General features: G+C 36.0%; 4 protein-coding genes across 7 annotated transcripts; 1 reads left to right on the forward strand and 3 right to left on the reverse strand.

Moving 5' to 3' along the window:
- Positions 1-6,622: 6,622 nt before the first annotated feature.
- Positions 6,623-11,721, reverse strand: LOC105347235 (uncharacterized). Of its 4 annotated transcripts, none has more exons than XM_011456209.4 (3): positions 11,546-11,721; positions 8,320-8,668; positions 6,623-7,580 (listed from the first exon to the last, which is right to left on the reverse strand). In XM_011456209.4, exons 2-3 carry the CDS (start codon positions 8,656-8,658, stop codon positions 6,873-6,875), a joined length of 1,047 nt encoding a protein of 348 aa, XP_011454511.3. In that variant the 5' UTR covers positions 8,659-8,668; positions 11,546-11,721; the 3' UTR covers positions 6,623-6,872. The 4 variants fall into 4 exon arrangements, with proteins under 4 accessions (XP_011454511.3, XP_034322082.2, XP_034322081.2 ...); XM_034466191.2 differs by lacking the exon at positions 11,546-11,721 and adding an exon at positions 10,258-10,382; XM_034466190.2 differs by lacking the exon at positions 11,546-11,721 and adding an exon at positions 9,503-9,599.
- Positions 11,722-12,399: 678 nt separating this feature from the next.
- LOC105347236 (hemicentin-1) lies at positions 12,400-27,560 on the reverse strand. The gene is made up of 15 exons (XM_034466189.2): positions 27,240-27,560; positions 26,087-26,167; positions 21,406-21,457; positions 21,110-21,145; positions 19,224-19,373; positions 18,980-19,072; positions 18,079-18,345; positions 17,316-17,603; positions 16,832-16,950; positions 16,328-16,478; positions 15,920-16,186; positions 15,353-15,428; positions 13,905-13,974; positions 13,514-13,644; positions 12,400-12,563 (listed from the first exon to the last, which is right to left on the reverse strand). Exons 1-15 carry the CDS (start codon positions 27,447-27,449, stop codon positions 12,467-12,469), a joined length of 2,088 nt encoding a protein of 695 aa, XP_034322080.2. The 5' UTR covers positions 27,450-27,560; the 3' UTR covers positions 12,400-12,466.
- Positions 27,561-31,300: 3,740 nt separating this feature from the next.
- LOC105319156 (streptococcal hemagglutinin) lies at positions 31,301-46,917 on the forward strand. The gene is made up of 5 exons (XM_011416568.3): positions 31,301-31,487; positions 33,296-33,452; positions 35,065-35,437; positions 37,970-44,474; positions 44,864-46,917. The coding sequence occupies exons 1-5, from the start codon at positions 31,465-31,467 to the stop codon at positions 45,939-45,941; spliced, it is 8,136 nt and encodes a 2,711-aa protein (XP_011414870.3). The 5' UTR covers positions 31,301-31,464; the 3' UTR covers positions 45,942-46,917.
- An 829-nt stretch (positions 46,918-47,746) lies between these two features.
- LOC105319775 (uncharacterized) lies at positions 47,747-56,820 on the reverse strand. The gene is made up of 4 exons (XM_011417453.4): positions 56,504-56,820; positions 51,448-51,561; positions 48,188-48,245; positions 47,747-47,989 (listed from the first exon to the last, which is right to left on the reverse strand). The coding sequence occupies exons 1-4, from the start codon at positions 56,550-56,552 to the stop codon at positions 47,866-47,868; spliced, it is 345 nt and encodes a 114-aa protein (XP_011415755.3). The 5' UTR covers positions 56,553-56,820; the 3' UTR covers positions 47,747-47,865.
- Between the last annotated feature and the right edge of the window lie 1,633 nt (positions 56,821-58,453).

Consider the following 58,453-nt stretch of genomic DNA (forward strand, 5'->3'; position numbering starts at 1 on the left):
TCTCTCTCTCTCTCTCTCTCTCTCTCTCTCTCTCTGAAATATGATCTTAATTCTCAAGACATTTACGGATAGCTTATCACTTGTAACAATTCTCAAAAGACATGAATATCACTAGAAAAAATGAAATGAATAGACGTTATGGCATTTATAAGGAATAATAAAATCATAAAAATATTTTTAAAGAAATCGATATTCTTTTTTCATTTAATTAATGAACATTAAACCACTGCTGTAATGTCATTCCCTTGTTCCAGCAGTCAAGAATTTTACTTATGACAGTCCGATATATTACAGAACTTCTTAATATCAGACCATTACCAGTGGTTACAATACTGTTAATCTTTAAAATTGGACTGTCTCAGGAATCAACAATGATATTCAATGGAGTGATTTAAGTACTATATATGCCTCAAACACTTCTGTATGAAAAAATATCACAGTTCTCGGCCCTATAACGGGCCTCGAAACTGCTTTCGGCATACTAGTATATCCATTACATATACACAGTCGCTAAAAGGTTTTATTTTTCACTTGAACAGTTCGTGAACGGTGAGCACCGGTGAGTGCACTCTAAACGAACGGCGAGTGCACGCTGAGCCGAATTTGGATAGTGCTTATGCAGAGCGCAATCGCAAGCGCAAAGTGAACGGTGAACGATATATGTACTTTATGTGAACGCAAGATGAACGATTTATTTGGAGTGCCCCGGGAGGTATTGTTACATTGTTTTTCGTTGGTAATCAGGAAAAAATAACAATAAACTACATGTTTGTATTGTTATAAGCCTAAATATAATATTATCTGACTAAACAATAAGTGAACACTAAACGAACGCAGTGAGCGCAAGGCGAAATCTTAATGAACGCACGGTGGGCGTTTTGTGAACGATGAGCGGGAACGGAGCGGAGCGGAGAGCTGGCGCAAGTGAACGCACGGTGAGCGCACATGAACGCACGGTGAGCCCAGGGGCAAAATGGGAAAATAAAACATTTCAAAGGACTGAACCCTGGCATCTAACTGCTGTAAAGCGCTAGGATTGGGTGAAAATATCGAAACCTTGAAATAATTAAAATAATCATGTAGAATAATGTACACAGACTGTTACAGTAATGCATCAAAATTCGAGATTTAATACATACATCTCTATTAAATTCAATTACCGTATCTCTGTCATATTTATATATTTATTTTTAATAATTTGTGATTACATTGGTAGAATTGAATGATTAATCCTCAGTTATACACTGCGCATCATCAGCATTACTTCATGCAGTTTCAAATTGCAGAAAAAAGAACTTTTATGACACCGACATATTCAAATGTACCGCCGTTATATTGACCTTCAGCACTGGTCCCTGTAATATTTTTTAAACTTTATTGTAAATAAGCTTTTCATGGTATTTTCATCAATAAATTTATTTTCATAAATTAATTATAATGTCTACATGATAATTTTATTTGTTTTTTGTTTATTTTATTAGTTTCAAGTCATACGTAGTTTTATCATTTCATGACTTTACTTAACAGAAATGACGTCTGTTCTACATTTTTCATCAAAACAATGCCATATTTTAAACTCCGTTAATAAAAAAGTATGATAGATATCGAAAAAAGAAAAACAGTTATGAAAAGCTAAGATTCTACTCTATATTTTACCAAAATATGGTAATTTTTAATGATAGGGCAATTTTGATGCTTCGTGGCTCTAGCTCTTTATAGACATTATTTCCTAGATTGCTCAAAACAGCATCTTGAATTGGATTTCTCTTGCCCACTAACATATTATAACACATGTCATTGTTAATATAAGAACTGCTACAAACATGCCATATAAAAGATGTACTTCAGACTGCGACGAATGTTTTTCAAAGGTTTATCACTTTCAGTCCAATCTTTAATCTTATAAATATATGGATACATTTTTTAAATTCCTGACCATATGATCGTAACACTATCTTCACCATTAAATTAAAAACAAAGACAAATTTTTACCTGTTCAAGCTTTCTTTAGTAAAGTCCTATCTTTTCATCTTCAAAAATTTGCACTGAGCACAATAATGTAAGGTCAATAACGATCCAATTATATGTATCAAACATGGATGAATTAAACAGAAAATAGACTTGCTAAATTGTGGGTCTAATAGTCTGCCGCCACATACACGTACACAAACGGATACACCCTTACTTTGTCAAATTATCAGAACAATCCCAGTATCAATTTGCATGTTTAGATAAGATATGTGTTCCTCAATTACAACAAGGGGGGTTTTATTGTAGAGGTTTTCGTGGGGTTTAAAGAAACTTAATACTGCTGACTGTGATTTTACGATTTATTCAAAAACCACATTTAAAGATTGGGTCACAATGCAAATGGTATCTCTCATAATTGTCTTCTTTCTTAACTAAGATTTTTTACTTTAGTGTGGTGAGAGTAAGACAGTATACCAACGATTCAAGGTTCAATAACGGGCAATGGAAAAAAATATAAAGGGACGTTTATTGCTGTTTTATGTCAATTAACAGCGTGTGATTTAGGGAAATAAAAAGAACTAATGGAGGTTTTAGATCGATTAAATTATTAACAATCGATCACAAAACAAGGAATAAGGTCACAATGACCTATTTTTTCTCCTCTCCACCTAATGACATTTCAAAACAAACAGATTCTCATTCTGGGATAACTGCAACTGCAGTCTTTTAAAATCGATATTCAATTACGCTCCGCCATTTTTTATTCTCTGAAAGAAACACAAAATCTAACATTGGCAAGAATATGAACGATAAATATTGACACATACCTCAAAATATTTGACTTCAAGCACGAAACCAAAGACGCGATGCACTTTTGTTAAGATCCACGACCAAAATTTACATTATAATTAACTTCCGGTCTGTCTAAGTAACGAAACTTTCTTCGTTCAGAACTTTGTTTCCCGGGTAAATTTGAGAATGATGAAAGGGGGGGGGGTGGAAATAGGAACAAAATTTATAATATAAGATGATAGTTTTAATATTATCAAAGACGAAAATAAAAATAAAAATGATTTATTTCTTTTAGAACCATTATTCACGGAAAACTACACCATCCATGCAATCAATAATACTCATCCGCTGATCTATAAAAAAAAATATTTGTAAAGGTGTACACGCACATGTACAAGTAGATCGGGGCGGTCTACCCCACCTCCTCCCATTCTCCCCAGAAGAAAATTAAACTATTCAAATTTACGCAGTAATAGCATTAAATCTTTGAATAAATACATGTAAATAAATCTCAGAACGCTCCACCCCCCTGGATTTTTTTTTTGGCCATGATATGATCTGATTCATGTGCGCATGATACCACACCGGGGTTTTTTTTTCGCACCAGTCTAATGTACAGTTGCAATATAGCAATCAATTGCCTACATGCAGACCACTACCCACTTAGCAATTTTGGGTTCTGGGTGCGGTCTTACCTGACAGGTGGGTGGGATGTTTACCTTTTAAACTTGATTTTTCTGTGGGGAAATTTTCATTTTACCAAGGTAAATAAAAATAATCTTCCTATACAAAATATTGAAAATAGTTATAACCCTCTATAATATATTTTTTTAAAATCCTCTGTTAGAGTGATAAATTTCATTTTCAAAAATGATACAAGTATTTCCTGGAGACTTGAAATTGATTTCGGACAAGTATTGTTCGATGATGCACTGATCAGTGTAGGCAATTCAATTTTGATATCAGATCGATCTAAAATCCTTTTTGAACTTTTGTTAAATTCCCACATCGGAAATTAAATTCCTATATATATTTGGCTATACAGGAAGTGTACTCGATTCATAGGATATTGCGAGTAAATTCCTAACATCTCCAACATGGAAAAAAAACCTTGGATATGTTGATATAAAAGTAAATAATGTATCTCACCCGACAGTCGATATTTATAATGACAAAAGTGGCAATAAAACTTATCAAGCAATGTTCTCCTATGCATCGATATTTGTTTGTTTGTTTGTGTTTGTTTTTTAAGGGGAAGGTGTTTTTTTGTTTGCTTGTTAATTTTTTTTTTTTGGGGGGGGGGGGGGGGGGGGGTCCACCTTTAAACACGACGCCTTGGCACAAGTAAAATCATCTGGAACAGTGATCAGTCTTGATGAGAATACTGTAAATATATTTATTTATTTTTTGTAATTTTAAATTCTAAGCATAGATTAAGCTCGTTCTTTGAATGTTTTTTCATCCATGCATACAATGTACATGTAGGTTCAAATCATAGGCGCCTGTCGCTTAAAATATTTCTATTTATAATAAGACAGTATTTTATAAAGTACATCAGAATATTTTATCTTTTGAAGAAATATGAAATGAACGTCAGGCGCCTGTGGTTCAAACATAAGACAGGGTGTATAGTATTGTCATGTTTTACCGGGTGGCAGTTATTAACTTAATAATAAAATTACATGCATGACAAAACTTGTAAAGTTTGTAGTGACTGCTGCGCGACAGTAGGAATATACATGTACATGAATAGTCATGCTGTCTGTAAATCTGCGTGTGGGCCGAGGAAAATTTGAGATGTTGGATGACCAGATCCAAGGAAATGCAAAAGAAAAAAAAACAACAACAACAACAAACCAAATTCTGTGTCGATATTGTCAAAATATTGCTTCAAGAATTGAGATGTAGACTTACTTTACAGTGTGCGAGTTTAAATTGTTGGATTGCTTGAATGTAACACAATGTATATATATACGTCACGCACCTAAGAAAGATAACTAAGGGAACTAAAAACGCAAGTAGTCCTATACGTGACAGAATAAATTGAATATACATATGTACATGGAAAACATTATTCATACAAAAATCGACACAATTGTGCACTCAATTATTATTCATATATAAATGTTATATAATTAAAAATTCGATGTGCGCATGTGGTAAACCTAAAGATGCGTATCGCTCTTATTTCACATGTGTTAATTATGCAGATATCAGATATACTTTGTTTAGCGAAATATTTCAAATTGTAAATTATATCATATTACGTCACTGTATGCCTTTGAAATCATAATTGTTCGTACAACTACATATGTTATTGTAATATAACTTGTAAAATTTATAGTTGTTACACCAATATTTACATTACAAAATATATTGTACAGTCATGTACATGCATAGGGAGAGGGTGGTCTAAGTTTCAGAACTTGTGCTCTTAATTGCAATCCCAATTGTAAATTAATAGAATAAAATTATTTTCAAATCAGGGAACCTGCATCTTCGCTAGCCAAGGGTTTCGGTCCACTCCGCTCCCCATAAACGGAGTGGACCGAAAACCCTTGGCTAGCGCGAAGATAAGAACCTAGCGCTCAACTTTATTCTGACATATTTCTTAAATTTATATACATGCAGGTATATACAAATTTGACTTTATTTATCCTGTCAAATGCCGCGTTACAGCCAGACTTATGCACATGTATATATGCGTTATGTGTGAATGGCATGAATGTATTTATACGAATTGCAATTATATAAGGAATAAGGAATCATTCTTTGAGTATTATGAGGTGATAATTTTGGTCGGGGCGTGATCAAATCCAATAAAGCCCGAAGGGCTTTATGATAGATTTGATCACGCCCCGACCGAAATTATCACCTCATAATATTCAAAGAATGATTCCTTATTACTTATATTTATATAATTTTAAGCCATCGTACGATTTAATATTTAAATATAAATAAGCAAACCCCGCTGGCGCCTCAATTTGGCGTCATTTGTAATATTGGTTATACAGTACAAAATCGATACTAAGTGTTATCACAGGCAAAGACACTGGAATATGTAAATATATACATGTATGTATTTATGTATTATGCGTTATGTGAATATCCGAAAGTTCAATAAAAAAAAAAAGAGAAAAAAAAAATTTGAGGAGCTCCCCCTCCCCCCGCCTCCCGTTTCTGTTGTAGACCTGTAGTTCATCTGTAGAACACACGACAATCTAAATCTTGTCCCTTGTCTAAGCAGCTCAATATCAGCATGTGTGTGAGTATCATCGCCATCTTAAATACATGTATATATGTGATTAATGTTGAACTCTACAACAATATACCGGTACAAGTATATACCAATGTGCCGAGGTCTCTCCCGTGAGATGGTCCATGCATATAGAGTAAGAAAGATACGGATGGAAGAACTCTTAAACAAGCCAAGAATATGTAGGCTTGAATATAAGATTAATGGAAATGAAAGAATCTCGAGTTGAAGTTCAACAGCATGCAAACAGTCAACTGTTATGTTGTAAATTTTGGATTAATTATCAGGTGGTAGTAAAAACAAAATTTATTTTCATGTTTTAAATTTTGTATTTACTGCCACCGGCCTGGTAAATTCAAAATTGTCATCGCGTAAATGTGCAAATACATACAGATGAAATAACTTGATTTTTATGTGTGTTCTTGTGATGCAATGTTTGTTAAAATTGTAAGTTGTTCACCGTTCAGGCGTGTAAGTTTTGTGTGTTGCTCATATGAATAGGCTATTAAACTTCTGCCTTTAAGATTTCTCAACCTTTTAACCATGAAGTTTTTGTACTCTGTTTAAAATCAAAATTATAAAGCAAACAGTGGCGTCCATGCGACTTGATTAATGCATTTTATTCTAAGATGTTGATTCATTGCATCAAACCATAAAATCATATACATATATGTTCAAAATATAAGATTAAATCAAATCGATCGACACATTGTATCTATATAAATTTATGTACATATAATGTATAAATATCCGTCTTTCCTCGGATCCTCGCTTGATTTCCATAGATCCCGACCGAACATGATTTTCATATCGAGCGATTCTTAGATCCACGCCAGCTTTCCGCGCCCAACACTTAGGATCCTACTGGATCCACCAAACCGAGCCGCTCGCCGACTTTCTCAAAATCCGGAAGGACTTTGTATTCAAAATACTTCCTCTCGTATTTGGCGACACGTATCATGTAACAACCGTACTTTTCCGGCTCGTGCGATTCCTCTCCAGTGTATTTTTTAATTAGATTGACCCCGACATCGCTGAAGTAAGACGGTTCTAAGAAGAAGGGGACAGAAAACCGGTCGACTCCAATGTCAAGGACGCGATGACGCGTGGCGCGAAACTTATTCCCGCCAGTCATGCGGTCAAAAAGGTCACCTATGTTCATAACGAGGCTCTTGGGTCTTGGCTCCACCGCGACCCAGTTTCCTTCAGAGTTGACGATCTCTAGGCCTTTGTAATTGAATGTCGCCAAAAGTGTGAGGAAATTCGAGTCGGAGTGATCAGGCGTGGTGAGGATTTTGCCATCTTCGATCCGGGCATTGCTTGGAGGGGGTCCGTCCCAGGGAGGGTAGTGCAGTATCCGGTAGGTGGAGCACGGCTTGTCGTCAAACAAATAGGTAAACGCCCCCTCCGGTAAACCGAGGCCGAGTGCAGTCAAGCGTAGAATCTCCATGGCGAGTTCATGCATGACCTCGTACATAGAGGTCATGTATTCCTTAAAAGGAAATTTCCCGTCTTCTTCCGGCCAAGGACATGTCTCATAGTACCAATTTTCTGGACTCACCTGTGTACAACAAATATTATGAATATAAATTTTTATAATTTTGTTACTGTCAAAGTCTCATGCAGTGAATAAATTAGGCCTAACATATATCGGTTATGATAAAATTGAAAACTAATGCCTCATGCAGAGACCGATTTTTATAACAACCACTCGTTTATAATTGTAATCTAATGAATGGTGATATGTATATACATATTAAAAAACGGCTTGGCGCAAGTAAAGGATAAAAACAATCTTAGTATATTTTACGTGAAATTGGGAGAGAAAATAAGTACCAATGTGAATCTTGCTGGGGGAAAGCTACCGATTGACCCGATTTTGTGTAAATCGAGCCTAAAAGGTAAAAATGTGCCTGATTGCGATGGCGGTGCGAAATATTTTGACAGTATTTCAAATAAACGAAATATTTATATGAACCCCCAGCAAGAACTGCAAAATACATTACTTATCGAAGGATTTTTCATAAAAATACTTTTGATTTAATGTCATTATTCACTTGCGCCGATGCGATTTTTATAGATTATTTACCGTGTTAGAATACACCCGTCACGTGCTTAAGAAAAATATATGACGTCACAAAAATACATCAAATATAGTGTTTGATGTCACTGTTAATATTTATGTAATAAAAGTTTTAAGAAACTCGTTCGGTTAAAGTATTTTTCGATGATTAAAATGGTATCATTTTTCGATATATATCTAGCTTCGGACAGCCTTAACATAGCCGCGTTCACGTTACCTGGACATCATCCGGCCTCACAGCGCGCCCAAACTCAAACCCCTCCTTACGGCTCGGTTCTCCCTCCACCACCGGGAAATACCCCCTGTAGATGTTCGGATTCTCCGGGACCCAGTTCTTCCGACACAACTTCCGCTTCTTCTCCGGGGGGAGTGAGAAGAACCACTGGCACGCTTGGAACAGCCGGTCAAAGTCCAATCCCTCCACGTTATCTATGAACAAGAAGCCAATGTTCTCCAGGGCGTCCACCACGATCTTGGCGAGGCCGGCCCGGTCCGACTCTGTCTTGGACATGTCCACAATGGGAAGTTTTATCACTGGCCTGCTGGTGTCCGACATTGTTTTTACTCTGAATCAAAGATAACAGTGAAATTATGAATAATGGAAATTATTATTAATAATGTAATTGATGACAGTGACTTGGACATGTCCACAATGGATGGTAGCTCAGTCGTTTGGTTAAATGATCGGCTTTATGAACCGCAGACCATGAGTTCGAATCAGCCTGAGGATTTCGTTCATATTAAATAACTGAATTGAGTTTTTGAAGTATAATTTTTATTTAAAAAATGCACATTATTTGTCTTTTTTGACTTTTATATATCTTAACTGTATGCTATAAATCATGCCCATGCAGTGAACTTGAAATAAAATATACATGTACAACAGAGTCTGTGTCATCTGTTTCATATTTGGATATATTTTTTTTTCTGGAAAGGGACATCGATTGCAACCCGACAACAAAACTTTATGATAAACGCGATGATTTCAAATTTTCAATCGTCAACTTTCCTTACCTATGTAGCAATATATCTCCATTACCCTGCACATGATGTTTTTGTGTCTCAGTTATTTCGATATGCAAGGACATACTCTACGTAGAAAGGGCGAGGCAAGCTACTGACATTGTCACAAACAAGTTAATATAACAGGGCTTGATTGTCAAAGTAATCCCTTCATAAACTTTTTGGTCGATACAACGACCTTGTCAGCAATTTAAATACAATATCTACTGGGTCGTATGCTGACTGACGTTTTTCATACTTATTGTTAAACCATTAGTAATCACCGAATTGTCTACGGGTTTTTCCGTTTGAAATCCCGATTACGACAAAGAGCATACGGCGGGTGTGACCGGTCAGCAAAGGATTCTCACTCCTCCATGGCACCTGATCAATCCTACCTTGATTTTTCTAGAGGCCCGTGTTTGCTCTGCATGCCTCTGTTTTGTATTTTCCCTTTGGACCTTTGATTTTGAACACTGTTTGTTATCACTTTATTTTATTCAAGCAATTTCCTGCTGATCTGAGAAAGTATTTCAAGGTGTTGTGAGCCACCTAATTGTTTACACATGACGGATGTATGTATGCACTAACACCCACGTCCCAAAGTGTGTCATTTTTTCACTATATATTAAATCAGAAATCAGAAATTTTCAAAAGATTTTGGAAAGTCAACCCTAATCTGATGTTAAAAAGATTTAGACCGATAATTTACGAATTAAGTAGATTAATATTATATAATATTATATAGGCAAAGAAATATCAACAAAGTCCTGACTGTGCCTTTGGCTAAAAATCCCCCCACCTTGGCCGCCATCTTGACCCATTAATTTCTCACAGTAGGCTTTGTAGTTTTAAGGTTTATAACTTTGTCATTTGACATTAAAAATTAGTTTCTTTTTCTGTATTTTGATTGCCCCAAAATGGGGCAACACATTTCGAAGGAATAAATTAAATTCCAAAAGATTTCATTACAGGACTGAGGTGGCCAAAATACATGGTTGCATAAAGAAGGAAAAAGTTGGTTTTTCCCTTTTGACCTTTGGGTTGACCCCGCAAAGGGAAACAACTTTTGCAAAGTGTGGATTGGACTGAAGCTATATATCTAGATTAGCAGTTCATTACAACTCAAGTTTACAACATTATAGTTACTTACCGTAGCTTAGCGCTATATCCGGATTTCCATTAAATTAAAAAAAAATTGAAACGAAATCAACGCATCGCTGCCCAAATTTTATTTCATGTTTACATGCAAAAGTTGAACAGGATATGTGCGTCACACGGTAATATTTATTTTTGTATGGTAGTCTTTGTTTTCCCGAAATACTCAAACACGCTTGGTTAGACGTAGTCGTACGGTCTTTTAATGAGTGCCCTATCACGGATTTTTTTCTTTAAATCAAATTGTTGTTTTGTTTTCATAGACTCTCGCCCCATATATGGAAATTACTGTCCACGTATAAACCATATTAGGTCAACTATAGTACTACAAACCATGTAACTAATATATAAATAGTGCCTGTTTGGGAGGGTAACAGTTGAAATTGACACCCGAGGAAACCATTGTCAACCGACGCGAAGCGGATGTTGACAATGGTTTTCGAGCTTTTGGTTTTACTGCTTTTATATAGAAATGCGCGAATTCTTCGGCGAACCGTACGCGCATAATTTACGCGCAAGTAAAAATATACAAATATTGACTGGGGTTGAGGGCAACATTGATTATATTAGCCCCCGAGGGACGAAATATTGCCCAACGCGAAGACGTCTTTTAAGGCGGTGACCGTCTAAGTGTCTGAATTTGTACTTATTAAAAATATATTGTACATAGATATATCAATATTAAGTTACGTCGATATGTGGTGTCAACGAACAATGTTCAAAATCAAAGGTTTAAATGAAAATACAAACAGGAGCAGAGCAAATAAATACGGACCTCATTTAAAAAAAAAGAAAGGGTGGGGGGTTGGGGGGGGGGGGTTAGGGGTAAATTTATCAGAAATCTTGACAAGCAAAAAAAAAAAAATAGTGAAAAATAAACAAACAAACACCCCATAAAAAAGCCAAACAAAATAAAACAAAAAATAATTATGGTTAAGTTAAACTTTGCAAAAAAAGTGGTGAATAAGAGTTATCTCCCTTACACCAACTAAGAGGGCTATATAACTGTGTATATATATATATATATATATATATATATATATATATATATATATATATATATATATATATATATATATATATATACTACACTTACTATATTATGGTAAAAACAATACGAATAGAGCCTTACTTGCTTTAACAGCATCAGATCTATTTCAATCAGTTTGCTTTCAATTTCAACTACTCTATAAAGTGTTATCACATATCCGTAAGAATATTTTACACCTGCAAGATTTGATCATGGGGGAGTAGACATGTTGCTTAATACGGTATAACCTTACCTGGAAGAGGATATAAACCTTGGACTGAGATCGATGGAATTTCAGCGCTTTTACGCCCGCAGACTGGGGGTTCAGCGATACAAAAAGTAGGGGGCCTTTACGTGAGATTGCCCGATATCACCGGTTGAACGTGTATACGTTAAATTCTGCAATCTGCGATTTGATAAAATTGAGCAGGTTTAAAATAGGGGACCAGCTTGTGTAAAAGTACACTCGATTACAGAATGGCCATGGCGGATCTAGCTATCATCGAGGTGTGGATCAGTTTTATACGAACCTCTTTTTTCCTCGTCCGATTGCTTTAAGGAAATTCGTTGAGTATTATGAGGTGATAATATACGGTCAGTATATATTGTTTACGGTCGGAATGATCAAATCCAATGAAGCCCATAAGGCGCTGTGAGAGATTTTTAAACCACACCCGATTACATTTGATCACCTTATAATAATTTTTAAAAAAATGAACCCTTTGTATACTTATATTATTGTATTTTTCAAAAATTGTACGATTAATATTGGAATAGTGAATGTGTATTGGACTATACATTACAAAAATTGATTCGTAGTCTTTTTACAGAAACAGACATTTGAAAATATAAGTATTTACGTGTATGGTTTTTCTCTACAATTAAGCTGATTTTAATGAAAGGATTGTTTTAAATTCAATGGATATATAAAAAGGACACAAATACCTCGTTCAAGACATTCCAGTTATATTTGTAAGACACATAACCCTACACGGATTTCAGGGAATTTTCGGAGGATATTTAATAATTTAATAACTTTAAAAGCTTGTACAAATAAATTACCTTTGAACATAATTTATACATCAACCTAAAACATTGTTCCAAAACTATTTTTGTAACATTTATTTAAAACCTGAATATACAGAAAATGTGATGGTGTGTTAAGCGGCCTTGTTTACCCGCCCAGTGGTGCTATGGGCGCTATTGTCACGTGACCTCCGATCTGTGGGCGCTTGGAGTACAAGGTGACCTTCTCAGCAAGTGGGCCGGAACTGTAACCATAACAACCAAAGAGAATTAATGTCAGTACCTTAATGCTTTACACACATGGCATTAGACTTGCCCAAGTCTCTATGTTTAGTAATTTTTTGTTCTCTTTAATATTTTCAACGGATGCCAAACATTTTAGATTTCAGAATTGTAGAGAGCAGGAATCAAAATTCCTGAAACTAACACAATAATATTTCCAAGAAGTTTAAAACACAGAGACATGAGCAAGTCTAATTTAAAATTATATGTAAGAACAATATTACGATCTGTAGATCGTTATTTGGCAAAGTTAAACGTGAACAAAATTGTGAGAATCAGTATTCATAAGTTTTACACAATGTATATTGCCATTTTATGTCCAAACCATTAATGTTTTAGATCGATTAAAGAAATAAACGGTATAAAGTATATAATATATTTGATATCAGTTTATTTTGCTGGCTTGTTGTGCCGTGATCATTGATGTGACGTGTCATTACAACTGACTAGTCGAAACATTATCCATACAGCTGAATAGTCAAATACATTATACTAACCAATCGCAACTTCTCGGGCCTTTCCGGCAAGCTCGGAAAAACACCTCGAATGTATTAACATCACCGGATGTTAGAATTTTATACAAAATGGAGTCGCTTCCCATTAAATTAAGTATCGGCTAGACAGTCTTGTATGTCGCTTCTGTGTTATATTTTAGTGTATATCGTTTACTTTAATGAAGTATAGCTCACATCTCAACAGATCGTAAAATGTGTTCTTTTTATTTCAAGTTTTACAAAAAGGGGGGTTGTCATGGATGCCTAGGTAATACATTCGAGGTGTTTTTCCGAGCTTGCCGGAAAGGCCCGAGAAGTTGCGATTGTATACTAACAAGTAATATAGATAAGACGTACAACTGACTTGTCAGACACATTATACGTACAACTGACTATATAGTCAGACACTTTATACGTACAACTGACTGGTGATGCCGTTGTTCTGTCTGCCTTCAAACGTGTCCCCTCCCGCCCCCACGGTCCATATCACCATGTCCCCAGGGCGACTCACCACCCCCATGTGTTTCCCCGCCAGGCAAACGGGGGAGTTCTAAAAAAAATGAAAAAAATGAAATATAAATAAGAAGCAGAAAAATTGCAATACATCGTATGTATATCACAAAGCAGAATTTGGAATAGAAAGCTTGACAAATGAAATGGAAGATATTTTTTTAAAAAGTGTTTCTTGATATAATTTTGAGTGTTTATGTTAAAAGATTGGGTGTTGATGAGAGAGAGAGAGAGAGCGAGAGAGAGAGAGAGAGAGAGTGAGAGAGAGAGAGAGAGAGAGAGAGAGAGAGTTCTATGTACCGGTGTATAAGATTTGAACCCATAAACAATTCCAGAATTTGTTACGTCACAGTTTCCTGGACATTGTCCACTGAAAGAATAATAATGTTTTACAGGTTTATAAGCTGAATGTTATAAGTCAAGTTATAAGAGAAATACAACGGTAAGAATTCATTGAAAACAGTTATGTAAACAAGGTTACAGTCTGATAATTTTTTTTACAAATATTGTAAATAATGGAATGTTTTATATCGTATAAAACTAATAAATATTAAAGGAGCATGGTCACGATTTTGGTCGAATTCTATTTTTCTGTTTTTATTATTTACAATGCTTTAAAAATGAGTTTCCAGTGACCAAATGAAATCGGAGAGTCAGTAGTGAAGTTATAAGCAAGATGCAGGGCTCACATCTCTTTGTCATGTAAACAAGGCTCGTGCCCTGTTTTTGTTTACATTAGTTCAATATACCGGTAAAAGTTCTTTTTCACGCTGAATCTTTCATCTTCTTATTCATTTTAAGCATGATTAAACAGATCTTAACGTTTACCACATTCATTTTCGGTCTAAAACTGGAGTTTTCACTTCACCGTTCAAAATGTAAACAAAAGCTTTGTTTACATAGCAAAGAATTGTAAACTCTGTAACTCACTTAAAACCCAACAAATGACACTTAAAGTTTGGTTGCCTATTAAAAATGCCTTACTGAAGCATTGTAAACATTAAAATCGGGAAAATAGTTTTTGACCAAAATCGTGCCCATGCCCCTTTAAAGTAATTCCATAAATAACCCTGTACCCATCCACAGGCAACGCCTATCTTAGTGAAACACGTGTAAAGATAACTACACGTGAAGTACTGTACTTACCCACAGACCACGCCTATCTAGCTTGATGGAACACATGCATAGATAACACATGAAGTACTGTACTTACCCACTGGCCACGCCTATCTAGCTTGATGGAACACATGCATAGATAACACATGAAGTACTGTACTTACCCACTGGCCACGCCTATCTAGCTTGATGGAACACATGCATAGATAACACATGAAGTACTGTACTTACCCACAGGCCACGCCTATCTAGCTTGGTGGAACACGTGCATAGATAACACATGAAGTACTGTACTTACCCACTGGCCACGCCTATCTAGCTTGGTGGAACACGTGCATAGATAACACATGAAGTACTGTACTTACCCACAGGCCACGCCTATCTAGCTTGGTGGAACACGTGCATAGATAACACATGAAGTACTGTACTTACCCACAGGCCACGCCTATCTAGCTTGGTGGAACACATGCATAGATAACACATGAAGTACTGTACTTACCCACAGGCCACGCCTATCTAGCTTGGTGGAACACATGCATAGATAACACGTGAAGTACTGTACTTACCAACGGGCCACGCCCATCTTAGTGGACCACGTGTAAAGATAACTACGCATAAAATACTGTACTCACCCACAGGCCACGCCTATCTTGGTGGAACACTCGGTAAAGGTGGAGTTACATTGTAGGAGCCCCACGTTTTTGTACACTGTAACATTATACAGAAAAATAAATCATACACCGTTACATGATACAGAAAAGTAAAATATACGTTGTAACATGATACAGAAAAGTAAAACGCAAAATATACAGTGTAGTTCAGACGGATACTTGACTGTTTTTTTAATTGTTATTCTGTATGGTTTTTCTATACCAAAACCAAAATACCTCAACAAGATTATAAGTACAATTGTTAATCAATTCACATTGAATTTTCGCACAAAATTTAAGTAAATGCACAACTCCATCGAACGTGATTAAAATAACGATGAAAATTTACTTTCGACCCGAGCACAGAACACTATATATCTGTATCTTTTAAAATGAAATATCTGAGGTAAGGAGATGTAACTTTATTCATAATTTCGATTATTACATGATGAATTGATCACAAAAAGTTTCACAGTTCATGATACAATGATTTTAAAGATAGGATAAGTTATCGAACTTAGTACAGGGAATGGTTAACTTTGAACCCACCTAGCGTGTAGTCCCCGGCGGTTCCCTGTGTATTCGTGCCATTGCAAACATAGTACCCTGTGTCCGTCTCAGAATTGAACCCAGTAATAATCAGGTTGCCATTGGGCAGCATGATGTATTTACTGGGGTCAGAGTTCAGGGGCGACGAATCCACCTTTTGCCAGGTTAATGTCGGTGAAGGATTTCCGCTTCCGGTACATTGTAGTTCGACAAATGTTTCCGTAGTAACCGGAAGTTCCTCAGTATGTGTTTGGACAACCAACGGCACTAGGTATCGAAATCAAATTTCATCATTTTACAGCAAAACCTTGAAATACAAAATATTGACGAACAAACAAAGAATTTGATTTAGACTGCCAATAATTTTCATTTTCTAAACCATTTTACTAATTTATTTATATACTTTACCGATGACGTTAAGATGACCGGAAGTGGTGGCGGACCCAAAAGAGTTGGTGGCGGTACATTGGTAATCCCCCTCACTGAACTGGTCTACATGGACTATAGTAATGGAACCGTCGGCGTTAAGCTGTACGTCCTTAGGTACAGCTGTACCTGTCTAGATTAAACGATTGATTGACTGTTGTTTAACGTTACAGCGAGAGTGTTTCATTCATATCATGAGGATATTGTCCACGTACTCCGCAATGAACTTTAAACACTGTGGAATTGTTTATTAATATCATTTCTATATTGTTTTATCAAATGAAAGAAGGACATCTATGATCTGTGCAATTTAAACCGTGAGAATGATCATTCACCTTTTGTGTTATTTTGGATATGTGGTAGAAGTTAAAAATATATCAGTTAATTCTTTAATAATCTGGCAACAACTATTCTGAATGACTATAGATGGCGCTGCACCGGAAATTATTCATGTTGTTAGTGATAATATATTTTAAAAAATCATACTTTTGGGAAAGTCCACGTGACAGTTGGCTTGGGATCACCTGCTACGTCACAGCGGAGAATGACCGTGTCTCCAATGTTGACCGTTTTTGATCCCGGTCCCTTCATTATGGCTGGTTTAGCTGTAGAAAGATTTCGATATAAATAATTTAAGGTTACATGAATGTTACGTCATATGTACATGCATATATTGCATTTTTCAATTGCATCGACGACATAGTGAAATAGCGATTTTCCCTAAACGGAAATACTTTCAAAACTACATTTGACGAAAGAAAAATCAAATATGTTTTTCATCGGCGACAAATTACCTGTTCCACATTTCGCAATCAACAAATTTAAAGTTATGTTTCATAAAAACATAAATATTACTGATAGTTCCTAATTTTGTGTTATCATCATATAATGCATTATGTTTTTAGATCGAGTTAATGTAAATTTTACTTTCTGGATTCGTGGGGTAAAGAATATAGAAGAATTTACTTGCAATGAACAGTAACGGAGGCGGTCTGACTCTGGCTCTCGTAGTTATTTAGCACGTTGCACGTATACTGTCCCGAACTCAGAGCATCCGGGCTACTGACGTGCAGGGTGCTCCGCCCACCGCCCGTTTGGGCCTGTGACGTCACATTCTGCTTGGTCCCGTCGGGCCCGACGTGAAACCATTGAACTCGCGGCGGAGGGATGCCCTTATAAGTACACAGGAAGTCGAGTGAAGGCGTCGAGGAGGAAGTGACGTCAAGGGATGACGGGGTCAAGTTGACCTGTATAGGGTCTGAAATGTTTACAATCAACGTCGAAATGAGAGGATATTCTCAGTCTCATCCATTAGCAGCTTTTGATTTTATTTCTTATTGAACAATTTTCTTTCACATATTGCAAAAACCATTAGTTTATCAAAAAATTTAAAATTCGCCTTTTCCCAGTGTTACATGCAAAAATAAATGATAATTTATTGAATTGAACTTTTACATAAAAAAACTCTTAAATTCATAATTCAAAATTATCATTCAATTCACCCCTTACTTACAGGACGAACACCTCAGATAAATTTGTTTATAATGAATTTTGCAACTGTCCGATTATTTCTTCTCTAGGTAGATGTATTTCAGCGTCATATGACTGAAGTTCGGGGGGGGGGGGGATTAAAAGCAATGTCTTAAATTTTATCGTTACAGCGTGAGTAATTTGGTAGAGTGGGAAGGGAGGTGAGGGATGTGAAATTTGATAGTCACTGAATTCTGTCTTACCTATCACAACCAGGTACACGTGTTTCTCGCGGCTGCCGAATATATTGCTGGCCGTACAGGTAAACATCCTACTGTCCAGGTACTGGGCGTTAGTGATCTCCAGCCCCTCCGTGGTCTGCACGTACCGCCCGTGCTGTGTTGGATCCACCCCTGGGCTCCACGACTTATCGGCCTGGGGAGACCCGGATGTTCTACAGGGGAGTGTAATGTCACGGCCGTGCTCTACCGTCAGGATGTCGTTGCCAGAGCCCTGTATTGTTGGAGCGGCTGAAAAAATGTAATTTAAAACATTTGTACGATTTAATATATTAGACTAGTAGTTGATAAATGTATAGGGCTATATACATTGGATTGTTGGAGCGGCTGAAAAAACGTTTTAATAAACGTGGCTTATTTTCTTATAGATGGATTAAATATAGATTTACGTTTTAGATGGTTGTTATTTAAGGAATAAGGAACCATTCTTTGAGTATTATTAGGTAATCAAATACGGTCGGGGTTGAACAAATCAAATATAATTTAGAACGTTTGTACGATTTAATATTAGACTAGTAGTTGGTGAATGTATTGTGCTATACATTACACAAGTTTTCATTTGATTTGACATAATGTACTCTTTTTGTACACAATTGTTTTTTTTTTAAATTCTTAAATTTTACAAATATTTCAAGCAAAACTTTATATGCTTTTTTCATTAATGTCATATGGATTTATAAATAATCCCTTCCTGTAAATTCTAAATTTAAATCAATTAAAACGGTGACATGTACTAGTACTTGTTGATGCAGTGTTTGTTAAATTTATTTCATAAATTGAAAACCTAAATAAGGCCTAGATGTAAATGTAGCTTGTTAATTTCATTTTACCATCCATCTTTATTATAAGAACTTAACAAAAATACCTAAGGTGTTGCAACACATATCTAACTGCTTCCGTGTCGGGGCGTCACCTTTGACCCCAGGAGGTCCCTGTGGCCCAATATCACCTTTTTCACCTGCAGAGAAAAATAATCTTCATATACATGTAGGTAAAAGCGAGAATTTAAAGAAATCGATTTGGATGAAATAGAAAGATTTCTTCAATGTTTCTACTTATTCCATGCAATAATAAACATATGATAAAGTGGTAAGCATATGAACTCTAACCTTTTTCTCCCCGTGGCCCTGGGGCGCCCATGAGGCCCATCAATCCAGGTTCCCCTTTGGGACCCGGAAGTCCATTTGAACCGGAAGTGCTAATACCAGGTTCTCCCTTTTGACCTGGAACGCCATTCAAACCTGGATCTCCTTTTAGACCTTTTAGAAATTTTATGCATGAAGAATGTTGGAATATCACGCATAGACTAGCAATTTATGTATTAACCAATGCACATATAGGTATCTGACAAAGTAATATTATAACAAGAGGCCCAGGGGCCACATTGCTCTCCGGAGCAACAATAGCCATAACTCTGATCAAATCAGCATTGCAATATTAAAATCAAATACCTTGACAACTAAGTACAGAAGATCTTGCTAAAAAAATTAAAAATCTACCGATTTTGTTCCACACATTCTAATGGTTAATACTGAGCCCCTTTTGTTGTTTTAGCATTCATAAGAAAATTTTTCTTTACTTCTTTATAAAAATCCCAATCTCCACTTTGTGGCTCCACTTTTCTTTAGGGAATCATGGTTTTATCAAACTTTAATCTGCACAAAATGTACTTTTACAAGATCTAACTTTTTAAACTGAAAATGCTTTTCCAGGAATCTTTTAAGATTTTTTTTCTCTACCTCTTTCTATGTAAAAAAGTCGAGCCCCCCCCCCCCCCCCCCCCCCCATTGTGGCCCATTAATACCCCGGGGTTCATAATTTTAAGGTGGAATAACACATCATCACAAAATGGCTGACCGCTGATCGAAACTACATTTCGTGTTATTAAAAGGATTTTATAGACTGAAACACGTAACTTACTCCATAGCCGAGTGGACAAAGTGTCAGAATTGTGATCCGTACATCCCAAGTTCGAATCCCGTAGGGGCTTTTGTTGTTACTTACTGGAATAATTATTTTAGATATTCATTTTTTATCCCCAAACTGCAATTTTTTTTCGCTTATTTGACATTTGTTCAGTTTATTTATCATTATAAATTTCATTATCAAAAAATTTCCTGTTAATTTGAGTGACTTTTTCCAGGTGTGTTATTCAACCTTAAACTTGAATCTCTACTACCTGAGGATACCTTTACACAAGTTTGAGATTGTCTGGCCTTATAGTTTTTAAGAAGATTCTTAATAATTATAAATAATCTCCCCCTTTAAAAGGGTGTTGCCCTTCAATGACTTCATTTGAACATACTTGAACTCCCTTCACCCAGTGATGCTTTGTGTCAAGTTTGATTAAAATCTGCCCAGTGGTTCTGGAGAAGAAGATGAAAATGTGTAAAGTTGCCAGCTACAACAGCGACAATGACTACAGAAAACGAACAAATCTTAATAAAAAAAAGCTCACTTGAGCATTTGGCTCAGATGAGCTAAAAAAATCGTTTATTCATGAAAATCGACACCTTATCATAAATCTGTCATGTTGTAAATTTTGAATTTACTGGGTGGGTGTAAATACAAAATTTACAACATGACAACTAGTTGTCAAAATTTTGTATTTACACCCACCCAGTAAATTCAAAATTTACAACATGACAAATCGTCAACCACAAAACACATAAATGAATAGATAAATAAATAATTGAATAAATAAGTAAATAAATAAATAAATAAATAAATAAATAAATAAATAAATTACCTAACCAAAAAAATCAGAAATAAAGAAAAAAAACCCATTAAAAACACAAGAAAAACTCAAAGAATGAGATGAAAAGAGTTCCCCCAAAACCAGCACAAAAAATATCAAATTTACAAAGAAAACAATGAATAAAAAAACCGGGTTTCCAATAAAAATTGATGAATAATAAAGTACAGTTATGAAACACGTAGTACCGTTATACAACATAAACACTGTCACTCGCAGGACAGCCAATCAAGTGCTCACCTGTGTCGCCTCGCTGTCCAGGTTCGCCCTTTTGACCTACATAAATCAGATAAAGGTTCAATTAGCGGCGTGCACCGTGACCTGCACAGAGCGATAAGGTGCATGTCAGTGTCGCTATACCTGTGCTTTATTTACCTGGTAGACATATGTACCTGTTATTCTGGGTTTTTTTTTTACATACTCTGCAATGTATATGATATTTCAGAGAGAGAGAGAGAGAGAGAGAGAGAGAGAGAGAGAGAGAGAGAGAGAGAGAGAGAGAGAGAGAGAGAGAGGTAAATACCTGTACTTCTTACCTGGTACACAGATCTTAGAAGCGTTGCCACATCTTGCTGTCAGCACATCTAACTGTATATGATATAAAAAATAATAATTATATAAAAAATGTATACAATGCATGTATATACTGTGTGCATAATTAAGGTGGAATATAGCGCACTGAAAAGAACGACAACTGTTGATGTCTCTAATCTCTAATAAAGAGGTCATAAAACGCTGTCCCGATCAAAATAGAAACGAAAAATTATAATAGGAAGACAAAACCCATAAGGAATATACATGAGGTATTTCACCTGAAATGTGGAGAAACCTAATTAACAACCAGATGGCGCGGGTTTATTTTTGAAGCAGTAATCTCACTCAGAGATGTTGTTTATAATACCAGTCCACCTGTGTGGTAAAAAGTAATGCCGACGGACATTTTGCAATCAGATACGTGCTTTTTCACAATTACTCAAAATGCACTGGCGTCGGAAGCAAATTGAAAGTGGGGGGGGGGGGGGCTAGACTAATCCTCAGAAATATTGAGAAAAAAGTAATTTCCAAAATCATGGAAATCCTAATCCGTGGGGGGGGGGGGGGGGGGGGGGGGTGGGTGGGTGGGGGGTAGTATGCTTCTGAATCCAACTTCTCAATCTTTCAAGGTAAATTTAGGAACAATAATCTTTCCTGCGAGAAAAAGTGGGGGGGGGGGGGGGGCTGAACCCTCTCTCATGCTATGTTTCTAATGGTTAGGTGTAACTTTGCAAAAAAATAATGGGGGGGCTGAGCCCCCCCCCCCCCCTAGCCCCCCCGGTTCCGACGCCTATGAAATGTAAGTGATTTCACAAGTGCTTAAGGACAGGAGGACAGACCCCTTTCCCCTCCACCACCCCCCTCAAGTAATGACCCTCGATATTTTACTCTTTTTTAAATAAATCATCATTCTATGGCATATTTCTAATCCAATTTATTCCAATTTATAGATTCATTGCAAAAGATTATATCTAATACAAAATTTCAAAAAAAATCAGACCCTTTATATATATAATACAAGAAGGTTGCTAACTTCGTCTACCAGTCTGATTTTTTTAAAATATTAGGTGGAAGGAGGGGGGGGGGGGACGGTCCTGTCCCCAAACACCTATGAGTGATTCCCAACATTTCACATATGCATCTAAAATAAACAGTACCACTGTATTAAGACAACTATTTGTATATATTTACAATTTCCAGTGACCTTTTCTGTGATAACAATACGTATCAATTTTGTAATTTATAGTCTAACTAGTGGGTATTGTTTTTTTATACAAAAAAACACATGTCTCCCCTTCTCCCAAAGGATTGTAATATGGGGCACATTTAATAAGTGAAAAAGAATGAAGTCAGCTATATGTTAGATATCATCCATATATGATATAGTTTAGAAAATGAATTAACTTGAGACACAAGATTGGTCAAGGTCAAAAATTATGGAGGCGTGCACTCCTTCTCAATACCATCTACCTATGTTCCAAGTTTGAAGCCTTAATGTCAAAAGCTATCCAAGTTACCACCCAGACAAAATTTAATTATTTTTTTTTTAATTGGACCTTGAGTAAAACAAGGTCAAGGTCAAATATTAATCAATAGTACACCTCAGTGTATTATAATTAATCTTTGTGTAAAGTTTGAAGTCCTTCTGTCAAAGAATATTTAGGAGGTAAACAATGAAGTTTTTTCTAATTTGACCTTGAAATATAATTTTTAGGTCAAGGTCAAAAATTTTGGTAAGGTTGAACTGGACTATATACCATCTATGTATGATACAAGTTAAAAGATTGTATGATTAAGGAGTCTTGTGTTATGGTCCGGACTATATATTTTATAAAACGCTTGACCTTGAAGAAGATAATAAGTCAAGGTCAAAAATTTTGATGGCGTGCACTTCTTCTTAATACCATCTACCTACGTTCCAAGTTTGAAGTCTTAATGTCAAAAGGTATCTAAGTTATCACCCAGACAAAATTTAATTATTTTTTCTCAAGTTGACCTTGAGTAAAACAAGGTCAAGGTCAAATATTTATCAATTGTACACCCCAGTGTATTCTAATTGTTCTTTGTGTCAAGTTTGAAGTCCTTCTGTCAAAGAATATTTAGGAGGTGAACAATGAATTTTTTTCTAATTTGACCTTGAAATATAATTTTTAGGTCAAGGTCAAAAATTTTGGTAAGGTTGAACTGGACTATATACCATCTATGTATGATACAAGTTAAAAGATTGTATGATTAAGGAGTCTTGTGTTATGGTCCGGACTATATATTTTATAAAACGCTTGACCTTGAAGAAGATAATAAGTCAAGGTCAAAAATTTTGATGGCGTGCACTTCTTCTTAATACCATCTACCTACGTTCCAAGTTTGAAGTCTTAATGTCAAAAGGTATCTAAGTTATCACCCAGACAAAATTTAATTATTTTTTCTCAAGTTGACCTTGAGTAAAACAAGGTCAAGGTCAAATATTTATCAATTGTACACCCCAGTGTATTCTAATTGTTCTTTGTGTCAAGTTTGAAGTCCTTCTGTCAAAGAATATTTAGGAGGTGAACAATGAATTTTTTTTTAATTTGACCTTGAAATATAATTTTTAGGTCAAGGTCAAAAATTTTGGTAAGGTTGAACTGGACTATATACCATCTATGTATGATACAAGTTAAAAGATTGTATGATTAAGGAGTCTTGTGTTATGGTCCGGACTATATTTTTTATAAAACGCTTGACCTTGAAGAAGATAATAGGTCAAGGTCAAAAATTTTGATAGCCTGCACTTTTTCTTAATACCATCTACCTATGTTCCAAGTTTGAAGTCTTAATGTCAAAAGGTATTTAAGGTACCACCCAGACAAAATTTAATTTTTTTTTCTCAAGTTGACCTTGAGTAAAACAAGGTCAAGGTCAAATATTTATCAATAGTACACCTCAGTGTATTATAATTGTTCTTTGTGTCAAGTTTGAAGTCCTTCTGTCAAAGAATATTTAGGAGGTGAACAATGAAGTTTTATCTGATTTGACCTTGAAATAAAATTTTAAGGTCAAGGTCAAAAATTTTGGTAAGGTTCAACTGGACTATATACCATCTATCTATGATACAAGTTAAAAGTTTGTATGTTTAAGGAATCTTGTGTTATAGTCCAAACTCCATTTTTTATAAAATACTTGACCTTGAAAAAGAAAATAGGTCAAGGTCAAAAATTTTGGTGGCGTGCACTCCTTCTCAATACCATCTACCTATGTTCTAAGTTTGAAGTCTTCATGTCAAAGGGTATTTAAGTTACGGCTTGGACAAATTTGGATGAAGAAGAATAAGAAGAACTAGATTCGATCTCGTTGCGAGCAACGAGTGGGTCTTCCGTGAGATTTTTGAGTAGAGAAGACGACTTTTAACACGAAATTGTTATTCTATCCAAAAAAATAGGAAATTTTTTTTTCGGCAGTCGGGGCTTGAACCCGGGTCGCCTGGGCCATGTCCACGACTATATCAACTGAGCTACTCAGGCTCTCGCTTCAGGACTTTGACGCTTAATTTCTCGAGAACGCCTTGATCGATTTTAAAACAAATTACATATTCTGAATCAGTAAGAGGGTCACTATCAACTGTTAAAATATAAAAAAGAAATATTAAAAAATAAAAAAGTCGAAAAATTCAATTTTTCAATTTTTTTTCCTATGACAAAAAGAAGTGACGGCGGACACTTTCTTGAGTGTGTTGCGCTAGAAAAACAGTAGGTCTATCATCTCTGAAAATTTCAGCCTTATATCTTTACCCATTTTTGAAAAACCTGTCAGACAAAATTGACTTTTAAAAATCGTAAAATGACGATAACTTCCGAACGGAAGTGAATTTCTCAAAAATTTTCCGGCGGTACAAACTTCAGACTGCGGGGCATCTTTACTGAAAATTTAAAAGAAATCGAACGAGTAATCGCCGAGAAATCTTCTGCACAAAATGTGTAAGGAAAAAAAGAATAATAATAATAATAATAATAATAGAATTGAAAAAGAAACCGAAGAATAATAGAAGGGTCTTCCGCTGGAGACGGAAGACCCTAATAAGAAGAAGAATAAGAAAGTCGACAAAAACAATATGTCTCCCCTTTGAAAGGGGAGACATAATACATATCATCAATGACGCTTTTAATATTTAATCGTAATATTGCTGAACATCATATAAATTTAAGTAATGAAGAATCATTCCTTGAAAATCATTAGGTGATCCGATACGGTCGGGGTGTGATCAAATCTATAATAAAAACCTTCAGGATTTATCGGAATTGATCACTCCGACCGTATTTGATCACCTCATAATATTCAAAGAATGATTCCTTATTCCTTAAAAAGCACAATGATACATTTTGAACGTTGAAGTAAAAAAATCAGTTTTAAACCTAAAACGAATGTTTTAAACGTTAGGAACTGTTTATTTATACTTAAAATAAATAAAAAGATGGACAAATAAGCTGGAAAAAATATTGAACCTATGTAAACAAAAACAGAGCACGAGCCTTGTTTACATGACAAAGAACTGTGAGTCCTGTATCTTGCTTATAAATCTACGAATGACCCTCAAATTTTATTTGATCATTAGAAATGCATTTCTAAAGCATTGTAAATAACAAGAACATAAAAATAGAATTTGACCTAAATCGTGACCATGCCCCTATAAAAAGTACAATGATGTACCTGTTTCTGTGTAATCTCCTGGAGCAAAGTCGTGTATTGGCTCGGACTCAGCTGTCGTCTGCTCCTACCCACCCTCTCCGTCTGTAAAAGGAACCAAAATTAACTTTCCTATAAAAACACAGAAATGAGAACCAATATTGTAGCTTTTGATTGGGGTTAGTGGCAGAGGGGATGAAAATTCTGCAAAAGTTGCAATATAAAGCCCAGGTAAGGTCAGTAAGCTACATATGTATAATATCATAAAGTCAATGGGATATCACTTGAAATATACATGTAGTTTAACAGTCAATTGGATTTCACTGTAAGGAAATTTCGCGGTGAATTCTGGTTATTTTTTATGGTTGATTTAATTTTGTTAATGCACTCAAAAGATATTCAGTTTTATATGCAACATCATGAAAGGTCCACTTGATTGCGTATTTCAATGACTTGCAAGCTACGACGAATCCTGGGCATGGCAAACTGATAGCAATCTATGGCAAGGGCTTACACATACAACGGAATACACCTTTGCATGAGCGAATTTAGAAATTTTTAACGGTAGGGGGCGGTTTCGAGGAATAATTTTAAAGTTTGAAGGAATGTCCAATAGGGAAATGGGAGGAGAGTGTTGGGATTTACGAATCCCTGACCCATTCTAGAATCGCTTGTACACAGGTTTTTGTTTTGAAGTGCCTCCGTTGTCAAATTCGTATTTTGAAATGTGAAATGAAGGTACCTCATATCAGATGAGAGGTCGAGGTCAAAGGTCAAAATCAAAACAAGGTCATTTAAAGAGGCCAGAGATTGTGTTTATATCTATAGGATTTTTTTTATCAACGGCAGCAGGTTATTTTGTTCATTTCTAGATAATATGAATTGAAACTTCACGTCGTATAGGCATTTAACCACTATTATTTTTCCTGAGAATATGAAGTTGATGTAGCGAAATATATCTATCTACAGTCAGACAAAAAAAAATAGTAATTAAAAAACCCACTAAATTTCACGAGCCTCGAAGTTTAATCCAAGAGAAAGCTTACTTGCAAAGAGGAGTTTTCATGCGCGGATCCAGAATATTTTTCCAGGGTCCCCCTACCCCCCCCCCCCCCTCCTAGATCCGCGCATGGTTTTCATTGGATGAGACAACAACCAATCAAACGAGTTGACTTACCTTCTGAACGAACTCTTTGCCAGGGAATAGAACACGTTCTTTTTCAAGATTTAAAACTCTAAACTCTAAATCCTTAATGTCTTTGTATTGTAGGAATAGAACCACGCCAGCCAACACGGAGAGAACGTACAATACAGTCACACTGAAGACAATACAGAATGACGGCCATGTTTTGGAATTCGCCTGGTAGTCCGAATTTTCTCCCTTCATTGTTTTTGGTTCGTTAAAATATCAAAAACAAAAGGGTGAACGAGATATTAAGTGTAATGGGACGCCCATGCAACTCTGTGTCGAGGCTTTGGAGGACAGAGGTCACGAAGGTCACGTCGTCTTATCTATCTGTGTTTCCTGATAGTGCGTATAGACTCTAGGAGTGGTGTCGGATTTTGTGTTAAGTATGCTGGTTCTATTGTCGACCTGCAGAAAATCCGACAAACACGATACAGCGAAGCATGCATGGATCCAGGATTTTTTTTTCCAGAGGGAGTCCGAGGGATATTTATGTTTGCGGGGGTGGTGTACGGTGTGTGTGTGTGTGTGTGGGGGGGGGGGGGGGTGGTCCCAGGCATATTTCAGCAATTTTATTTTGTAAGAAATTTGAATATCTGGGGAGGGGGGGGGGGGGGTTGGTTCAGCCCCCAGCCCTTATCTTCATCGAGACATGTGAAGGAAATCCACTACTAAATAAATTACAGTACTTTCTACTTTTGATATGGTATATATTAGGTGCCATTGCAATTTCCTTAAAGCGAAAGACCACTGAACCCAAACATTCACACATAGTTGCAGGTATGTAGCTCTGGGTCTGACAAAGTTCGGATGAACGACCAACAGAAAAAGACAAGTAAAGGGACGATATCAGTATAAATTGCATGAAGAATTAAATGTTGTTAACTTTTTTCCACAGAATTTGCGTATAAGTAATGTTAACGGTCCAAAGCTACCTCACTTTATTTGTGCGCAATAAATGCACATTTTTTTGGCACTGTTGCTCCCTGTTCGTCCAGCGGAGTTTTTTTTCCATATCAGGAGCTACATACCTGCAACTTATTACCTGACCTTTTTTCTCTCAAAAATAAAATATATCAAGTCACTATGTAACAAACTGAATACACAATGTGTATTATAGTTCAAAAGAGGGAATACATTTTCTTTCGAGACGAGTATTTAACGTTAGTTGTTTGACGACGTGTTGCAGGATTATCATGTTGAAAGACGTGAATTATCTAAACATCAAGTTGACTGTCGCTCCACGGTGCTCGTTCACCTTGAAAAAATCAACATTTAAGCATCGAATGCTTATTTTTAGAGACAAATTGAAAACAGCGCGTTAGCCCGGTATGACAATTTGTCTGCACCGCTTGGTGTGTCATAGGACCGACGACAACCAAAAATAAGCATTCAATGCTTATATTTATATTTTCATTCTGGTGTTTATTTGAATGAAATATTGTATACATATCGCCGCTATAAAGCGATTATTAACGGAACAATAATGGGACAGCCATATTAACATTTTATTTAGTTAGCGACAAAAACTTTAAGTTTTAATTTTACAAAAATCTTACAAAATAAATATACTCAATATTCATAGAAAATTGAACGTCGCATAAGGGGGTTAGACACTGAATGTGAATAAATCAATATACATTATTGTATATTCAATTATATTTGATAATATAATGAGAATGCATCCAATATGTCTGTCTGTATCATTGAGGCAGTAAATGTACTCCAATAGGAAAACGGTAAGTTTAGAAATGACAAAATGAATATACAATGTTATATGATATCCTGTATACATTTTTCATCAAAGTATCTTTTTGACATGAACTTCAAATTGATGTGATGTACACTCGTTTTAACAGGGTTGGGACTGTATCGCGGGGATTGCTGTTGTCGTCTTGAGAGTAGCTAAATCATCGTTTTGATTGAAAAAAACCTAGTAATTAATAATTGTTTTATATGATTCAGCGACGATTTGGTACAGACATATCGAAATAACTGCTATCAAGCGAAGATTTGTTTCAAGGCATAGCCAAACAAATTAAAAAAAAACGCGATTCATTGGACAACCTTTTTGTTTTTAAAAAAATCAAATATATATGTTATATTGACCGAGGTCCCGTGCAGTTAAATGTAACGTTTAATTTTTTCTAGATTGTTTGATATCAGCCAATCAGATAACTACATGTAGGAAATTAATCCATTATATAATAAAACATTTATCCATTATACCAAGCTAACAATACATATCAATTTGACAGTATGATCGTGAACCATACATTAATTAAAAACACGTGTAATTTATAAAGCCGAGTGTAGTTCAAGTTCTTTACTCCAAGAGACAAATGTCTCATAGGTTATAAATATGAACATATACATATTAAATAAACAGTAAGAAAAACAAAGTGTACATAATCAATTTGGATAATTCACATGGAGAGTTCGTTGCTTGTTTGCATAATATAAATATGAACCTAAATTACAGTTCTTTAGTTTTAGAGGTAGATAATAACTGTATAACTTGTGAGTGTAAGTATACATGTAAACTACCCACTGAAAAAATTAGTTTTTTGCTTAATTCACATCGCATTTTTTTTTTCTAAAAAAAAGGAATTTCAATAAAGCTGATAAGGTAAAATACGTATAATCCCCATAATATTCTATTATGAAAAGATATACTGATTAAAATAAAAAACATTTTAAACATTTGTTCAGTTTCTTTATGTTAATGAAATTTTCAATATTCTGGTTACATTTTTCATAATTGTGTTATATTACTTGACGAAATCTTTTTTTCTAACACTGCGGTTTTTTATTCGCCATTTAAAACAAAACCAAGGTCTTAATGTTAGTACAAATGTATAGCGATTTTGTAATTTTCAGTACCACAAATGGCTTTTTCAATTTTCAAGAAATAATAAATAAAAATAGTTAAATAAATGTAATTACATTAATTGTTCTAACACTTCTAGAAAATATAAAGGTTTTATAACTTTAAAATTCGTGTAGGCAAAATGAATAAGCGAGCGAAATCATTAACAAATGGTGATATCTTTTTTATCTTCACGATGACTGTCTTAATATTCTTGTTGGTTAATCGTTGTGCGTAATATACATTGTGCATTCCACTGTCATAAACCGCAGCGCGTTTTAACCCTTGCGCCTGACCGTGACAAATTTTACGCCATTTCCATCGATGAGACACGCGCAAGAATCCACTAATTATCGCGTCAATCTCGGAATCCCTCGCTTTTTCTCGTCCTCACGTTAAGAGTCACGTAATAATTAGAAATACTAAAATTTCAATTATTGCGCGGTTCTCTCGATAAAAACATGGCATGTTGCGCAAGAGCGCATATCGTAAAAGCAGGGGTCGCTCATAAGTGAAATATTACCTAATTCTCAAATGTCCGTTACATAGCCGTTAATACATTTCTGTTGTGTTAATGAACCGAATTAGCGTGGCACCTCTGATGGCTGTACAAGTCGTGTGTCCAGATTAAGATTGAGGCCAGCAAAAGGGGATATACATTCACAAAAAATTTATTTAGAAAAGTTACATTTTTTAAAAAATAAATTGAGCATGTGAGATATTTTTGTAGAATATTTATCAAATATATTTTACGAAACAAGTGGTACTCCGATGCAAGTGTGACTTTTTTTTAATCCAAAGTCATCTTTTAAAGTAAGGATTTTCGTAAAAACCATAACAATTTTTATATATTTTAATGTGTTGCTAAAGTTATAATAAAAAGAAAACAATAATACTATTTTATTTTCATTATATATAGATTATAAAATATTATTTATCAAAAGAATGATTATTCCGTTTCATGTTTTGTCTAATAGACTTCTAGATATACATTCTAATACTGAATCCATCATCATTAACAAATTATGAAAGACATACTCCTTCAAGTCCTTGCGCTATTAACATAAACAGCATAACATAAAAACAATGCCCCCGAAATATGCATCCTTGCGGAACCCCACAGATAAAGAAAAAACTAATGTTACGGAGAAATAAAACTGTCTATTGCGGGCCTACTGATGTATATTCACGGTAGAACCCTGGTTCCTTCTTTCGTGGTCAGGTATTGTCAGATCGAGGTTGGAACTGGACGGAGTGTTAGAGATTCCGTGAAAAGACTTCTTGGTTTGGAAGTCCGCCAAACTCACTTGTCCTCCCTTATAGGGAGTGTGTATAGCGTACAGGACCATGATTCGATTTAAGTCCAAAAGGTAAAGTGAATTCTCTTTTGGTTTGTTAATCGTTGAAAAGATATCATTCTTTTGACTTAATAATATTTTTATTATATTTAAGTAAGTACATTAAAGGAAAGGACATAAGATAGAGTATATAAAAGTCATCTTCCCCAAATGGTATTTATATGTTATATTAGTGTAATGGTATAATAGGAACATTATTTAAAATGAAACAGATCATTGCAACGTTAAATGGATTTGAACTAATATGAAAAAAAGAAAGAAAAAAAGAGATGAAAATGCGTTTGTTTATTTTGCTCTCCTGTTGAATAAGAATAGTGTCATACTATAAAATCTAAAGCAGGCTTCTTAATTGTTACACCTTGGGAATTAGTTTTAAAAAGTTTACCTAAAGTAATTTTAGAACCATTTTAACAAGGCCTTGGACTTTCAGTAGGACGTAACTATCTATTCCTTGCGTCAAAACAAGTTAAAAATGACGCTGGCTTCAGGTGAAATATACACCGATTGAGTAGTCTCAGCTCAAAAGCCAGACCAATCGTGTTGATTTCAAAGAGCAATGGCTGAGTGGCCTACAATGAAATAGACAGGCCTACGTCACATTGCAGTTTGACACCAACTAACCAAAGTTAAAATGGTTCTAAGAATTGTTTGTATACATGTATGTTGCAACGATCTTGACGCTTATGAAAACAATATCAACTTTGTTATGCATCGTTTCTTAATTTAGTTTAAAAATGGGGTTACCTGCGGCACAGATATTTATAGACTCCTATTCTTAGAAAAAAAAATATTGAAATCTAATAAAAGATTCTCTCAGACATACCAACAAATTCGTACCACATGAAACAACCTCAGACGCTCGTATGCTGTCACTGGGAATGGTCTTCGAGACTTCGCGAGATGTCGCGAAGATATCGCGTAGAATTCGTAGATCGTAAAGCAATAACGAGGGGGACATTTATTCGATATTCATCGGTGACCATGCATCCGCAGTGCCTTGATGGCTAAACCCACTGTAAATCAACTCCAAATATTTAAGAGTGTTTCCCCCTCCTTAAAAAGGAAGGAACCGGTTACTAAGTACAATATATTTTTTTTTACTCCAAGATTTTACAAAATGAATCGAATTATCATACTTTTTTTTTTTTTTTAATTTTTTCTCATTTTAATCCACTACGTGCAAATTGCATAACTCAAATTGTCTAAAAGTTTTTTTCCTTAATGTAAATGATGAAACTTTTTTATTTGCTATTTTCCCCGTAAATCACCAAAGACCATTCACCTTTTCACCTCTCGTCCAAACCATTTTATTTTTTATCCTCTTGTTCAACATACATATATCGCTGTCAGATGACACGAGAAGTGAACGAGAAGAGAACGATGTTATAGCGACTTTGCTGGAAAAAAAATTCTCTCTTCCCACGGCATGAGCGATAACAATCAAAATAATCCATGTTCTGACATTAACATTGATAAAATCGCCATACAAGCGTCATCCGTTGGTAATATAGCATGAGGTACCGCTTTTATTTACCTCTGCGTATGAAATAGAAGGACTGCGTTTTACAAAAGAACTTACGGCCAAAGTTTATAGTATTTCATTATGGATTAACCTCCAACAGTTTTTAACTTGATACCAATAATAATACTTATAAAACAAGAAATGAAATTAATTGATGAAAATGTTTCACACTGAAGTTCATCTCATATGACTGAAACTATTTACGACTTTGTCGGCAGTTGTTTTTTAAAACGTAGTCAATATCTACAAACTTATAGGGTTTTAATGTTTCTTAACCTCTCACAATTTTCCCTTTCAGTATATTACTCGCCATTGCAGTAGCTTCATATCTAGCGACAGTTACCGACGCTAGAGGTCGTCTCTTAGAGCCAACTCAGAGGTCATCACTATGGCGACGGGGTTTCAAAAGTCCAATCAACCGTGACGATGATGGTTTAAACTGTGGAGGCTATTGGGTAGGCTTTTATTTAAAATGTATTTGAATGAAAAAAAAAATCTGTGAGAATCGATTCAGCCTTTTTTTTTTATAAACTGGAAGGATTCCTCAAGAAAAGCATATTTCATAACCAATACCGTACATATACTTTATAAGGCGTAATACAAACTTTTTATGATATTAGTTGCAGAACTACAGACTTGATATAGATGCTTGATTTCATTGTAATTTTGCTTAAAATTTAACTTTGTCAATGGCCATATTTAGCAAAAACTCATAAATTAATAATCAATTAATTTAAATTACATTTAACCAACCATGAAAACTTTTATTATCATATTTAATATAAATTATTAAAAGATTATTTTCTCTGCGGATTCTCTCCACAAGCAGAGGGATTACAGAGGTTCGAAACACGTGCATCCCCGCATACAGCAACATACATATCAATAAGTACTGTTTTCGAGTATCTACGTATATTTTAGTTTCAACTAGATGGACCTCTTTGACACTGTAAGCAAACAAAGGCTTGTTTGCATGTCAACTCATAAAATCCGTAGTCATGAAATTTCAATAAAACGGTCCACATCGCGCACGCGCTATCATAAAACATGGCTATTTATAAACAGAATCATTGGGCTGATGAAAAGATTAATACGGTCTGCTTAAAACGAAAGCTTTCAAACCGAGTGGACATCATAAGACGCCTCCTGACAAAGGGCCACGTTAATTTGATTGATGGCGGTGCTACACCGTGACGTGCCACCTTAAGCGACCATTTCCTGAACGTTCCATATTTGGTATCTCGCATAAAACGTCAATATCTTTTCAAAGCTTCAAAACTGAGAGAGAGAGAGAGAGAGAGAGAGAGAGAGAGAGAGAGAGAGAGAGAGAGAAATACTAATGTCATAATTGATTTTATTTTGTATTTTTTATTTTGTTGACACTGTAGCTGTAGCTTATATTTACTTTACAGCATCAATTCACATACATGTACATCGTAACTTGGTGATTCACCCGCCCTTTGTCCGCTCATTGTGTGTTATGTACCTATATGCCGTATTTTTCATTGGCCTGCAAAAAGAGGTTTCGCAAAAAACGTGGGTTCTTACATATTTTTCTTGGGTTGAACAGAGATTCGGGGGAAAGGGTGGGGGTGATAATTTGAGGGTGCGATGAATGGTATGGTATGGTATATAGATGATGTATAGTTGTTTCATCCGCCATCTTGCAAACTAATAAAATGAATAGGAAACACACAATTTTTAATTTTGAAAATTCATGGTTAAATGTAACATCTCTATTTAGGTCTTTAACTCGGATGAAAACGAAACATTTTATGACGTAGTTACGTAACGCGCTTTCCTACTGGCTGAAAAAATAAAAAAGAAGGATATCTACGTTATAGTAAGACTAGCCTCAAAAATGTATTAACCATCCTGACGTTACGTTTGAATTTTGTAAACATAAACTGCTTGTCATTTTATATTCGCATAAAATATGGTAGCTCCTTAAATAGGAGAGAGAGAGAGAGAGAGAGAGAGAGAGAGAGAGAGAGAGAGAGAGAGAGATTCTCTATAAATTGTTTCATTATACATGTTAACTATTTTAATGGTTTGTATTTCTTTCAGCATCAATGGCAGATGAATTCAGGCAAATGTGGGGTGTGTGGTGACCCGTATGACGTTTCACCTCGCCATAACGAGGTTGGCGGGAAATTTGCCAACGGAATTGTTTCCCGTTATTATAGTACAAACGACACTTTTATAAACGTTATAGTGGAAGTTAAAAAGAACATGAGGGGATACTTTGAATTCCGTTTGTGTCCCGAAGTGTCAGAATCAGTTCCGGTGACGCATGCGTGTTTGGATAAGTACCATTTAGAGATTGAGGGCCATGGCAAACAATTTGAGGCGGTTCATCGTGGGATGAATCACCTCCAGATCCGACTTCCGGTGGGCGTCGCTTGTGAGCGCTGTGTTCTACAGTGGAAATGGCACACAGGTATTACACACATGGAGACTTTCTCAATTAATATCGTTAATTTGGTTAGAAACTCCATTTAAAAATAGCTAATTTTGGTGGCGGAGACGGGGGGGGGGGGGGGGGGGGCTTTTATTTCTAGACCAATTCACGTAATTCTGTAATATTAAAATAACCTTCATTAACTAAAGTTCACATCGTTCTTTTGCATTATATCAGAATTCTTAAACGTTTAATAATAATAAAAAACATTCTTTTTTTTCATTTTTATTCAATTCATCCAATTTAAACATTTAATAGTTTCCCTAAATATGCAATTTAAAAAAGTCAGTTTCTTATAAATAGTATAAATTAATTTTATGAACTATATATCAAAACATATCCCAGAATATACATGTATATTGATGCGGAAATGAAATGCATTGGCCTATATATAATTATAGTTTAAGTACAAAAATTCACAAACTAACACATACCAGAAATATAGATCAAACAATGATAACCGATCATATGGAATTGCACTCGCGAAAATATCAACAAACAAACAAACAAACAAACACTTAAGAAGTCCCCTTGCTTTACGCCAGTAATTAATAGCCCCTCACCTGAACGCATTACGCGGCGACAAATAGTTGTGGACAACATTACCCAGGCTTAATGATTACGGCACGAGTTTGTACATGGTTTTTATTGCCCTTAAATGGCTCTCAACCCACTGATGTCAATGCGCATGTCCCCGGGCCGATTTTTCGTGTAGCGTCCACAGACATGCTTATTTTGGTAAACGCGTGATAAAACTGGTAAACAGCGGTTAGTTAGCACTTAAACAAGTAAGGCACGTCTGACAAATTGATCAATATAGGACGGGGAATAGAAGTATTAAAAGGCATATCCATTATAGATACCTGAATATTCTGTCCTATAATGCAGATATGTTGGGGGGTCCTCTCCTTCGCTTGATTAATGGTCTCCTATATATTATTTGTATAGAAAAAATTGGAGAGAGAGAGAGAGAGATGGATTATTATTCAAAAATATGCGAGATATAAAAGATATCTTAATGATTAAAATCTAGCTCTATACATGACACTTAAATTATGTAAAGAATCTGAATTGATATGCGTAAAATTGATTTTTATAAAGCCCGTGTATTTATATATTTGGTTTTCAAGATTTCATAAAAATCATCATCTAAAAACTATTAAAAATAGTATTTATTTGTAATATATAATTAAATATTAATATAAACAAAGAACAATTAAGGAGGATAATTTTAGAAATCTCGATTATAAAAAAAATGCATCCACCACTTTCAATTGATATATTTCGTTATTGCTACAGAACCAATTGTAGCTGTTTGGAACGATTTGTACAGAAATTTCAGTATTGCAATCTACGGCTCATATAAATTTTTGTTTCAAAAATATGATTTAGAAAATTACGTTAATGTTTTTTGGTCGACATAACTTTTTTTTAATGGGAGAATTTGCTGCTTTTTGGTCTTTCAACCAGATGTTTTTGGGGCCAAATAGAACATCTAGGTTTGAGGTGAAAAGGAATAATAGGGAAACCTTCGAGTTAATCGAATCAGCTTATTTTCGAATAAAGAAGTATTTCCGATGCTAAACCTTTTTTTCATTAAAGTATTTCTGTGATGTGAACCAACAATGGAAATGAACAGAAGAATTTTTCACAAGAATGTGTTATTTAATACAATCGCATGTTTTATTTATATTTTTTATATTGATTGCAATAATGTTGATTTGATTGCTATGTATTCCAATCGGAATTTTGATTTTTTCATTCATTAACACGCTTTTATACTAACGTGTTAATAGATTATATGTTGAACAACACAATTTATAGTTCAAACTTAGTATACTTCATTTTGTTTGTGTGAAGTTTCTAAAAAATGGTTTTTTTTTGTTTTTTACAATGATTCAATGGGGAAAATTTCAAAGAGTTTTAACACATATCTTCTATATCTTTCTAATGTAATATTCTTCATAATGAAATCAAATCAACATGGTCTGAACTTTCAATATAAAAAGAAAATAATGTAAATTGAAATTTACATATATTCATTTACAAAAAAAGAAGAAGAAACTTGATCATTATTTGTTATTATTCTGTGTAATAACCCATTTAAACCCGTTTTAATTGCTATATATTACAATAAGAAAATAATAACTTCGACTAAAATTCATCATTAATTTCAAACGTTGCATTTGCGCCGACAATAAAATAGAAAATCTTCAAAAGTATTATTATGAAAAAGATTATGTAGTTGTTTTAGCGTTAAATGAAAGCAAACGTTTATTTTACAAACTTATCACAAGTTTTATGATTTTTTTTATATCTACATTAATCTTATTAGAATCATAAACCTCTTATTGATAAATTGATTCTGTTGTTTGTTTTAGCGCTGAATGAAAGTAAACGCTTTTTTAAAAAACTTATCACAAGTATTATGATTTTTGTTATTTCTACATTAATCTTATTAGACACATTTACCACCAGTTGTTAATAAACTAATTCTGTTGTTTGTTGTAGCGCTGAACTGGGGTAAATGTGAAGACGGCTCGAGCCGTACAGGATGTGGGCCACAGGAGGAATATTATAACTGCGCTGACATCGCTATTCTTCCCCCAGAAACGATTCTGAAGAAAAATTTGAACTCTGCCACCCAAGGAAAGCAAACATCAGGCACAGCATTTCGGTATTTGAAAACAGACCCATCGCTGGAGCCCATTGTTCCAATTTTTGATTTTAACGAGAGAAATGCCCGGACGTCCAACAAAGTAGCCAACGAAGAAGTGCAGATCAGGAAAGATGTGGAACCCGCTTTTCCAAGCGTATCAATAGGAAAGGTTCCAAAACCAAAAGGCATCATGTTGCCCTATCTTGGAGAGGGTGCGAAGACAGCTGACCAGAACATCGCTGAGAGTGCCAGCAAGATGACGGATACAAAGGAAAAGATCAACCCAACAGATCTGTTAAATCGGTTTCAGTCCTCATCTGAATTCACTGATAAGATTTTATCTCGCACGAAGCGGACTACCCCGGTAACACCGAATCCCGTTACACGAGCACACAACAGTTTCTCTCTCAAGAAAAGCACAGTGAGCTTCTCGGGTTCTAATGCCAACTCAAACGTGGGTCGTCTTGGATCCATGAAGGGTCAAACTGGCCTCATTTCACCACCACTTTCCGCAAACGTAGAAACTGAGTCCCAGCCAGTCGTTGGACAATCCTCTTTCTCATCATCGTCATCTTTATCATCGTCGTCTTCCTCATCATCATCTTCATCTTCTTTCTCATCTTCTGGAATGTCACACAGCTCTCCTCTTACGTCGGTTAAATGGTCAGCTTCGTCTGGAATCACTGGTTCCGAGTCTTCACTGTCGGGGATCGATAGCTCAGTACCCATCACTAGTGGACTGGCATCACAAGTTCAACCGTCTGTCAAAGATGGTAAAACAGTCCATTCTGTGTCTTTTGTCGTCAATAACACCCATAGTGGAATAGACAAGAAACCCCACTCTGCTGTTTCCCTGGCGTTACAGAAACTTAAGAAGTTGGTAACCTATGTAAAAGAGGGTGGCAACGCGGAAACCATTCAGACCGTCCAAGTTACAAATACACCCAGCGGTGGAATTAAAAAGGTTATACGGACTGAAATTAGAAAGAAAAACCAAGGTGTAACTCCGCCAGGCTTTCTGAGTGGAAATCAGGGAGGCCTTCAAATTTCAGCAAGGGACCTCTTGAATGGAAGAATATCATCAAGTAAAATGTCTTCTTTTAGCGGTTCTGTAGGGGTACCAGTAAAAAAAATAGTGGAGTCAACCAAGGTCAACGTTAACCATCAAGTTAATCAACAAGTCCACTCAAACAGCATGCCGCCATCTATAATGGAGTCATCCAATATCGATGTTGCCCAGCAAGTCAAGCAACAAGTCCACTCAAACAGCATGCCGCCATCAATTTCCATTGAGATCACAAATACTTCTGTTTCCAAACGAGTATCTTCTAACGGACATCAGAAAGCTGACATTGAGATGAAAACTGAGAAACAAACAAATGCAGCAGATGTCTCAATAACGTCACAATCTGAAACTAAGACTGTTGAAAACATCCAGACAGAAAACCAAAATCAGAGACCAGTCGAGCCTATACAAGAAATAGTTCCTTCATCTGAGACGAAAACACAATCCTTTGAAAACGAAATGGTTATATCAAATCCAGAGACTGTCTCTTCTTCAAAAGCCCAATCGACTGTTATATCTAATGTACAAGCAATTATGTCCAACAACCCACAGTCATCGGGCGATTCAGGAATATTTGTAGTGAAACAGATTTCAAAACCGAACCCTCGATCATCCTTCCGCCAAACTGTTGTGATCCCAAGCAGTAATGAAAATTATGCTGTTCCTTCCTCTATGTCTGGGCCTTCTCTCACGATCGCTGGCGGGTCCCTCTCTAGTCGTCCAGCTGACCTTGGTTATAACAAAATGTCACAGGTGTCAGAGTCTGAGGCTAGAGAGTCATTCTTAAGGACACAGAAAATTTCATCGGGACAAAATAACAAAGCGGCTGTATCAATCACAGAAGAAACTACGATAAAGGAACCTGCACCAGTTTCAGTTGTCAAATCTGAAGTAGTTTCCACGACCAAAAAGCAAGAAATAACCCAAAATGGAAACGATGTCTTGGAAGCAAGAAATATTGAAATTGCTAACGAGGATATGAACAGGAAAAATTTAGCTGACAGACAACAAGGAAGAGTAGAAATTAGAACCATTAATAGCTTTTCACCAAATAGGGAATCAAAGAATTCATTTTCAGTCAGACATGATGTATCCAACATGAATCGTAATATTCAACAAAGAAAAGAACGACTGAATACAGAAAAAGTCTTCCAAAATGTCAAATCCGAAGCTATTGAAAAGATTCTTCGTGAGAAACAAGAGAAAACTCCTTCCAGAAAAATTGCCCACAAACTGGCATCTGATTCACAACAAGTACGGCCTGATACACGAAGAACAGAGTCCGTTGTAGTGAATACAACAAATATCAACGAAATGAATGTAGAACCAACGTCATCATCTGTATCTTCATTTTCTTCGTCCTCATCTTCGTCTTCATCTTCGTCTTCTTCAGTTTCGACTAATTCTCAGACTGATTTAAAAACAGATTCTACCATGGGAATAGAAACAGGGAATTGGCAAGCAATGCCGAATCAAAACAGTCTTAAAATTGAAACCACAAATACGTTGATAGAAAACACAAATGTTCAGAGAGTAAATACAAACCCAGAACCAGAACCACCAGTACCAACAAAGAAATTGGAAGTCATCACAATTATGCCAGATGAGATTTCGACTCCTTCTACTGTTTTGGAGATTAAATCATCGAACAACATTGTACAAGAAACATCATCGCCAACTCCAGAACGACCGGTTGGGATTTTCAGCACAACACTTCCACCACAAATTCCTCCTAGCACTCTTCCACCCGAAGGAGGATCACACAGCAAGGATCAGCTTATATCAAGCCCAATCCTTATTAAAGGAAGCATCAATATCGGCGGGGCCGGAGGAACTCAATGGGGGATCTCCAATGGCCTTGACACTGCTCCACAAGGTCAGAACTTAATCGTTGACGGTCTAAATCAGGGACTTGGACTTCAGTATGGAATGAATGATCCATCGTATCAAATTAATTTCAACTTACCAACTGACGTTCAGCAAAACATGGCGTCCACTAGCTGGATGGACTCTTCTGTTTCCAATACCAATCTAGATTCGTTATTTATTGATCAGCCTACTTCAATGAATTCTCAGTCTTCTTTCGTTGACATGTCAAATAATGCAGGTGAACAGTTTTTGGCGGCTGGACCAGTCGAATCTATACCTTTACCTCCCGGAGAAACCGTAAATGCCGATTTTCAAAATTCTGCATCTTTCGTACCTTACGACGGTAATATGATGACTGGGGGATTTGATCAATTTAGCACAGGATCTGCCGCAGCTGACGCCAGCTTTGTACATGAATCCAACTTTGCTAATGTTGGGCAAGGATCTGTTCTGTCGTCTAACTTTGCTGGTCAGGGACTATCATCTGGATTTGACACCGGAATTATTCCTAGTGGAATGGATCATACACTTTTGCGAATGTCCGATACTACTGCTTTTGAAGTTGGCCCGGTTCTTTCGGCAGGCGGACAGGTGGCACATGACAGTGCATTTGGACTTGGTTTTGTAACATCATTACCGGAAACATCTCCACCACCTACTACGACGACGACGACAACAACAACAACAGAACAACCAACAACAACAACACCAACTACTACTACTACTACTACTACTACCACAGAACCAACAACCACGACGAAAGCAACAACCACAACAACTGAAGCAACAACGACAACAACGGAACCAGCTACCACACAAGCACCAACTACTACAACCTCAACACTACGACCTACAACTAGTACTAGTACAACCCAGAGACCAACTACAACAACAACTAGGGCGACTACAACAACGACAACACAGGCGCCAACTACTACGACTAGAACTACAACGACTGCAGCCCCAACTACACAAAAGACAACAACAGAAGTTGTAACAACACCAGTGCCAACAGCAGTTGATTATGGCCTTGATCTATCAGTATCGCAGACATCATCGTTGTCCTCGTCAGTGCAATCCAAATCACAAGTGGAGACTGTCAATACACAAAAATCAGACTCGTATACTGTAATATCAGGTGATAAGGCTTCACTGAGTTTAACTCCGCCTCCTGATCCTGTTATAAAACAAGTGGTGGTAACAAATACCGAGAACGTTGAAATGGGTGAACAACCTATACCACAATTGAAAGCGGCCTCAGCACAGTCCCAATCGTTGAATCAAAATAGCATTGATGGGAAATCATCAAAGATTACCTCGATTGAAAGCACAAAATCAGAAATATCGGTGAACGCACAACAAACCGGCAGCGACGTTGCCATGGACACCGCCCAAAAGAGCACTGTAGATACCCAGGTTTCAGGAACCAGTGAAACAATGTCATCTTTGGAATCCAGTGGGACAAGTGGACAAACAAACACAATGAAAGAGGCGTCAAAGTCCGTGGCAATCGATGCAACAGTTCCAGGCAGAGGGGACATTAGTTCAAATTCAGACCTCACGGCCCAAACTTCTTCCACTAATACAGAAACTAAAGTAGACACACAGACTGAAAAATCACAGGGTAGACAAGATCCAAATGCTATTTTAGCTAATATGTTCAAGGCACTTACCGATATAATGCTTAAAGTTCAAATGGGTGGCGCCCAAACATTCCCATATTCAACAGATCAAAGCAAGAAAATCGACATGACAAGCTCAATGGATGGGGCTCCTTCCGCTACCACATTAGAAAAAGCGAACCAAGTGGATTCAGTTAGTTCCTCTTCAAGTTCCTCAACAAGCTCGATGGATTTGGAATCTAAATCCGTATCAGCAAGTGAAGTTGTGCAGAGTGATGTTAAGAAGGATAAAATTGTTAACACCAAAACAGAAACTGCGAGCACGAATACAATGTCTGAACAATCTGCAGGAATGACAAACGTTATAGCAACTGATGCGCCCTTGGCTACCCAGCAACCCCCACAAACAGAGGCGCCAGTGGTGGAGAATGCCTATGTTGATACTGGTGTTCAGTCTTCTTCTGGTGACACGTCTTCATTGGCCATTTCCGGTAGCTCTGTAATGGACATCAATTCGATGGGAAACATGGCAATAGATGGACAAATGGTAGACCCCGGCATGATTGATGCAACAGGTCTTGGAAACACAGCGCCAGAATGGGGAACCGGTGGGATGACAGGCAATGTTGATTTAATGATGGACACTTCTAACCTAGCCACTGGAGCCAACAACGCGTGGGATACCACCTACATGTTTGATAATACTGCCACTGGTGGACTTGACATGGGAGTTGGGGCATCTGGCTCTAACTGGGATGCAGCTTTCGTAGACTCAACACAACCAATAGTTGATCCAGCAGTTACTGGAAATGCAGGTGCATCTTGGGACGCTGCCTACAACATAGACAATACAGGATTGTCACCGGCATCCTCCAGCTCTTCATCATCTATCTCTGCTTCATCTTCATCATCTATGTCGTCATCCAGTATTGGACAATCAACATCCACAAAGCGAGTTCAAATGACAAGTTCTTCGGGAAAAGAAGTTCGAGTTGAGCAACCTTCAAGGCCAGTTATTCAGCCTCTGACACCTCGTCCTACCCTCCCTCCTACAACAAGAGCTCCATTGCCACCAACCACGCAAGCACCACCGCCAACCACACGGCGACCTACCACTACCACACAAGCTACCACACCGTGGGACGCCTCTTTCGTTAACCTTCAGTCATTATCGGGGTTCCAGGTTTCTGGTGGCGGATCTAATCAGAATATGGCTGGTGGAAGTGTTTCCTCTGGAGGTCAGAACTCATTCAACAAGTTTGATCAATCGAATACAATGAGTGTTTCTAATACTTTCAACAACAATGTTGATATTTCAAAGACAATGAAGACAGATACTTCCAACACATTTAACACTTTCGGATCCACGAATTCCCTTCAATCTGGCGATTTAGGATCTTTAACAATTGGCCAATCGAATATGAATATGCAATCAGGCTCTTCATCAAACTTTGCTTCCATCATACCCACCGAATCCAGCCAAGCTGCCTGGGGTTTGGGTGTAGACGCCTCAGCAAACAGGGGTACCTTTCAGAACACACAGACCAACTTTAATACCCAGACAATGAACAATAACATGATGAACAACAACATGATGAACAACAACAACATGATGAACAACAACAACAAATGGAACAGCTTCTTAGAGGTCGGGACGTCTAGGTTCGATATTCCAGTTAATGTGCCGCCTCCCACCACAACAACGATGGCGCCGACGACGACCACGCCCATCCCGACAGAGCCGCCCGTCATTATTGACGTCAACGACCTGACGCCGGAATCCGTCGATCCTATATCAAGGTAAGATTCTAAGTTTTGTTTATGATTATGTAATTAACCGTGGCGGTTGATATGCCTCAACAATGCATGGAAGTGCAGGTATCCCAATGTAAATGACCTATGTTTATGACAACAGAGAGCAAAATAACGGTATGTCTCAACTACTAGTATACATGTACCAGTTGTTATTTTCTGTGATTTTACGATTTATTGCCAAAGATAATGTTATGAGTTTTTTTCCACTATTTGAAATCGCTATAATATAAATGCATATGAATAGTAGTGATTTTTAGTTCTATGTGTCATACAGAGAATTGTCTTGGTGAAAATTTAGCAATCATGTTACATTGATATCAGGATATTGGGAATGAAAAGTTGCTGTTATACAAATTGCATTGGTACTTTTTCAGAAACGTGATGCTGAGCATGATCAAATCAATGGGCCAAAATCAACAGACAATCATGACCCTCCTGTACGCCACAGGCGCCGATTTCCTGCGATCCATGAATATTAACCCCGCCCATCTCAAGGGCTCCGTCAGTACAGCTGTACTTAACATATTACCTGAGCTGAGAAGGTTCCTTCGACTCCCAAGGAGACGTAGCTTCCCTCGAGATCCATACATAGTCGGCAAAGGTTACCGCAGCGAGATCCAAAGGCGACAGGAGCAACAAAGACAGCAACAGTATTCGCATTACGATACAAACCACACAAATAGCGCCACCAATCAACACTATCAACCACCGCCACCACCAACTACTCCTGATCCCGTCCAACGAGCGGTGGAGTCCGCCATGAGCAAGCAGCTGATCACCATGCTAGGTTTGGCACCAGAGCCCCCAGATCCGCCAGCAGGTGGAAGACGAGGCAGAGGTCAACGTGGCGGCGGTGGTGGATGGGGCGGTGGAGGAGGAGGAGGCGGCGGCGGCGGATGGGGTGCCGCTGCAGATCCTTGGAATGTAGCAGGTGGTGGTGCAGATCCTTGGGCGACTGGTGGAGGAGCGGGCGGTGGTGGAGCAGCAGCAGATCCATGGGCACAGCCTGGACCTGATCCATGGGGAGCACCGGGCGGTGGTGGCGGCGGCGGCGGCGGCGGCGGCGGGGGAAGAAGAATGTCTCGACAATGGCAAGAGGTGCTAGGTCTGATCCCTGAGCCCGGTGATGTTCCTCCCGGACAGCGAGGTGGAGCCGGCGGCGGCGGCGGCGGCGGCGGCGGCGGAGGCGGTTGGGGTGGAGGCGGCGGAGGCTGGGGAGGCGTTGGCGGTGGATGGGGAGGCGGTGGTGGTAGAAGAGGCGGCGGTGGTTTTGGAGAGCTAGGCAGACTGGCAGGAATGATGATGGATCCTGCCGAAGCAGCTGAGCTTGGTCTTGGTCCTGGTGGACCCCGAGGCGGCGGCGGCGGCGGAGGAGGAGGAGGAGGAAGAAGGCGTGGTCCTGCCAGTAGAGGGCGTGTCTTACATGAAATTGCTGAAGCCTTCGGGTTTTAAAGAAATGAACTTTTTGTCTTAAGGAACGATTTTCGCAATAGTAATTTTCGTATTATTCCTACACTGGTAACAAGTTAATATCTTGCAACTTAAAGCATTATCAACAATTAACAAAAAAACGTGAAATGTTTTATTCTGGTCTTAATGAGAATTATAATTATTTTTTTTATTCATAATATCTATGCCTTGCAAAGGGTAAAGGTTGTTGCAAACTATAAGACGAAAAAGCTACACTACTTTCCCATAAGTTGTAATTGCATTTTTTGAGTTAACTCTTGTTACATGTTTGTCATATATTGGGAACGAAATTCTTCTCATTTTTTTAGGTTTATTTTGCAATGATCAGATAATGTTAGGCATCAGAGCATAGGCTATTAAGTGTTTCGTGGCCAAGTGTCACGAACGAACCCTTTTACGTTGGCGTCATAGGCTGGTGAATGACCACATCATAAAATAGATCCATCAAGTCGCAAAGAATGACATATAAGAATAGCTTGACGAAAGAATCTGTCCGATTGTACTCAATATTATGGATATATCTTTATTATTTAACCCAAATATACAAATAATATACCTTTTTAGATCTAGAGTTATTCAGTTCAACCGCATAAGATTAAACTTCTATGCTTGATATTTATAATGATAAGAAAGATTAATGTATTATTTATTCAAAGCATGAACCTATTGTATATGTATATTGAGTTTATGCATAATTTGTAAGAAGTATTTTACGCAAAGTACAAGGTTTAAACCGATTAATTTTAGTGATATCTTATGCACAATTTTCCCCCCGGAAATATCCGATCTGTTGTTTTTGACATTTTTGACCGTTTTGTTTTTGTCAAATTTACAATGCGATCTTTACTTTTTCATACAATTGTCGTGTGAATGTTGTTGTTTGGTAGGGCCCTATGTGTGAATGTGCAGTGCATGATTTTATTACCAATAAACCATAAAAAACAAAATAAATCCTATTTAATGTGTTATATTCGTACAGACGCCATCGGATCTTTCTGGGACTTTACCACAGAGCTGGAGGAAACACAAACCGAACGTATTGATCAAAATGTGAATTTTTGATAAAATGCAGTATCTATGGTCATCTTATCAATATCGTGCGTGGTCTGGGATATCTGTGTTGGGTGCGGGGGGGGGGGGGGTCAATGCCTTATAAAGATTAAGATTTAAATTGTATGGGGGTCTTCCCTTCTAGATCCGCGTTAACATACTAGTAATTCTAGTTTAAACACCCCATACGTGAGTTACTGTGAAAACCCAAACAATGCACAAGGGTCTATAAATCATTGTAATTAAGGTGAATAAATAGTAATCTATACATACACTGCTCATGGTGTTTCTCAGCCTAGAATGTCTTATTAAAGCAATATGAGCTGTATTTTTAGAATTTGCTGCAAAAACCTGCTAGTATGATAAGTCTGCATGTAACTTAAACTCGAATGATAAAAAAGGTTTGAAAGAATCATTAATTTTCGTAAGAAGTAAATTTGTCTTCTAAGGAATATATAGCAGATCAATTTTTGTACAGGACAACAATATTTAAATTATGTTTCATTTAAGGCTTCTTTACGGCTTTTCAAATAAAAATATGGCTAACAGAACATATTTCGTCCCGGGGGACTAGGTGGATAGAAGGAGGGATCGGTCCTGTCTCAAACACCTGTGGCATGGATGAGTTTAGTCCCGGGGGTCTAGGTGGATAGAAGGAGGGATCGGTCCTGTCTCAAACACCTGTGGCATGGATGAGTTTAAAAACCAAAACCAAACCAAAACACGTGAAAAAGATAAATGTTAAAATGATTTTATTTTATCTCGGTAGGAAACACGGATTGATTTCTAGATGACGTAACACAATTGATTTCTAGATGACGTCCCACAATGGGAGAACATAGTTCATTGAAGCGCTCTACCAGTTGCTGTAGAATCCGGAAATCTTATGTCTACCGCCGCGTTTCTGTGCCATAATGTTGTCTTCCTGCGATGCTCTGTCTAGGTCCTGGTCAACCGGATCCGGAAGTGATTTGCTCATTCTAAAATCAGAATGAAACTGTGTTAGAGATGGTCAAAAATGACAAAATGGAATATAATACAATGGTTACTCGGCATCAGGTATCGTCTACATGAATGTTAGTACGGTAGAGAGAGAGAGAGAGAGAGAGAGAGAGAGAGAGAGAGAGAGAGAGAGAGAGAGAGAGAGAGAGAGAGAGAGAGAGAGAGAGAGAACTCACGAGTCTTCTCGTCCCATACGAGAGTATATCTCTTGAAGTAAAACTTGTGTTGGTATACCTTCAAAAGAAAAAAAAGAAAAATAAAGTTTTTTGCTTGGACAAAATGAAATCAAATTAAATCCACAATATTTTTTTTGGCCAAAGAGCACCGCCTATATGATACATCCAGTGCATCTTTTATAATCTTTTTCCGATTTTCGTTGTTGTTGTTGTTACATGTATAATTTATATTGTCAGTGGGGATCAATTTACATACATTATTTTAACACTGACCTACATGCATGCTTTGTTCTGTCTATATATACGCAACAAAACCGCCGTTTGTTTACGAAGTTTTTGTGTTTGGTAAAATAAACATTTTTGATCGGGATATTTTTTCTGTTGAGATGATCGCAGATTATAAATATCAACCTGAGCACAATGGGATCAGTTCTATGGTGATAAGTTCTGTGTTAGTGTATCTGATTCTCCTGGCTATTCCGGCCTAGAACTATAGTCAGATATCATTCCAATACTTCATAAATCAAATAGGTACTTTGAATATTTCTCAAATATCACTTCCTAAAACAAATTTCAGAGATCCGTTTTGATTTGTCTCAACTATCAATTCCTAACAATAATTTCTAAACCTATGTTCAAAGATACTTATTGGATTTTTTACATCTTAAAAGTACTAATTTTATAATTCTACCAGAGAAATTAAAGACCGTACAATTGTCCTTGATGTGTACCAATGTCGGGCTATGTTCCGTAGTAACAATAATATACTTATTGACGATAGAAAGAAATATGCCGGTAAACATTAATTTGATATTTACAAATGAAATACGATTAATTTGATTAAACAAAGTCTAAATGACAGTCCAAATTACAAAGCTAGCCGATCTGTTTGTCAGTTTGAATTGTGTTGACCATTCAGCGTTCCACTATCTTAATCTGGTTTCCATAGAAATTATCTAATTTTTTTTTCTTTTTGTTTTGTTTTGGTTTGTTTTTTTCTTTGTTTTTGTTTTTTGTTCTGTTTTTTTTTTTTTTTTTTGGGGGGGGGGGGGTGAAAACTTACCCGAATTAGATTATATATCGATATGTAAGTTGATTGTGTGTGAATATAAACAATACAAAGCTAGCCGAGATGTTTGTGAATTTGAACTGTGTAAACCATACGGTGCTTTACTTCCGGATCCTACGTAATCTGGTTTCAGTAGAAATCTTCTAATGATGTTGTTATTGGGTTTTTTTTTTTTGGGGGGGGGGGGACTCGGACTTTAGTTACCCGGATTATATTATATATCGATATGTAAGTTAAATGGTTTTAGTATATTGCACCTAGTTTTCGCATTCAATTATTATAAGCTTTCCTGGGTCGAAATAACTGTATTAAAAGATCAAGTACTCGAAAAACATGAACCGCTTATTTTAACTTCTGCAGGAGATCCGCGATTTTTTCCCCGTATTTTGAATGATTTAGATGTAACTGCTGAGATATTGAAGGACAAGAGAAATCCATCTTCAGCTCACATTTAAAACTATCTGTTGGTGAGCGAATTAGCATAATTACGCGAGATCTGGACGAGATTTGGGTATTTATGGATCCATTATTCAACTTCTGCGGTTCACGGTGTGCGTTGAAACAATTGATAAGAAGCCATTACGGCTGACACAAACTACCCGACGCGGATAAAAACGGAAATACTTTGAAATGCAAATACAACACCGGTATTGAATGAAAGTGATGCGAATGTGTGCCAATTTATCTGATTAATCTGCATATCATTTAATTTTATAAACCAAACCTTATTGAGTGGAAAACAAAATGGTGTCATTTTTTTTTATATTCCGATCACGTTCTTCAAGCGTACTAAAACTTTTTATCTCCCCTTATATACTTCACCTAGCCCTTTAACGGGTCGACTTTCTCCCACTTCATCCATACTCTACACTCTACTAATCGTGATCGGCTCTATGGGGTATACGGTTTTAAACACAAAAACGCACGTGCTTAAGATGAGAAAAATGACATTTGCATTCGTTGTTATCTAGCGCCCTCTGGCGTCGTTTTATGTGCGGCTCGATTTTCCCTCCCGTCTCAGATTGTGTATTTATTTGCTGTGTATGAATTTATCGATAAATGGGCCATCAATAAGCTTCCTTAATGAACTTTTTTCAATGCAGTCACTAGCATGGAGAAGTTGTTATACAGAAGACTTGAAAATAGTCGATTACCAAACGGTATTTGAAAGCCCCTTCTTAAAAAGAAAAGACATCTTAAACATAATTTTTTTTATTCCGGCTGATAATGATTCTGTTAATAACTAAAATAATTGTTCATTCATAGCAGTTTTCCTAAAAATGTAATACCGGTATCAATTGAAAAAAAGTTACATAAAAATACGATGCATGTATATCGCACGTGCAATGAAGTAAAATGATTTTTGCTATTGCAAATTTCAAAAGAGTAACTAATGAACAAACTCAGTTATAAATTAGCTTAAACACCCTCGAAAGCTTGTGAAAATTCAAGGTTATTTTGGCGAATAACATTCTTGTTTGTGAATATATCCGCCTCAGCATCGGGACAAATCTTGATAAAGGAACAAACTTACTTGTTTCACCTTAAATGTACAAATGTAGTCATTAGGTATTGTTTGAGTATCTTTATTTGACCACACACTTTTTATTCATAGAACCATTATCAAATGATGAGGAAAACTTCTGCCGTGTTTATTTTGCTATGCATATTCGAAATAAAAACACTGTTTAACAAAGTATATAAGCTTTGTTTTATAAACAAATAAACCATTATTTAGACCTAAACCAGTGATAATTATCATTGAATAAACTCTTTCCAACAAATACCTATTTGTATTCCACTGCATGAATATAACTGCAGATCCTTATGGAATCAATACCCCTTGTGAATTTTAATACCTTAATTTTTATTTTTGACAATTCAAAACAGACATAAACTACGTGAAATTATAGCAAAAGTTCGGTGCTCGCGATTTTACATTCTCGCGATTTTATACAATTAAAACAGCGGAGTCATGTAAAATAAGGAATCTACTGTTGTTACTATTCCCCGGTTGGTCATAAAATGTTTAAATACTTCTGCTTTTTAATTTTTTGATCATTTTCTGTTTGAATCCTACATGCAGTTGTTACTATTCCCCTGTTGGTCATGAAATGTTTGAATACTTCTGGTTTTTAATTTTTATCATTTTTTGTTTGAATCGATTGTAGTTTGAGAAACATGAACATACTTTGTAAACACATTTTTTGGAAATTTTCCTGTTGCATTGTGGGTAAAGACATGGCCGCCATCATTCCGTTGAACGTCTTGGGATCTGGGAGCGCCCTTTTCTGTGTACAGATACCTGAAATGTTGAAATATATATTCCAAAATAAAAAAAGAAATAATGTGAGAAAATGTTTCGTGACTATCGATTGTTACAGTAAAAGAGTCCGGCTAGTTTAAACGGTTCAAACAGACATTGTGTCTCCCGAAAAAAAATAACAATTTAGAAAATGGAAGCAAAAACAATTTATAACTTCTAAATCTTATTCATATGCACAGTGGTATTAAATGTATATACATGTAATCTTAGTTGTTTTGTTTTCTAAGTTTATTTCATACATGTAAAAAACCGAACATTTTTATATTTAAACCGACCCCCCCCCCTCCCGAAACAACCTCTCTCTAATCAAAATCTAATAGGAAGTAAAACCGATATTTCTCCTTGATTTTGTTTCTGTTTTTTTTTAAAAACAATAACACGTATTAATTAAATGCTAGAATGAAAAACAAAGATCAAGCACATCAGGTATTCAACAGTATCCATTCTCTGTGTTTCAAAGATTGGATAGATCGGATTTCTTTTATCAATTTTCTCCCGAGTCCTCTCGCGATTTGACATTGTATTCTAAAGCTTACTGTCAGGTTTTATACTATTGTTATCCGTCTGTAACATTGGTGCATTTTATGAGTGACAACCTCGGGAAGTTTCAATCGAGTACTCTACGCTACCTCCTTAAAGTCAGAGGAAATGATGCCCCTGTTAGTTGTAATAAAATAATTTAAAAAGAAGATAGATGCGTGAAGTTAATCGAGTGGGTGGGGTGGGGTGGGGGAGTAAGTGAGAGAATCCACAAAACTCTAACTAGGCGCATGCGCGTATCAAGAATTTTTTTTCCAGAGAGTCCGGGGGATAAGTTTGCTTGTCGCGGAAGGGGGACGAGGCCTAATTTTACGGAGTGAATTTGGTAATTTTGAATTTCAGGACCAACCCCCCCCCCCCCCCTCTGCCCCCTCCCAATATCCGCGCATGTGAAGGGTTTAAGTTAAACCGTTTTAACACCGAATGACCGAAGGCCATTGTTTGCAACCTTCTTTAATCACAGATACACATTGATTAACTACTACGCAGTATCTAACAGATAATTAAAATGGAATATTATCATGTTAAAAATAATCTAAAAGTTATGAAACCTCACTGGGGCAGTGGTCAACATTAAATACACCTTAAAAAACGAGAAAAATTGTTTCTCCTCAACTCCATTTCACTTAGACGAGTTTACTGAATAGTTATGAAGTGTGTTTATTGCATTAAACTCTTTGCTGTCCAAACATTTGCAGATATCCAAAGAGATTCAAAAGACAAACTGTAGGTGCGTTTTTCAATAACGGAGACCTGTGTCGAACTGATTGGCATGTACTCTAGGACGCTATCTTGTAATTAACCGGGACCATATGGTCAAGATTCCGGAAAGTTACATAATCAGTGTGGACTGTTGACCCAGAAACTTAACTTCAAAGTACGGCAGGTGTGTCAAAATAACTGTTGTATCTCGGAATTTCTGATATTATTTCAATGTTTCTTTTAAGGTTTTATTATTTGTTTAAGAAACTCTCTCTTTTTTTTTTTTAATTTTAATATGCCTTTATATACAAAGTTCTTATTTTTTGAGAACGCGAAACATAAAAGAATAACTTACAATGATAAAAAAGAACCGAAAAAGAAAATTTTAAACAAATTAAAGCTCATCAAAATTATAAGAAAACCAAGATAGATGAAAGAAACATATAAAACCCGAAATAAAATTTATTATAGGGTCGCCTTGTATACATTTTAATGCTCTATATCTGTTTGTTTCCAATAACCGAGCAATATACACATGAGAGACGCTGTGTTAATTTCATCTATTACCCCACATCGACGCCGAATAAAACCTCGTCTTTAGGAGCGCATAAAAAAAGACTCGGCAGGGAGGAGTCGTCTGCAGTCATAATTAACCTTTCAGATGGACGGCCATCTTGGAATCAAAAAGACAAGAATAGCTCTGTTCGACTCACCAGGGATTTTCCCTCTCCCAAATTCAAGATAGGAAAATTAAATTTCCATACTAGAATAGCCCAAGAATTGTGGACTACAGTGAGAGAAGGAATGAGGATTATGGGTGATGTATGAGAGAGAGAGAGAGAGAGAGAGAGAGAGAGAGAGAGAGAGAGAGAGAGAGAGAGAGAGAAACGCGCAGTTTCAAATTTTCGGCTAGTATTATTTAACTTACTAACAAAGTGGGGAAAAATGATAAGAAATTCTGATATCAAATATACACTGAATGTAAATATAATGCCATAATATGTATATTTTGAGCAAATAAAAAACTTAATTTAAATTTGTTTTGTTTCTATTTCGTTATTATTATCTCTGTCCCCCGTTGTATGATGAAGTTGAATGAATAATAATTGTTTAAAAAGATGAAAAAAAAATGGCAGACGAAACAAAACGCTTTTCTAGGAAAAGTTTGGGCGATCATTTATCGATATCGTTTATGTATGATACTTTCTTATTGTCACACAATTTTATCAACTGTTTTCCAAAATGTTTTACCATTCTATGCCTCAGGAAAATTGTGTCCAAACTTTGTTTATTTACAAAACATCGCAACATGCATGCCTCGCAGTTTCATATATAGATAGGTTTCAATAGACGTACATGTACCTTCATATGACACAAAATAAATAATCGATGAATTAAATCTCTTTCCTTTTCTCTGTCAAATTAGAGATTAATTTGTGTTTTTAATTTGATCAGTGTTTAGTTCAATTCTTAATCTTTTTGCGGAAGACATACTTCTTTTAATAGTCTGTAAGTCATCTGATATGTGTTGTCAAAAAAGACCATCTGCCATATTGTAAATTTAATACATACATCCACCGATTACAGCAGCGCAGCTAAGTACAAAAGAATTGTTAACAGAGGGTCTTTTGGAGAAATTGAGCACCAATTTTCATTAACGACGTCAGTATTTACACTCTAGTATTAGTTTTAATACCCAACCCAATAGTACTAACAGTAATATCAGTAATAGGTCTATTAAAGAGGCTGGCATGGACAGTAAACTTAACCATCAGATTTGCTTAAACTTTTAAGATACGATTTGTTTAGCTATATAAACTATTAATAAGGAAAGAAAAAATATATTTTACCTTGTAAATTTGAGTATTCTCCCATGTTTTTGTACAGAACTCTCATTTTAAAGGAGATCAATACAGTCTAAAAATGGCCATGACCATCGAGCTCCCTTAATTAACGGCAAGAGTTGATATTTTGTTATTTATTTATTTTTTATTTTTTGCTTTTGTAGACCAGAACTAAAAAACTCTGAAAAATTCACACCAATCAATACCAAAGCACATTCTAGTATGCTAAAATAATTTAGAATTTACAATATAACTGGCAAATCCTTATAAATAACCTTTTGTGAAAAGGAGTTTTGCTGGTCAGCAAATTAACTATAAGATCTACCAAAAACATTCAGAAATGATTTGTTTACCTATAAAATATCATTAGAGAAAAAAATCATATAAATTTTACATTGTAAATTAGAGAATTGTACTATATTTTCATATAAAACTTTTCTTCTAAAGGAGTTAAATACAGTATAAAAATGGCGATCAATCCCTCTTACTATTGGAAACAAAATAACTTGTTTTTTTTAATTAACTGTTTTTCATTTCCTGAGATGAAGAGTTCTGTATAACAATGTATAAGAACATTCTAAAATGTTAAAGTTCAAATATGTTGATGATTTCTTTACTGAATTATTGTTAATAGTGTCCTTTCTGGTATATTTCATTTTATCAAATCAAATATACAACATGACTACTTATGATAAATTTTGATTATCAATAATCTAAATTTTTGTAAAGGACAATAGTAAAAGAATATCAAACATAGATTTTTATAGAATGTAGGAAATCTGAGGATTAATTTGTTAACCTTCCTGTCTCTTTAAACGTATTCTACTTCATTTTTGCTCACGATAGTTAAAATCAAAACCAATGACATAAAGCTTCGTTTGTTTTCATTTAAATCGTAAGGAATTAAAGGATGACAGACATCATTGCTTTTGACAGCTAAAAACGTTCCTTTTTATTAGTTTGGATCGTATTACACTCGAGCAACGGATCGTTTTTTTCAAATGCACTGAACACACAAACAAGAAATGATGCACATCTCCAACTTCATTTAAACCCGTTTTACAAAAAAACCCACCCCAGTTTGTCTCTATTTTCCTTTTAATAAACATATCTTACTTGGACATTTGACACAATAGACCAATAACAATAAAGGAAGGAAGAAAAAAGTGATAATGGCTTCATGACTGACTGATTTTTTTTTAAATTTTTTTTTTTTGAATAACGGGTTAAAGTCTGTCACCATTATAACGTTTTACATGAAAAAAACCCCCAAAAGATATAAAAGTACATTTCCGCAAATATGCAGGAAGGGTTAAGAAGTGCATTGAATAAATAAGATATAACAGTATTATGTCTTTAAAAAAGGGCCGGGGGTGGTGGGGATTTTTCATTCAAACAACCCTCCAAAAATATCAAAGTTTAAAAGCATAAAAATCTAAGATTAAAATTTGTCCATGAATTTAGTCTCAAGCAGAACTTCAACGGAATTCCATCTAAATACAGGCTATTACGTGTTTAAAATTGTCATGGTAGATTTGTTTACGGCAAGTTTTCAATTCAAATATAATCATTAGTGAATCGTAAAATCAAATTTGTTTTTCTCCGAATTTTTTTCTTCGACTGAAGAAATAATCTTTAAAATTAGATGAGTGATTAGTGAACGTGCGATAATTAAAAAAAAAAGGAATAAGGCTACACCGTATATCAAAATAATGTTTTAAAAAGTAGAATATACATATAAATACAAGAGAGAGAGAGAGAGAGAGAGAGAGAGAGAGAGAGAGAGAGAGAGAGAGAGAGAGAGAGAGAGAGAGAGAGAGAATGATTTAACTTACCCAATGAGAGGAAGGTAGAAATCAGCACCCACAGAATTTTTGACAGCATTTTAGTTTTAAAAAAATAAAAATCTATGAAAGTATCTTTGGTCGAGTCTAACAATTGAGCGAAAACTCTGTCGTTTTTCCAGCACGCTACAAGAAATTTTTTTGTATCATTTTGACTGAAAATTAACTAAAACTGTTATCCCGATTAATACAAAATACCAACAGATCTGACGATGTCGAAAACGTTAACACACGGAACCTGTAACGGTTAATCAATTTATATCCGAACAAAATTCGCCCCCGACCTGATCTGTTGAAATCTACCAATTAAGCAGAGGACGATTTTTTTTATCAATTTGACTTCGATCGATGGAATTTTATTGGTGATAATCTATATTAAATAATTCATAAACAGCCAACATGACGCTGAGTTGTTTGCTATTGACAATCCCGCAAACAGCAAATCAATGAACTCCTTAATTAAAAATCTTCCCGACAGCCCTGCTTCTTTGTAACGCGTCATATCATTGGATAATGACCTTTTACGCCCCGTACTTTGAGAGTTTGTTTAAATATCGTTGTAATGATACAATATTAAATTAACAACAGCCATTTAATCCCCTAATCCGATTTATATCCACGATTCTGTTCACAGAATTGATATTTTGTGCTAATTTATAAGGTTTCCCGGAACCAACAGTTTTTAAAGACCCGGATCACAGTTTAATTAACACATATTTCTCATATAAATATTAAAACAATTCACAAAAAAGTGAAAGATAATCTTTTATATTCTTATATTGATTGTTGTTTTATGGGGTACACGTGCATTTACCTTTCGCAATTAGATTGATGCGATTCATGTTTTTATCAGTTAAAACTGTTTTAACGTACAAAACTTCGCCCATACATTATTGGAGGTAATATCTGAAGTGGAATTACTTGCTTCTCGTACAATTTATAGCTAAGCAATGCCATTAGGATATTTTTGTCTCTCCCTGAGGCTTTCAATGCTTATTTTTTGGACATTTGATTTTTATAATCTTTTGTCAGTCTTTTTTTTATCAACTAATGGCGTTCGTTAATTGTTAATTGTTAAGCAGGGCACAAATCAAATTGCGCTATAAAGATGGCCACTTATGATTGCTGCCTACCATGTTAAGAGATCCACCTTTCAGAACCGTTCAAGAAAATATTACACATTTTACATTGAGAACGCAACAATGTTATAAAGGGTATAAATATATAATCTCTGATTTGAATTTCCCTAAAAAACTACATGTATCAAGCGATTATTTCTTCATCAACAATGCATTTTTTTCCACCGATATGATACCTCTATACAATTCAAACGTTATTAAACCCGGAAATAAGATTCTAAAACGTTTTAAAATTAATACCATGGAAGATGAAATTCTGATATGTTTGTTTATTCAACAGATAAAGCTAAGAAATAATTAATATAATAAATATAACCAAACAATAATTAAGCTGATATTGATATTTCAAGTTCACATGAAAATCACAACCTGTGCAAATGTGTTGGCGATATACTTTTGTTTTTTTTTTAAATATTGTACTGCAGATCATAGTATACTAGTATACAATATATTCAAAAGTTCGAATAAAAAATTATTACAACCTCCGAGGTTTTCACCTTGAAAAAATACATAATTTATTATTAATGTCATTTTTGTCATGTAAACAATGCTGGTATTCATAATAAGTAATAAGTGTAAACAATTTTATTGACTTATATCATTATTTTTAAAACTTTCAATTGTTTTTATAGAAAATTATATTCCTAATATATAGTGGGTCATTACTCCAAGGTTTTCTTAATTCAGGTTGGTTTGTTTTCTATCAGAATTCATCTGGACTATGACAGAAATATGAAACACATACCAATCTATAAAATGAAAATCTTTGCAAGTCTAAAACACGACAAACATCAAAGATTTT

The sequence above is a fragment of the Magallana gigas genome, chromosome 1 (genome assembly GCF_963853765.1).
Source record: "Magallana gigas chromosome 1, xbMagGiga1.1, whole genome shotgun sequence".
NCBI classification, from domain to species: Eukaryota; Metazoa; Mollusca; class Bivalvia; order Ostreida; family Ostreidae; genus Magallana; species Magallana gigas.

Coding starts and splice junctions, on each gene's coding strand:
- LOC105347235 (XM_066068864.1), bottom strand. CDS start 9,190: ATGTCCTTGCATATCGAAATAACTGAGACACAAAAACATCATGTGCAG. Junction 8,669..9,116: donor GGAGATATATTGCTACATAG/GTAAGGAAAGTT, acceptor TCTTTGATTCAG/AGTAAAAACAATGTCGGACA. Junction 7,581..8,319: donor TGAGGCCGGATGATGTCCAG/GTAACGTGAACG, acceptor TGTTGTACACAG/GTGAGTCCAGAAAATTGGTA.
- LOC105319775 (XM_011417453.4), bottom strand. CDS start 56,552: ATGCTGTCAAAAATTCTGTGGGTGCTGATTTCTACCTTCCTCTCATTG. Junction 51,562..56,503: donor TTCTACCTTCCTCTCATTGG/GTAAGTTAAATC, acceptor TCAACATTTCAG/GTATCTGTACACAGAAAAGG. Junction 47,990..48,187: donor CGTATGGGACGAGAAGACTC/GTGAGTTCTCTC, acceptor TTCTGATTTTAG/AATGAGCAAATCACTTCCGG.
- LOC105347236 (XM_034466189.2), bottom strand. CDS start 27,449: ATGAAGGGAGAAAATTCGGACTACCAGGCGAATTCCAAAACATGGCCG. Junction 19,374..21,109: donor TGGACAGCGAGGCGACACAG/GTGAGCACTTGA, acceptor AATTTCTAAAAG/GTCTAAAAGGAGATCCAGGT. Junction 16,951..17,315: donor CGCCTCCGTTACTGTTCATT/GCAAGTAAATTC, acceptor ATCTTTCTACAG/CTAAACCAGCCATAATGAAG.
- LOC105319156 (XM_011416568.3), top strand. CDS start 31,465: ATGATTCGATTTAAGTCCAAAAG. Junction 33,453..35,064: donor TAAACTGTGGAGGCTATTGG/GTAGGCTTTTAT, acceptor TATTTCTTTCAG/CATCAATGGCAGATGAATTC. Junction 44,475..44,863: donor TCCGTCGATCCTATATCAAG/GTAAGATTCTAA, acceptor GTACTTTTTCAG/AAACGTGATGCTGAGCATGA.